The sequence below is a fragment of the Dendropsophus ebraccatus genome, chromosome 10, assembly GCF_027789765.1.
Source record: "Dendropsophus ebraccatus isolate aDenEbr1 chromosome 10, aDenEbr1.pat, whole genome shotgun sequence".
NCBI classification, from domain to species: Eukaryota; Metazoa; Chordata; class Amphibia; order Anura; family Hylidae; genus Dendropsophus; species Dendropsophus ebraccatus.
The window spans coordinates 22,817,109-22,879,230 of NC_091463.1; the positions used below are offsets into that span (position 1 = coordinate 22,817,109).

General features: G+C 43.6%; 1 protein-coding gene across 1 annotated transcript; it reads right to left on the reverse strand.

Annotated features, from left to right (window-relative positions):
- Positions 1 to 508: 508 nt before the first annotated feature.
- Positions 509 to 57,261, reverse strand: LOC138766384 (solute carrier family 53 member 1-like). The gene is made up of 17 exons (XM_069943961.1): positions 56,965 to 57,261; positions 53,463 to 53,514; positions 38,874 to 38,957; positions 37,778 to 38,026; positions 36,942 to 37,043; positions 36,638 to 36,846; positions 35,911 to 36,060; positions 24,550 to 24,633; positions 19,143 to 19,224; positions 18,272 to 18,459; positions 14,925 to 15,104; positions 12,354 to 12,522; positions 8,763 to 8,954; positions 4,850 to 5,019; positions 3,506 to 3,642; positions 1,029 to 1,238; positions 509 to 557 (listed from the first exon to the last, which is right to left on the reverse strand). The coding sequence occupies exons 1-17, from the start codon at positions 57,259 to 57,261 to the stop codon at positions 551 to 553; spliced, it is 2,562 nt and encodes an 853-aa protein (XP_069800062.1). The 3' UTR covers positions 509 to 550.
- Positions 57,262 to 62,122: the final 4,861 nt, after the last annotated feature.

Sequence of the window (62,122 nt, forward strand, 5' to 3'; positions counted from 1 at the left end):
ACTGGTGGTAACAATCATATGTAAGGTTCAAATTCAACCTATAAACTTACTGTGTTGATCCAGAACAAGACAAAAAATCCTTAAGAGGCAGATACCAGTTGGGCCATACTAGGGGGAAAATTTGGGTTGGTCCATTCCCTCAGTTATCTTCTTTGCCCTCTTCTGCACTGGCTTCAGTTTGGTCATGTCCATGTCAGCCATTTCTTTGACCTTATGTATAAAAATGTAGTGTTGTATTGTATTGCTTTAAAATGAAAATGAGATGCAAAAATGGTCAAAACTTCACTAAATATGGGACTGTAGAGAATGAAGTGTTCAAGGCGCACTGCTATGCATGATGTGATGGGTGTAAAGGAAACAAAATGTTCTTGGAAGCTACTTCAAGAAGTTACCAACTGTCTGTGAGCGTGACCATAAAGTCATTGTATAAGATTAGATATTCTTCTTGAAAGAAATTGGACACAGCTCGGATAGAAGTAGGTCAACTACATCAGTCGAGTAGACTGTACTCCATTGACCCGTTTCTGATGATGGTCCCTCAAAGCAGTCCTCAACACCTGCAAAACAATTGTTAGAAAAAGTTTGTCAGAACAGGCCTCACTCTTTATACAGACTCTATCGACATTGTGAAGACTATTCTAAAAAACAAGGCAGGTGTTGGTGGTCCTAGATTATGTTGGCCCAATAACTCATCTTCGTTGCCAGTAAGCACAAGAGTCACGCCAACTTCTTCTCCTTTAAAGGACAGAGTTGGAAGTGGGGGCACCTTTTAGGCCAAGGTTAATAGGTAGGGTCTCAAATGGCACAACAGGGGTCTATGCAACTTTTTTGGCCCGTGTCCCCTCCATCCTAGCTACAAAGTGCATTTATTTGGGGTTTAGTCACAGGCGGTTTGTCGCACTTTGGAAAAAAACAATGATCTCACTTTCTTATAATCTTGTTTGACATCTACTTCCTTGGCACATTCCCTGGTATCACTTTTCACCTCATCCAGTCTCTGAGCAGGTTAATAAGGATTCAGTGCTTACTTGGCTCTTCTCAGAGAAATCTTATTTTTCCTCCCGCCACCCCTCACTCTCCTGGGGTGTTTGCTTCCATTCTCTTGATCCATTAAATGCTCCAGGGCTGCCTGACTGTAGACATGAACTGGAGCTACAGAGATGTCCCTGACTGCCCGGAATTGGCCGCAGTTATTTAAATGTTCATTCTCTAGTCGGAAGAAATTCCATATAAGACGCCTACAAAGAAAAAGATGTCTTCTCACCACGACAAAATGATGAGTCCTAGATTATAATACTGTAAAGGTCCTCAGTGATGGTGCAAAATCTGGACCCACCACCAAGTAATGGAACAAAGGGACCTCCCACTCTTCTAACCAATGTACCACATGTGCATTACAACCTTCTTTGGAAAAACATAAAAAAACTTACTTGTAATGATTTTTGGGTACAGTTTATGGATGTCCACCTTCTGATGTGTCTATTAAGTTTATAAAACATGTAGTTCTGTCACATTGGCTCTTTAAAGGGGAACTCCGGATAAGAAAAACTTTTTATCTATTAAAAGTACATTAAAAGTTATATAGATGTGTCTATACAATGTTCTACCACACTGGTAGCTGATAGAAATCCAGAAAGTGAAGAATAATGGCCTCTTGCCAATCCACATTGTCTCCTGCTCCTGCTGCTCTCCCACCTTAGGAGACAAATCTTCCATGCCTCTGTCTCACATTGGGTGTGTTTGCTGAGATCAGGCTGATGGTGCAGAGAGGGGGCAGGGCGTGATTCACCATCTCAGACTGGCCAGAAGCAGGTGTTTCGGCTTCGTGCAAAAGTCTACAGAGAAATTAGGGCTGTGTTCACACATGTTGGAGTGTCATTGCAGTACTGCAGTATCTGCACAAAAATGATGCAGTAACACAAATAGATAATGCTAAACAGCAGAGAGGATAAGAGCCAACATTGCCAATCCCACCTGCACAAAAAACAAGGCATAAATAGTATATCCCATGTAAGATAATATCGAATAAAGTCCTTTTTGTCGGAATCAACTTCAAAGATAAAAGATGCTTGATCATAATATGTGCGAGGAGATGAAAAGAAAAAAAAAAGAAAAAATTTAACTTAAAAAGTTCTTTGCTTTATTCCAATATCAGCATTAAAGGTAGAGAATACAGCGTGCTGTGCGGGTGGGACCACAATGAAATTATAAAGTACTGCAAATAAGGCTAGGTTCACACTGCGTTTTCAGCATCCGTTTAACGGATCCGTTTTTTTTAACGTCCAGAAAAATAGGGTCAGCAACGTTTTTTGTCCGTTTTGGTCCGTCAAAAAAAACGGATCCGTTTTTTTTTATAATGGAAGTCAATGGAAAAACGGATGCACACAAATGAATCCGTTTTTTGCAATCCGTTTTTCATGCGTTTTTTGCAAAAAACGGATGCGTTAAACGGATGCTGAAACTGCAGTGTGAACCTAGCCTAATTCAGTAACACAATGAAACTGCAATGTGTGAACACAGTCTAGATGTTCTGCAACAGATTTGGGCGGGGAATAGGCAGGGTGGGGGACTGTGATGAACAGCTGAGGGAAAGCATTGCATTCTGGAACCTGTAGTACTGAGTACATTTGCTCAATCAGGAAGTGCAGAAACACAAAACAGAACAAAACCCCCGAAAACAAATGGATTTTTGGTAGTTTCAAAACTGGGATAGATAGGTAAGTATTGTTATATGCTTTTGAAGTTTCATTTTTTTTAACCTCTACCCGGAGTTCCCCTTTAATATACCTGGTATCTATGCCTAAGGCCTATCACTTATGAGGCAGGACCACTCCCCCTAACAGTGGTTGCTCCAGCCATGACCTTGTGGTCATGCTCTTGACCACTTGGGCGAAACATAGTGCCCATGTATGGGCTGTGATAGGACACATCGGTGGAATAATGCTTCCCTCTATGCTTTCATACACATATGAAGTCATTGAATAGCTCTGGTATCTACTTATTGTTGTTGAGGAGCCTGTTACAAATAGCAGAAATATTCTCTCTTCTCTGGTCTCTTAATCATACATTCCATCATCTCCTTTTCCGTATATTTAAAAGGTTGCTAATCTCATTCTAATTACTATCCCACGTACTTGTATTTTTATCTTCCAACTGCTGGCAATTATAGTCTGCTCTATAATAGGTCCTAAGCTCGGAGTTAGGACCCAGCAACGGTGACTGTTATAGGTAAGGACCAGTTCTTCCATCTTCTGCCCAGCAGGGTACAAAAAGTAGTAAGACTGTGGTAGAAATATGGCTTACACGTCTGGTGGCCCAATCTAAAAGATAGGACTACTTCACATCCCACCACCTCCATCAGTAATATAGGACTAAATACATTATACAATCTACTCATGGCATAGTGAGAGCTCTGTTGTGGCACCACATCACCCACTGATAATCCTTGGCTTGGCTATGCACTCTCATGGTGACCTAAACATGCGCAGTACACTGTCCCATATACCTAAAAACTTCTAGGGGACCCAAAATGCAGGTCACTAATTCCGATTCCTCTGGGTATCTGTCTTGTGCATAAAAGATATTGACCACCCATGATATCCTCAGGACGATATCACCAACGATGGCACTGTAGTAGTATGCCTGAAACACAATACAACACAGACAGTTATACAGCAGATAAAGGGTGTAGACAATGTAGTACCATTGACAAGTAAGGCTCCTGCCACCATAATTATTAAGACATGTGGATGGAAAAACAATTGGATATTCACTTAAAGGGGTTGTCTAGAGCAGTGATTTTCAACCTTTTTTGAGCCGTGGCACACTTTTTATACTTAAAAAATCCTGGGGCACACCACCAACCAAAATGGCACAAAATGACACTAAAACAGTACATATTATACATATAGTTAATAATATAGATTCTAAATGTATTTATACTCACTCGGTGTGAAACCTGGGCCTGTTTTCTCTCCTGTGCTTCTCTCCACCATACTTCTCCCCCCTACTTCTCTCCTGTGCTTCTCTCCATCATACTTCTCCCCCCTGCTTCTCTTCTGTGCTTCTCTCCTGTGCTTCTCTCCCCCATGCTTCTCTCCTGTGCTTCTCTCCACCATACTTCTCTCCCCACTTGCTTCTCTCCACCAAACTTCTCTCCCCCTGCTTTTCTCCCCCATCCCCATGTTTCTCTCCCCCATCCCCATGTTTCTCTCCCCCATCCCCATGTTTCTCTCCCCCATCCCCATGTTTCTCTCCCCCATCCCCATGTTTCTCTCCCCCATCCCTATGTTTCTCTCCCCCATCCCCAGGTTTCTCTCCCCCATGCTTCTCTCCCTGTCTCTACACCCCCCCCCCCCCTGTTTCTCCCCCATGCTTCTCTCCCCCATCCCCATGTTTCTCTCCCCCATTGTTTTCTCCTGTTTATCTCCCCCATCCCCAGGTTTCTCTGCCCCCCCCCCTCCTCCTCACCTCCTCCGAGATGGTCGCCGCTGCTGTCCGCCTCACCTACTGGCCGCCCGTCGGGCCCGGACGTGAGGATAGGAGGAGCACGTCCGGGCGCTACAGGCGGCCAGTAGGTGAGGCGGACAGCAGCAGCAGGGCGATCTGCAGGGGCACCATAGTTTGGGGAACTTCCCCGCGGCACACCCGACCATGTGTCGCGGCACACTGGTTGAAAATCACTGGTCTAGAGAGCATAAAATAGCTGGAGAGCTATTGAACATCAGGTGTAGGCAATGCTAGCAATATGCACCCATCCCTCTCTACCTTAGATGGCCATAGGAGGAAGGTAAGACTTTCAAGACAACCCCTTTAAGGGGAAAAGCAATATTTATGCCCAGACTCTTACCTTTTTTGTGTAGACCATCTCATCTCGAAGGAACTTGTTTTGTGCATTTACCTCCAGCAAACCCCAGTCCATCTTGAGGTCCCACACGGTGGTGAACACGGTGCCCGCGCAGGCTGTCAACACCCACCCATAGAAATAAAACGTCTCTCCAGAATTCACCCGGGGCCACACTGCAACATACAAGCAGACAGTTTGATGTGTTCCATTTCCCTTCACACCGAGACCGGCTCAGTATTAGATTTATGGGACTGCGGAATAAATCAGACGTAGGCGCTATTGATTATTCCTGAGGCAAATACACTTCATGAATCTTTTTATTTATTTCCACATATTGCGAGAACCTATTTTGCTGCTGAAGCCAGAAGTGGAGAACAATGTAATATATTATTAACTATATTTATGTATTTCTGCAACTTCGGCTGTGTGTATACCCGATACAGTCGAGCTCCTGGCCCCCATACAAAGGCTATAGCCTCTCCTGCAGCACACGCACATACAGGACCTCTATAGGGCACCTCGTGGTTACAGATGACGTCATACAGTTCTATACATTTAGGTTGAAGTCAATAAAACTCACATTTCTCCTCTCATAGTTTCCTGGTCAACACACTATAGTTTTAGCAAGTTTTTCTGTTTGGGAGTCTTCTTTGTATGTGACACAAGGAATTGTCCCTTTAAATATAAGTGCACTGTGCCTTTAAATAACTTGCAAAACTTCTGTCATTCCTGAAAATTCCTGAAAAGCTTCTGATTGAGATCATGGGAGATAACTGGAGGTGACCTTGGACAGGATTTTAAGACCTCCTTGCCTCTTTGCTTAAAGCGTACCTGTCACTTTAAAAAAACTTTTGAAAAGTTGTAGAGACAAGTCAAAAGTTTTGATCGGTCAGGGTCTAGGTTTATAGGGCCCAACCAAATACTAAAGAACAGGCAGAAGCTCACAATGTAGCGCTTTTCACCAGCTCTCTGTGTACACACAAGACCCATAGTCTTACATTGGTCGTGTACACATGCTCACTTCTCCAGGCTCGTTCTCGCAAGTGGTCTGGGTCTGACCACCCAGACCACGATCGATAAAATGTCTTTAGAACTTGTCGAAATTTTTTTAAAGTGACTTAAAAGAATGTGGATCCCCAAGTTTATGCTTAGATGCTGTTTCCAAATGCCGGAAGGTTCCACATTCTGTTGCTATACAGTGAAACCTCTCAAAAAACATCACCTTTCTGAGAGGGAAAACCACTTTATCCAGATCAGGTTTCATGTGTCCCATCGCTCCATACATTATGCATAGTGATCGCTCCCACTACTCCAGAAGTTCAAGGGGTTGTCCAGCGAAAATCTTTTTCTTTCAAATCAACTGGTGTCAGAAAGTTATATAGATTTGTAATTTACTTCTATTAAAAAATTTCAAATCTTCCCATACTTATTAGCTGCTAAATGTCCTGCAGGAAATGTTTTTTTTTTTTCAGTCTAACACAGTGCTCTCTGCTGACATCTCTGGCCGAGACAGGAACTGTCCAGAGCTCTCCTGCTGGAGGATGAGGATTCATGTAAAACTGAGACAGAGTTCCTGTCTCGGCCAGAGATGTCAGCAGAGAGCACTGTGTCAGACTGAAAATAAAACATTTCCTGCAGGACATACAGGAGCTAATAAGTATGGGAAGACTTGAATTTTTCTGATAGAAGTAAATTACACATCTATATAACTTTATGATATCTGTTGATTTGAATGAAAAAGATTTTCGCTGGACAACCCCTTTCACTTTTTATTTGGTGGTTTTATATTAAGGCAGTTGTAGACGGCCATGCTACCAACGACCGACCACGTATATGTAAGTGTTAGCAATCAGGAACAGGATGACACAAGAAGAGGTGAGCCCTGAAGCTGCCACCTGCCCTGCTGTCCCTGCCTACTTGCCTCAGAAGCCCTAGGTGGCAACGGACAACTGGACGGGAAACTCTGATCCTTACTAAGTGCAACATAGAACAAAACAAGACAAACACACACAATAAGGAAAAGTCAGAGGTCCGGGTCAATAACAAACAAGCAGCGCAGTACTATAGGGAGTCCAAGGGGGTAGTCAAAAAGTCAAGAACCAGAAGTCAGATAACCAGAAATACAATGCAGGATATAATGCTAGGTCAAAATACACTAGTAAACTAAGCACTATCGCAGGCAATGGCTGAGACATAGGAGAAGATACTTATGGAGTCCGGAGTCCCAGCCCCAGGCGTGATGGGGGCTGAGGCTCCACGTCCAGAAACCCTCTGACAGTTGACTGGTGGTGTTAGCTGTCAGTCAGAATCACCACACCACGCCTAATGCCGATCTGCTGGAGTTGGCGAAGCCCTGGCCGCGGCAACATTAAACAGGAGTGCCAACGCGCCCCCAGCAAACCGGCCGGCTGCTATGGATGCCGTAGGTGCACCTCTAGCAACCGGCCGTGCCGGTCGCCAGGGACGCTGTCAGCACTGTCAGCCCGGGTCCTGACAGTAAGCTTCTGAGCCACTGGGAATGTGATGAAAGAAATAAAAGCTAAAATAAATCATTGTCTCTAGGAATATTCTGACATTTCACATCCTGGAAATATAGTAGTGATATGACCTGAGAGAGGGAACCTGTACTAGGATGAAATGTCAGGAATGGTGAAATACTAAGCTTTAATGAATGTGGTTAAGGAGGATGTGACCTTTAGCTTTATATGAGACGGGTGATGTGTCACTATATAACTAAATAAAAGGGGCGCTTAGGGCTCGGGTAAAGCTGGGTGACTGTACCAATGGGACTCTATTCTGTAATTGACCCAGTTTTCTCAGAAATAGACCTTTTCTATATAACATTACAGATGATATCTCTATGACTTTGTTTGGCGGAAATCCCCTTAAGGCTATGTTCACAAAATGTACGAACAATGGCCGTTGTTTGGCACTCAAAAACAACGGCCACTGTCTTGAGTGTCAAACAACAGCCGTTGTTGCATTGAAAATAACACTGATTTCAATGCACAACGGACGGAAATAATTTACATGTCTTTATTGCAACACATTTCAATATAAATAGAACGTCCAGCAAGTAATGAGTAAGGGAGCCTATCTCTTTGGAAATGTCCAGAATATGGCCGTCATCTTGCAAGCTGCCATATTGGATCAAGGGCAAGTTTTTCCAGTGCGAAGGTGGTCATGTAGCATATCACATTTTTGCCATTAGATTTGTAATATCAATTGACTGAGCAGGCAGGTCCAACTTCTGGCTCAATAGCAGGAAGGAGAGAAAAGTTTGGTGACCAGACGGAGCCAAACGGAAGCTACAGGATAGGTAAGTAGTTTTTTTTTTTTTTTACGTTAGGGGCGCAGCGCAATATTAGTTATAGTCTAGAGCCGATATCCCCCTTTTATATAACTACATGCTCCACCCGCATAGCTCATTTTTAGGGTAAGTTGCAATTTAATTTTCTTGTCACCAAAATTGATGCTTATAATGAATTAAGCTTTTTGTTCTGTCTGCAAACACAAGTCATCTCAATTTACCACACAGAAGTCTCTGCTGCTAATGACACGTTCCACAGAATTTGTAATCTATCCAGCAGTAGATGTCAGCTAAACCAAGAGATTTGTAAGAAAAAAAAAAAAAAAAAGAATTTTTTTGCAAATTTAAATGATGTTTTCCCTTCCGTGAGAATTAAAATATCTTTAAGACAACATCCTGACAAGTGTGTTTAGTTCTCTAATTAACCAGTGTGTTTTGAAAGCCACCAATAAGACAGAATTAGCTGACAATTTCATACATAATTCATACCTGTTCCAGGCAGTTCGCTCCCAAACAGAAAATTGGATTTAGTATTTTCTTTATTTTTTCCCTTCGTTTTGTGTTTCTAACACCCCCCCCCCCCCCCCCCTCACCTTTAATTCATACCTTTCTCAGTGGAAAACATAGCAGCAAATGTCACCATAATAAAGACGGTTGCGTATTTCCCAGCATTCAGTATGTGAGGGAAGAGAGAGTTGCTGTCCCAATAACGTCTAAGGCATTGTGCAAATCGGATCCAGGTAGGAATACACTGAATGAATCTTCGCACTCCTGGAGGGTTGTTAGTGCACTGAAGACCTATTGGGAAAAATAATTCTGTGGGGCCCACAATGAATGGACAAGATAGAGATATTGTGATACATAACAGGACTATGCACTGCCATGTAGAGAGACACAGCTCACGCCAGGGGGTCGGACTGCCTGGCAAGTTGCATGCATGAGCCCTATTAATTAGAATAGCACTAATACATGGAAATCACCAGGTGTGGAACTTTGCATTGGCAATCCAATCCCTCCACCAACTGTGGAAAGCAAGGGCCCTGTTACATGGACCATTAATCGTCCGATTCGGCCGATTAGTGCTCTGTTTAATAGAGAGAATGATAAGCTGATGAAACGATCATCGGCTGATCGTTTCTTTAGGTCTAGACCTAAAACTATCGGGCATTGACCGTGCATCGCTACGTGTAATAGCAATGCGTGGCCGGAGGTCGACAATTGAACAATTTACATTACCTCTCCACGTTCCTGGTCTCCTCCTGCGCTCTGCTTCCTCCCCGGTCCTGTGCACTGCAGCTTTAGAGCGGCCGCTCAGCAATGTACTGGCCACAGTGGACCCGCTTTAGAGTGGCCGGTCAGCGCAGACAGGCTGCTCTAAAGCTGCAGTGCTCAGAACATGGGGAGGAAGCAGAGCGCAGGAGGAGAACAGGAACGTGGATAGGTAATGTAAACTGTTTGGGCAAGGGCTGCACAGACATCGCTAACGATGTCCATGCAGCCCTTGCTAAACAATTATGCGGCCAGGTAAAAGGCCCAATAGATCGGCCATGTAGATTGGCACTAGTTTACACTATTGATCGGGCCATCATCAGCCGGTGTAATAGGACCATAAGGGGCTTTTACATGTTTCGTAATTACAGTCCATGCTTGGGCGATGTGCTATGGAGCAGAATTCAGAACATTGTGTCAGTACAGTTGTGCAAAGAAGTTAAACAATTTCAGAGTTCCCACCATCCTAATGAATTCATAATGAGCTCCGAACTCCGAACGTGTTTCATGTGCACGGAATATGTGAATGTCCCCTTAGTGGCAGTGCATAGTGACAGGTACCCTTTAAGGACTTGTTCATACTGGAAATTGTCTGTAAAATCAATACAGTGCAGAAGGCAGTGGCGTAGCTATAGGGGTCGCAGCGGTCGCCATGGCCCCCCCTTGCCTCTTCCTCCTGTGCTCCCCCAGCCCAGCACCTCCCATACACTAACCTTGTCCCGCTGTGCCGCTGGCACATGCTGTCATCTGATTGGGCCTCTTGCCTAATAAGATGACAGCAAGTACCACCGCCCCTGCCTCCAGACATCTGCGTTGGCGGCCCAAGCTGTGTCCTATGGCCGTACCTTTATGGCATTGAGCTCCAGCTTGTGCTGCAATCCACCTCTCCTCAGCGTTGAGGCCCCTCCCCCAGGTCAGATGACATCACTGTACAGCCGGCAAGTAACATCAGAGAGTACAGCAATGTTGTGATCCAGTGGGGGAGGAGCCTCAACCCTGCGGGAACCACTTCCACCACTGAGGAGAGGAGGACAGGAGAAGTGGATTGCAGGTGACTACTACCAGGGCCGTTTCTGGGGTCTCTGTTTAAGGCCGCCGCCCCTCACTAGCACCCCCCTCCCCCACAGGACTGCAGGTGACTACTACATTATCTGTACTCAGAGATATCACTGTGTTATCTGTGGTGTTAGATAGGACTGCAGGGGACATCTACTACATTATCTGTACTCAGAGATATCACTGTGTTATCTGTGCTGTTACATAGGACTGCAGGTGACTACTACATTATCTGTACTCAGAGATATCACTGTGTTCTCTGTGCTGTTACATAGGACTGCAGGTGACATATACTACATTATCTGTACTCAGAGATATCACTGTGTTATCTGTGCTGTTACATAGGACCACAGGTGACATCTACTACATTATCTGTACTCAGAGATATCACTGTGTTATCTGTGCTGTTACATAGGACTGCAGGTGACAGCTACTACATTATCTGTCCTCAGAGATATCACTGTGTTATCTGTGGTGTTACATAGGTCTGCAGGTGACTACTACATTATCTGTACTCAGAGGGATATCACTGTGTTATCTGTAGGTGACATTAGGTGACTTCTCCAGGTTGCAGAAGTTCAAACTTCATCATGCCCTGCTGACAGTTTATTATGGGAGTTGTAGTTTTACAACATGTGGCTCTTCAGGTTGCAGCACTACAACCCCCATCATATCCAACTGGCAGTTCATGATGAGAGTTGTAGTTTTTCAGCTGGAGAGTCAAAGATTGGAATACAATGATTAGACAATGACATAGTACAGTCCATTAATTATAGGGGGCAGTAGTGCAGTACATGGTGGTGGAGGCAGTGACAGTGCATTAGAACATACTGGCACATTAGAGTTATTGGATATAATGTTAGATATGACTTTGCCTGATCGGGTGAGATGGGGGGGCCCCAAGCTAAAATTTTACAATAGGGCCCATCAGCCTTTAGCTACGCCCCTGGCAGCAGGCATGTGTGGGCATCCCTCTGATAGAGCCTGATAGAGAATAAATGAAGACCTGAAGGGGACAATTTTCCTCTGTTCTCCCAGCAGTTTGACCTGCACCGATCAGCGTGTTCTACCCTATCCTATGCACAGGGGATAACCTTTGGAGTTGAGGATACCCCTTTAATGCTATAAATATGAGTTAAATCTGTGGTGAATCAGCAGAAGAATCTACAATCTGATTTTCAGCAAATGTTATATGGATTTGTACCCTTAGTCATAAATCTTATATCCATAAATGAAGTTAAAGTGACACTGTCACCCCATTTTGTCATTTTTACATCATTAAAAACGTTTAAATGACTAATTTAGCTGTCTCCATACCTTATTTCAGATTATTAGTCATGGTGCTTGTTCTTGTGAAAAGTGTACTTTTGTCCACTTGTTACTGCGCCAAAGGGACGTGACTTAGTCTCTAATGTGCCACATCGCCCCGCCCCCATCCGTGTCGTCATCATCGCATAGGCCCCGCCCCCTTAGCGACCATTGGTGTGGGTCAATCAAGGGGGGTGGGGCCTAGATCTTTAGGCTGGCCTTTCCAATGGCTGCTGAGGGGGCGGGCCTATGATAACATCCCGGATGGGGGCAGGGCTAAGTGGCGCTTAGGTTGCGAAGCCCCGCCCACATATACCAATCCACAGATAATAAAAACCACTTTTTACCAGAACAAGCACCATGACGTATAATATAAAATAAGTAATGAAAGTTGTAACATTTACCCTTTCCACCTGTGGAGAGTCGTCATAATGCAAAAAGGGGGTGACAGTGTCACTTTAAGGAGTTGCTGTATAGGATACAGATTCAGCGTAAAATCAAGGTAAACCTGAAACAACATAAAGATGGTGCCCATGATCTATCATTTCTAATTGTTGGCATTACCTGTTGGATGCAGAGTCGGCGCATATGGGTTCCTCCAGTTCATGTCAAATAAATAAAAGCAGCACAAAGCCCAGAAGTCAACAAATACTGGGGTGAGACTGTTCAGCTGATCCGCCAGCCAGAAATCTGCAAAGCCCACCTTGTGTAGAGGAGCTGTGGCCACTTTATACTGTTCAAGATGAGAGGAGTCAGTTTAATGATTGGACATTATTATAGAACAGCTAGAAGATGACTAAACCAGATGCCCTATTCAGCACTAACTAATGATAAAAATTAAAAGGGTATTCTGCTCAAACATAACTTTTCATATGTTGCTGCCCATGGAGAGACTAACAATTCCTTCCATACTTCTTATTATCTATTCAGTCTCCTTCCCCCAGTTCTGGGCTGCTGCTTTCTGCTGAAGACACAAAAAAAGTATAAGAGCTGTTCTCTCTGTCTCTGTTCTCCCCTCCCTTCGGAGACGGCTGATGTAAACAAGTTCCTGGCAGGCTTTATCTGCAACATTGTAGCAACTTTGTATTGCAGGTAGGGACTTGTATACATGAGCCGTCTTAGAAGGGAGGGGGGAGGAGGGGGAGACAAAGAGAAAAGCTCACGCATTTATTTTTGCCTTCAGCAGAAAGAAGCAGCTCAGAACTGGGGGAACGAGACTGAATAAATGATAACAAGTATGGAATGAATTGTTAGTAGGGATGGTCCAAACCCGCCGAGATTCGGGTTTGGCTGAACCCGAACGCTCGGCATCGGATTACCGCTGTCTGCCTGCTCCGTGCAGCGGGCGGATACAGCGGGAGGACCGCCTGGAAAACTGGGATACAGCCTATGGCTATGGCTGTATCCCAGTTTTCCAGGCGTTCCTGTAACGCCTGGAGTAGTGGATCCACTGGACCGTCACTAGCGATGGCACTAACCTCACCAGGGAGCGGAGTCTAAGGGGCCGCTGGTTTTCACCAGAGCCCGCCGCAAGGCGGGATGGACTTGCTGCGGCAGGCAACCCCCAGGTCGCTACCCCTGGCTTGATTGCTAGAGACGGCAGGTGAGGCGTGGCAGGAGCAGTAGGCAGGAGATAGTGCTGGCAGAGGTCTGTAGACATAACCGCAGGTGACAGGCTGAACACAGGAGCAATGGAGTGACAGGGGAGCAGGAACCAGGAACAAGGACTAGGGACCAGGTAGCGGACAGGAATCAGGAACAAGGACTAGGGACCAGGTAGCGGATAGGAATCAGGAACAACAGGGGGCTGGGCCAAACGCTATGGGAAGCATGTAGAGGCTCCAACACCTGTAGTGGGGCAGGGCTGGAATATATAGGGAGTGATTGACATGTGGACCAATTAGGAGCGCACTGCCCCTTTAAATCTGAGACAGCCGGCGCGTGCGCGCCCTAGGAGGCGGGGACGCGCGTGCCGGCCGGCACAGTGAGAGACAGAAGCGGAGGAGAGGTTAGGCGCCCCCAGGGGCCGAACTAGCAGCAGCGCCGGGTCCCTGCACAAGGACCCCGGCAGCTGCATGGGGCAGGAGGAGGTCGCGGCGGCGGCCCGGAACACGGGACGCCGCAGCGGCCGTGACAGTTCCTCCCGCTGGATCCGCCCGCTGCACGGAGCAGGCAGACAGCAGTAATCATTGCGGATGGTTCGGGTTCGTATGAACTCCGTACGAACTCCATCCGGACCATCCCTAATTGTTAGTCTCACAATGCGCAGCAACATATAAAAAATTTTATGTCTGAGTGGAATAATATTAATATTAGCACCATATAATCTGATTTTAATTGCCCCCAAAATAAAAAAAAAGTTTTTTTATGGCCACCTAGAAGTGGAGTTCCATAGAGCTAATGCATTTTCATGCTTCTTCCTAGAAGTCCTTAAAGTAGATCTGTGTGTCCCCTACCTGTCAGCAGTATAGGATAGAGGCAGGAACGCTGAGAATGGAAATATATAGTTTTCCATGCTGTGATTTAGTATTGTCTAGTAAAAAGCTTTTTACCTACGACCAAGATTCATTGAGATTGTCCTAAGTGCCCCGTCCTCTACACAAATACAAACAGGAAGAACTGTCAATCACAGTGTGTGGGCGGGGCAAAACTTTCTATCCCTGGACTTGATCCTATACTTCCGTCAGATACAGACCTGACAAATCTACTGAAGAACAAGATTATACGACATGATAAATTTGGCCACCCGTGATATTCTCCATGACTGGCTGGTGCGAAGTTCATTACTAGAATGAAGATATAGAAGAACTTTGGTATCGTGCAGTTTTAATTTGGTGATTCTCCTCAATTAGTTGTATTGAGAGTGACTCCAACGGAAGAGCCAATAAAGATAACGGAAAAGGTAAAAGTTCTCTTCAGACTATGTACTTTGTATCTAACATGCTCCATTAATTCTGTAATTAGGCATTAGGCCTTACGTTCTTATAATGTAATTAGCAAAGTCATTTAGAAAATGAATAGAAAGCAGTAACAAAGGACAATTTGAGCTCTCGGATTGGAGTCACAAGCAACAGGATGAACTATTCATTAGCATTGTACCATTAGGGTTGGACAAACTTCCAGATTAGGCCTTACCATTAGTTTCAGCAGCCACATCCTGGACTTGTAGTAAAATATTTTGGTAGGATTGAGAAGAAGAAGAAGCAGAAAGCTGTAGAAAGCCAATGGATTGGCTTGAAGAGGAATGGGAAATAGCTGGCTGTATAGGCAGCTTAAGACGCTCACACACCAGGTTACTCCAAGAAAGCCAGAAATCTGTAAACCAAGGTGACCAAATTACCTACAGAAAGATTGTAAATTATAACAAAGAAAATAATAAAGTAGCATAAAATTAAGCATGAGTACTTTCTAGCCATAAGTCTCTCTTCATGCCACTGCTCTAAGACTCACATGATATTGTTAATGAGATAGACATCTTGCAAAAAAAAAACCCTGAGAACTTAGAAATTGTCTGGATTTCTGCATTGATAGAGGAACACAATCTAACTAGATAAATAACACACAAACAATTCTACTATTCAGTCTTCTATTGAGTAAACATCCACTGTGCAGAGAGAAAAAGTACACAAACCTCTGTTACTGACTTCTCCTAGAGCTAATTGATCACAGGTGTTTCAATTAAAGGGAATCTGTCAGATTCCGGGTCCTTTCTAAGGTGCTGACAGTGTGCTGTAGCTGGCAGTCCCCTAGTGAGCATGGCACCTTTTGGCAATTTGTACGTGCAGTGGATTATGCACAATGTTACATCTCCTACTGTAATGAAGAGTCAAACAGGAGCTGTTTGTGCCACACTCTGGCACTCCTCACCACTCCTTCCTCCTCCCTCTTCTTCATGAATAATCAATGTTGCCCGGCCTCCTGCTCGCTCAGCTGTCAGCGGGTGATTGCAGATCAGTCCTCTGTAGGCAGTTTTTGTCTGAAAGAAACACTGACATGTGGTTGAATCTCTGATTCCAAAGGTGTTGCAGCTGTGGTCTAGAGGTAACTCACCTCACCCAAACAACTCCTTTTTGACTCTACATTACAGTAGGAGACCACAGATTGTGCATACAGTAATTCGCTGCACAGACAAATTACCAAAAGGCACCATGCTCACTAGGGGACTGCCAGCTACAGCAAACAGCACACTGTCAGCCCTCAGGTAGGGCCCAGGTGCTGACAGATTCCCTTTAAAAAGGTTGTCCTGGGAGAAGAAGGCTTGAGCCATCTTCTGGTCTATGGCCAACCCTAATTACTCCCTGCACTGTGGATGTTTATTCATTGTGCTCAATAAAAGACACAAACAGTACAACTGATTGCGTTTCATTAGTTTAATTCGATACAGAGCAGATTTTATTAGTTATTATTGCAGAAATCCAGACAGTTCTCAATGGTTCACATACTTTTCATTTCTAGTAATTCTAGATCTCTCAGTTGTTGGTGGGCTTTTGTTCTCAGACCTTTACTATTACAAGACATCAGCTGACTCATTGTTTTGATATTCTATTGGAATTTCTAATTGTTGTCACTGTATTATTGTTCTAGGACTCCCAACCATCATCACCCTCTGTTCTTGGTCTGTTCTAGCTCTGGAATCGTCATTGTATAGTATGACTGTTATGATTGTAACACATTAAATGATCTTGTCAGGACAGTCAATTTTAAAGTGAGAAATCTTAACCTTTTCCGATACACATTCGAAGACAGTTATGATGGATGGAATGTGTATGTAAGGACTAATTACTTTCTATTCACTATCATTCTTCTATGTTGGCCTCAAATGTAGGCTATGTCGTCTTTGATTTTGTCATCTTACTTGTCTTCTGGATAGTTTGTTACTGTCTTAAACACTGCTCAGACGTTTGTTCATGGGAACCAAGTGGATTGAGGGTCTCCTTATTCTCTACATATGACCACATTAAGGTATTTTGTGGCTGCTCAAATCTAAATAGGGGATGGGGGGGCATGTTTCATTCTGAAAATTCAAGAAGGGAAGAGGTATAAAATCTGAGTGCACATAATCCAAAGTGGGGTCTTTTGCAACATTGATGTGAAACTATGCAGATGTTCAACATCTAAAGCTCAAATTTGTGTTTTATTGGATATCCACCTAAGTAGTCTAAGTATATCTAGTTCTTGTCTACTTCTTCCTATTTTATTGATTTTTTGCTATGTTTTCTTTTTTTTCTATATCACTTATGTAAACAACATCTATTCACTTAGCTATTGTTGCACTGAATTCATTCTAAAACAATTGGTGTCCGAAGTGCGATGTCTAATGTCAGTGTGCCACAAATATAAAAACTGTTTATCAGTGTAAGGCTATGTTCACACTACGTATGAGACCGGCCGTTCCGTGACCCCAGCCGGGTCACGGAACGGCCGGTCTCTGGCCGGATCATCTTGGCCGGTACTTAAAGCGTAACTGTCATTTCAGGGTCATTTTTCTGAAAACATTAAATATCAACAGTACAAGCGATTTTAAGAAACTCTGTAATAGGTTTTATGTACTAAAAGAGTTTCCTTCTGGACTGAAAAAGCAATCTCCCAGCCTCCCCCCTCACATCAAATGAAGCAGGATTTCTGTCTCCATTATGTGGCTATGGAGAGGGGAGGGGCTGTTAGGAGTGACTGAGCACGGAGCAGTCCTGCACAGCACAACACCCTGCAATCTTCTCTCAGTAAGTTCATAGATAAGCACTGACCCTTCTGACCCCTGAATCCAGCGTTTTAGGTGCCCAGAGAGTCTACAAACAGCTGACCTTCATGTCACCTCTTCCTGCTCCCTCATCTCCCTCAGCCCCTCCCCCCTTCATAGGCTTACAATGGAGAGAGCAGAGCCCGTCTTCACTGGCTTCTCTGTAATGAAGACGTGTTTGCCTGATAATGCACAGATAAGAAGTCAGGGGGGGAGGCTGGGAGATTGCTTCTTGAGTACAGAAGGAGGCTTTTTTGGCTGATGAAACCTATTACAGAGTTTCTTAAAATCGCTTATACTACTGATTTCTGCAATTAAAAAAAACATGATAGTTACGCTTTAAGTACCATCTTTCGGCTGCGGAGCTCTGATGTGGGTGCATCAGCGTGCGCCCGCATCAGAGCTTCCCATAGCCCACGGTGAAGCAAGCGGCCGGAGCCGCTCACTTCATTGTGTGAACTGACAGGGCTTTCTGCGGCCGCAATTCACTGAATTCCGGCCGCAGAAAACTGACCTGTCAGTTATTTGCGGGGCCGCACAGATCCCGGCCGGAGCGTATTCGATGTGTGTACGCTCCGGCCGGGATCCCATTGCACATAAGGGTATGTCACACACCGCAAAACTACGGCCGTAGTTCTGTGGCGAGAACTACAGCCGTAGTTTTACGTAGTGTGAACATAGCCTAAAGAGGACATCTTCTAAATTAGTACTGTTACTTTTACAAACAACTGTATGATTGTAATACCTCAAATAACTGAATGTAGGACAGATTGTCTCTTGGGTCCAGCTCAAATATTAGGATATGGTTCACTCCAGCCTTTCTCCAGCCATAGTTATTTATCCCCAAAAACAAAAAGAATTCAACAATCAAAAATCCTGCTCTGTAGAACCGTAGTAGTGGCCAAATGGTGGTTATCCTGGGCGAACGACAGACTAAAATGCAAAATAATACATTTAGATAATGGATCAGACACCTCCCTAGTGGTAGCAACTAATTTCTTTTCTGTAAGAGAACTTGAAGGTTGTCACAGACCCAACCCTACATATCATACTGTGATTTAAATTACCATGGCTTGTATGCCCTATCATATTTATTATATCAGGTCTGAATCAAGGTCGAAAAGACCCCCTGGGCATTGTTAATGTACATTGTAAGATATTAGACTATTACTGGCAGGTCTGTGCACGAGGGAAGCCTTAGGTTGCTTACATATGGCAATATTTTCATCATTATTTTCTATCAGTATTTGTACACCAAAACTATTATCAGCTGATCTGGACAATATTGTCCTGTCCAGTGATCCAGTGATCACAGCCAATGAACGAGAACCATCTTTTAAGCTGGTTAAATAACCATTGTTCATTGCAGATCAGTGGACATTGATTGAAGCGTGGATCTTCAACATTGTCGCTTGTATTGTACCTATGTAAGACCACCCTAAAGTAATAACCATCAACACTTACTACTGGAGTTAATCTAGTTAGTAATGTAGAGCATTAAAACTGTGTACAAATAATATTGTAATTCTTATGTATTTCAGGAACCCCGTAGGAGGTGGAGGCCTCTGGGAAATTGCTTCTTTGCCTTCTCTATTATCTCCCCTTGACTTATATACCTGTAATGATGATTAGCAGACAGAAAGCAATTATAAGTCCAGAAAACATTCCAACACGGAAAGTGATCCACACTGGAACTGGCTGGAAAAAAAAAACATATAAAATATTATTCTTACATTGTGTTATATTACAGTCTGACATGTAATATACACTGAATGACCACTATATGAGAGATACCCAAATTGTAGGGCACCGGACCTCCTTTTGTTATCAGAACTGCACCAATTCTTCAAGGCCCAGATTCCCCCAGGTAAGGAAACCATTCTGAATGTATATTGGCCCATGCAGACAAGATCACTTCTCATAGTTTCCACACATTAGATAGTGGTCTTGACTTGTTTTGAACAATCAATTCTACATAGTCTCAGATGCTCTTTAGGATTCAGATCTGAGGACAGTGAAGACCAGGGGAGGAAAGTGACCCGACCATAGGTAGGGTATAAACTGAGAAGGGACGGGGAAGGATGGAGACAGTGAGCCATAATCTGTTCCCATCAGCTGACCCTGCCTACGCCTCAACAGTCTTTGGTGACTGCGGACAACCACGAAGATGGTCCCTTTTTGTGATGACACTGAGAAAAGACTAGACAAACTACATATAAGGGGTAGTCAACAGGCTGGGGTCAAAACCAAATGGGCAGCAAAGCACAAAAACAGAATCCAAGAGAATAATCAGGTAACAGAGCCAAGGTCAGGATAAGCCAGGTAACAATACAAGAAAGACATACAAAGACGCTTTGCACGCTTAAAAACCAAGTCTAATAGCCAGTGTGGAGTACAGGGTTGTGAGACACTTTATAGGAGGTCATGGACCCAGTCCATGACGTGACTGGACCACACACACATAAACAAAAACAGATGCAGCACAAATCAGAAAGACCAGATGTCAATCACCAAAGCAAAAGACATGAGAAGAGATGGGTGTAGTAAAAAATCAATCAGCATAGCAGAAGGAGTAGAACTATGTTCAGAAAAGTGCAAATAAAACATAGAATACAAATACAAAATCATGAGAGCAGCATCAAACCTATTCCATGAGCCGTGGTCCTAACAAGTATGGGCACAACACAAGCAAGACTTTGTCATGTTCTTTGAGCTAATCCATGACTAAATGACCCTTGTGCCATCATGCATTGTCCTTTTGACATATGGGAAAACAGCTGCCATGAAATATGAGCTTACAATACTTAGATAAGGCCTACTGTCCAATGCTTCATCAACAGGTTTCAGAAAATCCAGGATGTGCCAACAAAACATTACCAACATAATTACACCACCTCCACAAGCCTGACCGGAAGGGTTTATCAATTTACACTGCTTTTGTCAGATTAACTATTTGCATGGTGCCACAAAAAAAAAACTGGATCCAGGCCATGTTTCTCCATCTGATTAACCATTGGCTTGATGCCACAAAAATCTGGATCCAGGCCATGTTTCTCCATTGCTCAGCTATACAATTTTTGTTTTTTGGTCCACTGCGGTCTTTCTTACTCCTTTAGACACAGTGGCACTGGTCGTTCCATGTGAAGTAACAGTGAGTTGCACATTCAGATATTTTAGCCATCCACCAGTTACAGTTTGCGTTACACCTTAACATCGGTCCCAATTGGTGTTAATGGATCCCATCTGTGTTTCCGAAAGTAGGGGGTTGGCCATAATAAACAGAAACTGCTTAATTGTGTGGCTCGTTGATAGTAAATGAGACCAGACAATATGATAACTCCTGACGAGCACAGGCATGCATCTCGAGTCATCATGTAACTTGAGCACCCCCTCCTTGTCTTAAGACTTAGGGCTGATCTATCAATAGGACTATAATTGTAAAAGGAATATAAATGCAAAATATTCTACACTAAAAGGTAAGAAATCCTCCGTTGTGAAGTTTATTTATTTATTTAGTTGGAAAGAGCTGGCACTAAAATCTTCTTTTTGCAGATTTATGAGTGGATGTAACATGCAGAAAGGCATTAACATAACGGCACATCAGCATTTTCCCCCGCTGAAATGCTACTACATGCAAATTAAAATGGAGCATTAGAAGAGGCTGAAGAAATTTTATGATCATTAAAGTTTGTGACAGGCACATACTAAATCCTGCTACATCTGCGAGGAAGGTGTGCCTGTAACTACTTTGTTTCCAGAGGGGCCTGCAGGGCATTGTGGGTCCTTAACTAAATTGTTTCTGCTGGTTAAAGGGGTTTTCTAATGAAGTACATGTAACAGGAGCATTTCACCAGGAGATCCCTGTTGACGCAACCCACTTGGAGATGATTATCTTTGGGACTGTGAGTTTTAGCGCATAACTAGAGGCTTAACTGAGAGACAAAACACAGCAATCGCTAAGCTCAGGGAGACCAGGGACAAAAAAATCAAATGGAACTTAAATAGGGAAATACCAGGGTGGCCCCTTTTACGTCAAAGTCTAACTCTGTGGCGAGTATTGCGACATGACAAGGGTTTACCAAGGCAGGCATCAATCCACAGACGATCGTTTCGGGGTAGTTGCCCCTCGTCAGTGTGGAGTAGGATTCTGGCTAACAGGGGCAATGAAAAATAGACCAACAAAACACAGCAATCGCTGAGCTCAGGGAAACCAGCGACAAAAAAATCAAATGGAGTACTCACTGAAGAGTCTCCACTGATGCATTGCCCCCTATAAATTTAAATATGCAAAAGAAGGGGAGTCTCAGTTACGAGTCTCAAAACACGGGAATAGCCAGATATCCCTCCAGGGGAGGGAAGCCTATTGCCAAGGGGGTGATCACCAAACCACCCTGATACGTAGCCCCTTAAGTCCCACTCGGTTGCGAGTATTGGAACATAAATAGGGAAATACCAGGGTGGCTCCTAACTGAGAGAAAAGAAGCACAAGGACCCCCAAACCTCACAAGTAGTATCATGGTGCTCACTTGCTCTAGTCAGACAAACTTTGTAATACCTGCCAAGCTATTGTATGTGAATTTGCTATCGCTAATTTGGATCAGACTGTTCCTGTTCAGTTTAACCCTGTGTGGTCTTCCTCTTTTAATACTTGCCCATAGGTCTAGCTGGATCCAGCTTCACATATATCGCACTTGAACCGCTATTGAATCGCCATTGTACTTCCACATATTTCTAACTTGGATCCTACAGAAAAACATTTAGCATGGAGGTACAAGGGCACGTTGTTTCAGATGGAATAACACCACACATATTGTAACTGACAGCGTCTCTACACGGTACAGTCAGTGTGGTTGGCTACTAAGGAACCATATAACACCTGTACACTGCGTACTTACTAAACAACCCGCAGACCATACTTTTCCTATACTGTGTATGATATATTTTGGCCCTGATTGGCCCTTTGTGAGACATCGACTTCAATTTCTGCCCTGCAAAGGCTTGACCTGATTCCTCTATAAGGAGCAGACATAAGCACAACCTGAAAGTCACTTTGTTTTACTGGGATACATAGAAATCCGCAGCAGGAAAATGACTGGCGGAGGAGCGGAGATTCTGAGCAGGATGCCAGGGCTGATTATCACATCTGATCTCACACCATGCCTCGCTGGAGCAGCTTCTGAGCCATGCATACTATACAACATCAGGCTTTCCTCCATGATTCTGCCTTGCTATACACAGGGATTATTGTTGTGCATCGTTCTAGATGACTACCTAACAACTCGGGACTATGGAGGATGCCCTGTATGTGCTGGCTTATTCACAGTCACGGCTCTGTTCATGGTTTAGTTTCCCATACCATGTCCAGCAAGGGCAACTACCTCACTTAAGGTAGCTATTAAAGGGGTTATCCAGCGCTACAAAAACATGGCCACTTTTCCCCCTACTGTTGTCTCCAGTCTGGGTGGGGTTTTGAAACTCGGTTCCATTGAAGTAAATGGTAGGGGGAAAAGTCGCCATGTTTTTGAAGCACTGGATAACCCCTTTAAGTGTTTTACTCCATAGGATTAAAGGGGTATTTGAATCTCAACATGTATAGTATATCCACAGGATATGTCATAAATAACTGATAGATGTGGATCCTACCTATGGGATCCAAAATGAGAAAGTCTGATTACTGCCTTATGGATTTCCAGGATTTTAATCCTTAGTGTAGGCCATCAATGTGGGGGTCCGACTCCTGGCATCTCCACCGTTCCTCTGAGGGAAGAAGCCAGGGTTATGAATTCAATTTCCATCAACCTACAGTAAGAATTGTAGAACCTGAATATAATAAATCTGCTGTTGTTGATTCATTAGGTCTTGTAAAGTTTTTCCAAGTGTTCGGACTTCCTGAATACTCTACTTTCGCCTGAATGAGTTCTTACTAATAAATAACCATTTTCTGGGTAGAAATCGTCTTTCACCTTTCTCATGTCAGAGTTGAAGGTCACAGCAACATCTATTGGCGGAAAAGAGAACTACAATATCATTCTGTGTATGTAATATTACCCAGACTGTTCTGTAGATCATGTGACTGATTTGTCAGGGTGACTCCTGGTGGTGGCAAAATTTTTACTATGACTATAATGATCAAAAGTTATAGTCGACTTTTACAGGAATTCACTCTTTTTTTTTTTTTACTCTGCCCCCCAACCCTTTGGTTGTCTACTGGTGACTATACTTACGTCCGCTTGGTCAGCACTCACCCCTCTGGCACTACATGTGATCACTCTGGCACTGCCACTTACGACCCAAATTTGGTCTCTCCTGTTCTCTCTATTAGGAGTCATAATTCAATAGTAACATCAAAACCACCTGCAACCCACTAGAACTTAAAACAAGAGTGAAAACAAGTGCATATACAGTCTAACGTGGAGCAAAATGGGGGCACACACATGGTACCAATTAGGCCTTATTCACACGTCCCGTAAAGTTGTCCGTAAAAAGGACATGTCCTAGTGCGGATTGTGATTTCTGTACCAATAGAAGTCTATGGGATCCATATTTTTTACGGACATCAGATCTGTGACATCCGTAAAAAACACGAATCTATGCAAACTAGTACTATTCACATTTTACAGAAACGGATGCAAATACGAATGCAAATACGGATGATTTTCCACGGATCACAGAGAAAAAATAGTGGGAGGTTTTGCGGCCCAGATAAATTACTGAACGTGTGAACGAGGCCTTAATTTAAGGAGAACGTGCACATTTTACCATGAGGGAAGGAATGTGAGGGTTACTCTCCTGATACTGTTTGGCTAACACTTCTTCATGGATATGAAATCTCTGCAAAATGGCACTACTGTGTAGATACTGTGCAGTTCTCAGGAACCTTGACATTAGACACTAAGGCTGGGATTATGGCCCAAAAAAACAAGCAGTATGATAGATGGGCTTTTATTTCCCCTCCTCATATGAGCCACGCATGTACCGGTAATATGCCATAGTGGTAATGTGGTAATATGACTTAAAACTCACCTGCTCAGCGCCAAGCGGTGGCACCCGCAGTCTCTTCATTGCCTTCTGACGGTCTCCATGTTCCAGACGATTAGTAAAAAGGGTCTTAGCCAGAAAAAAACACAAACAGCGGGAATAGAAGTCATTGACCTAGAAGTACAGATTAATATCCACAAATACACTGACTACCCCTCTATCATGGCAATCGTATTGTCCTATACCTAGGGGGTGGTGCATCATCTGTCAAACACAGGGGGAGTTATGGAGAATTAAAATTCCAGTGTTTATGCCTTGGTGGAAGTTGTATATTCTCTCTAGTCAGACACAGTGCTCTCTACTGCCACCTCTGTCTGTGTCAGGAACTGTCCAGAGCAGAAGAAGTTTGTTATTGGGATTTACTGCTACTAGTACTGTTACTGCTCTAGACAGTTCCTGACATGGACAGAGGTGGTAGCAGAGAGCACTGTGTCAGACTGGAAAGAATATACCACATCCTGCAGGACATACAGCAGATGATAAGTACTGGAGGGTTTGAGATTTTTAAATAGATGGAATTTACAAATCTGTGCACCTTTCTGACACCAGTTTATTTTAGGGAATAAAAAAAATTCTCTGGAGTACCTGCCGTCACCCGGGTTGCAGGGACTGGTGGGCTCTGGTGTTTTGGGCTGCTTGTCACGGTGGCCAGGAGCGGTAACAACCACCCCTGGGAAACACAGCAACCGGACCTTAGTTAGAACTACTGTGAGGTGCGGAGTGTATGTGCAGGGGTGGCAGCAAAGATGACAGAATCCCACATTAAACCAAGTTCAACTTTACAAAAATATATTTAGAGCAATAACAGTAGCAAACAATGCTTAGGTGCTTAGTGCAAAAATCAACAGCAGGAATAGGAACGGACAAAAATATGAGTTGATAGAAGAATAAACAGTGGAAGATGTCAGGGACCAGATAGCAGGGCCCCTTGCCTAATTTAGTGAGTACTCTGCCAGGATGTGTTGGTGTCTCTATAGTGTTCTGAAGTAATCCTCATACTCACGTATATATATGATCTTTGCATATATGACGGCCTTCTGCCCCTCAGTGTTGGGTTTTCCGTCCTAATAGGGTAGTACGAGTCCCAGGTCTCCTGTCACTGGGTGGAGCTAGCTAGTAGTATCCGTCCTACTCAGCCAAGCGTAAGTCAGTAGAGAGCGGCCAACTTGCACTGTGCTCTACTGCGGTACAGCCTTAGTGTTCCTCTCCTTTCTTTAGGTGGTTGACTGTCCAGAGTTTAAAAAAAATCCACAGTGTAGGCAAGGGGTGAGACTCCCTAGTCTCCGGCTTCCCTAGGGGTGAAGTCTAGCAATCCATGGTGGTTGGGTACCTAGTGCTGTGGAACAGGTCTGCTACATGTCCTGCCTGGTATGAAGCCAGGCACTAACTAACTAAACTAGAGGAAGTGTAGACTATAGAGGGAAGGAGGTGTGTGTAGCTAAACCTGGGTTTGGCTGCAGCTGTGCTGACACCTAGTGGTTGGAGTAAGGTACTGCAGCTTACTGTCCTAACAGGGACACTGAATTAATACACTTTTGCCTACGTGTAAGAAAAGAAGAAAACACGTAGTGGGACACTACATACCCCTTTAACAAAACTTTTGACATAGGCTGTATCCATGTTTTCCAAGACTCCATAGGGCTGCACCCAACTTCTGCAGCCATGGAGAGTCAAGTGCGGAGCGTTTAGGTTCAGAGAGGGGTGCCTAACCAGAACCATTTGTTTTCCTGCCCAACACTAGTCTCTACGATATATCAGAAGTTTTATTCAGGTTGTTCAGACATCCAACTCTTCTTTTCTTGCTGCATGAGTCTATGGGACCTGCACTAAGACAGGGATATAAGTGCTCCGAGAGTGGGACCTAAATGGGGCCTGAACAACCAGATGCCAACCATTCAAACTTTTGGACATGTCCATGACCAGAGATGTAACTTTTCAACAGATCAAGGGAGATTCCACTAGGGTCCAGGGGTTATTGCACCAGGGTCAAGGGGTTATTTCCGAAATCTTTATTTGTGAACCAGGAAGCTCAGGATGAACATCTCCTATGTCTCTATCTGTTTCTACAGTTATAGGACATGATGTCTATCAGTAAGCAATGCTCACTATGTGACCTTCATGCATTAACTCTTTACTTTATGTCTTTTAGGATGATAATTCCATGTTAAACGAAGACACGGTGCCTGCACAATAATCGCTGACCCGTTGTGAATGTTACCAGTTATGAAGAAATAACCCACTGCCACCACACACACAGAAGTGTCAGCACAGAGCAGACTTTATCAATCCACTACAGAAGCTGTGGGCACTGCCTGGCTGTCAGCGCCCGCTGGGACCCGGTAATTCCAGGACACAGAGTGCTGACTGAGCAATAAAGCTGATCACATCTAAAACCACAGCTCTGCTACTTCTTTATGTACCAACACATTAATATGAATCATGGCGGAAATGTATGTATGCATGCAAATTAATTCACACATTTATGTATGTATGGAAATGTATTAATCATGATTTCTGTATTTCTAGAGCAGGTGTCAAGCTACACAGGAGATCCGTCACCTTCCATTCCCAACACAGAGGAGATGGCTGTACATAAAGGTAAGCTTGCGTTAAATATTCACGTTAGATCTCCTGGTGCTGTAGGACTACAAGTACAAGTATACTCTCGTTAGACTCTAAATCCTGATGATGTATGGATCGACACCTCTAGAGAAGACGGATGCTTCAGCTGATGCAAGGCTACAAATCTCAGCATGGCCTAACAGGTTATAGTTGATTATAATAGGGCTTAATGGGGCCATTACTCCTTTGAGATCTATAGTTTATCTGCTTTTTTATGGCTTGATGCACATCGCTATATAGGATGTTGAAAAGTATTCACACCCATGGAGATGTTCTGTGTTGTTACGTATTTTTAACACAGAATAATTCCAAACTTCAACTTAGTGCTGACAGTCCCGTGAGTAACCGAGATCCCGGACAAGCCCCCAACATCTGATGTGAGGAAAGAAAAATAATCAGATGGATGTGATATTTGCTTTACATATTAATGTAGTAAAAATAATATAATGAGATACTATAGGTCAGCTCAAACCCGTATATCGTGGGGCATGTATGTATTGTACCTGATGGTTCTAATGGCAAATTAATCAGCTTTATTATTGGCAAAGATAAAGGGCAAAGGCCGGGGCTCAGTATCATCTGCGGTGACATTAACATCAGAGATCCCGGTAACATTAGTATCAAGGATTAGCAGTCTTTAGAAGCCGGTAGATCACGTCCATTACAGGGAACATGGTCAATGTGTACTTCTATACTGAATATAAACATGACATTCATATAACTATAGAGTCATCTATAGTTACACAAGGACCCAAAGTGCAAAAGAACCTGTAAACCTTGTTTTATAGACTGGTAATAGGGTCCATATCTGGCATTAGGCTGCATTCAGACCATGTCTACATCAGGATGTCCGTCAGCAAGATGTCAAATAGGGATGTACAGCCCGACATGTTACAGATGGGCTCATAGACTTGAATGGACCAAAAGAAGTCATAGTTGCAGTCGACCACTTTTTTGAGTGTTTATGTTCCCACCAGCAACACTTTGTGCTGCCATTGGCATCCCCTTTTGCCTGGTGCAGAACTAAAAACGCTGTTGAATAACTGATGTTTGTAACTTCGCTGTATTGTTGCCAACTATTATGTGGGTTGGCAGAGATACAGAAGAGACACTGGCGATGTAACTTATTCAGGAATTATATAAATTTATCCGTGGTTTCCCACCTACAGACTTAACACATACCATACATTGGCCAAACGTACAGATTTTGACGGGATTGGCCTTACGAACCTACTGATTTTTCCAGGATCGGCGACCAGTTAGGTCAGCCGTTTGAATTTTAATATACCTGATCCTTTTGTTCTCTAAGAGATAAGTAGCCACCAAAGAAGTCTTGGCTGTTTTATCCCAACATGCAATTGGGAACACATACACATTGGGGGGGATATAGAGGGATCTGGAGACATAAGTGTCCACAGACAAAGTGTGTAGCTGAATTAAAACCAGAATTCGTTAATTATGGAATATCGCCATCTTCTGACACATCAGGCTCTCATCCACCATCAAGACCCTGTTGATTGTGAGCCCTCGTGGGCAGGGTCCTCGATCCCCATGTTCCAGTCTGCCATTTACCTTATTCATGCAACGTTTTTTAATTTTGTAACCCCCCCCCCCCCTGGGACCGGGGAGGAGGTGGCTGAGGGAAACGACGTCCACTCACCTCCCTGGTTCCAGCGGCGGGTTCCGCATCGCGGCGCTCCAGTCCCCGGTTCCCGGCCGCTTCCTGGTGTCTGACGTGGGCCCGAGACGATACGTCTCAGGTCCGCTCAGCCAGTCAGTGACAGAGGCGGGATCTGAGCGGACTTGAAACGGATCCCGCCTCCGTCACTGACTGGCTAAGACGTCATGGTTCGGGCCCGCGTCAGACACCAGGAAGCGGCTGGGGACCGGAGCGCCGTGATGCGGGACACACCGCTAGAACCGGGGAGGTGAGTGGACGTCGTTTCCCTCAGCCACCTCCTCCCCGGTGTCAGGAAAAAAATGCCCCCCTGCCTAACTACCCCTTTAAGGGTGCTTTAAAAATAACAATAATAAAATAACTAGCTCCATTAAAGCAAATGTACCAATGTACTGTGCACGGCTTCCCGGTTCGGAACAAGGATTGCGGCACCAGCATCCCCGTGTCAGTGCCGGTCTATTGATGTTAAAATCTTAAAGCGATGTACCTGCTGGTACATTTGCTTTAAGTGTATGTCTGTAGGGACCCCCTGATGAAACACGTAAAAGAAAAGAAGGTTGGGACATGCTGGATTTCAGCGGACATGATCCTTGGTTAGCATGTGAAATAGGCCATAGCCACCAAGATGTTTATTGTGTTGGATCATGGGGCAGAGGGATTGTTTTCAAGGCTTTGGGTGCCAGGAGGTGCCATCAAAGCACTGTGCCTTGGGCACGGTATTTAGTTTGGAAAGTAGCTGTCAGCCATATGAATGAGCAATTGGTGGGCCGCTATCATGTGCATTGTTAGCTTTAAGTTTTATTCACATATGGCTTCTTGTGCGAGAATGTAATCCCGTCTTGGGCGCCACTTCCCCGTCTGGCACAAGTAGCTATGCATTTCATTATCACCCAACCCACAACGCGGCACTCCACCTCCATCTCTTTTGCTGTCAGATTCAGCTCAGCGAGGGTTAACAGGCGATCACCCCTCTTGTGAATATTTTCAGCTTAACATAGGTACATTGAGAGCCGAGCCGTGAAGTACGGGGCTCAATTAGAACACATTCACTTCTGACTGCCTATTTATAACAGCCGAGTGAGACTTTTTCCACAGTTAATTAACACGGTGTTCTAGAGTGAAATATCATTGCAAGCCAAGGAATAACACTTTTGATGTGTAAATTCCAGGCAAGGGGACGGTCTAAAGTGACCTGAATACATTTTATTAGCCTATAATAAGGCAAGTTGTGGCGGTTCACAGAGATATTAGCATTCTCCACGAAAAAGGAAAAAATGTTTGCTTAAGTTTGAGAATGAAATGAGATCCTGGTGCAAGGGGAAGGAGTAGAATCGGCCAAAAAAGAAAAAAAAAAACCTTTATTTGTATGAGATGGATTAATCCAGAAGCTGATGCGATCTCATCCGGTTGCAGCACGGCACTTAAAAAGCATAAATTACGCAGCTTGGGGAAGATTGGGCTGTTTGGGGCCGTGTGATTCGGCAGAGAATAATACAATGCTATCTCCGTCCTGTGCTTTGATTAGACATTTGTCCACGCCAACAATAACACTTTCACAAAAGGAGATGAAAGGAATGGAAAATTAGACACTGCGGATCTGCCGCTTTATGTAACCACACTGCGGTGTTTGATGGTATACAGATATAGACAAGGGGGGGGGATTTTGGATGGAAACTGATGAAGCCCCATACAGGCGTCAGGGGGAAAAGGTCATGTTGCTCATTCATGGTGAGGCGTCTCATCAAACCTGGTTCATAGACCATGCTGTGCCCATGATACCTCCAGCCCAGCAGGGGTCGTGTTCATTTTACAAGGTAGATAGCCACTGTCGTTTTACTATCGATACATAAACAGTACAAGTGAATAAGAAACACTGTAATGTATCTCATGAGAAAAAAAACCTATAAGGGTCCTTTCCTGTCCCCTCCTAAACCTTTATTTGAAAAATTCAAATCTGTTAAAAGAGGAGATGATAGAGGGATCAGGTTACATGCTGCACAGAGAAGTCTATAGAGAGGGGAGGACTGAAAAGGGGAAAGAGGGGGAGTGAGTAGAGAGAGTCAGAAGCACAGAGACAGAAGACACTATAGGAGCATATAGTATTACTTTAGCCTCCAACCACGTGCTTGATTTACAGCTTACACTGCTCAGTACTGCTCTATAATGTCTTTCCATAGGCCGTGCGTGTGCTATAAAGATATAGAAGATCAGGATCCCCTCTACATGTGTGTGCAGTGCATGGGAGACATCAAAGAGGGTAGGCTCCATTCACTAGCTTAGGGAGAAATGAAAATTACAGACAGAGCCTGGAGGGGGGAAACTGGTGAAAAATGCCATATAAAAGTTATATAATGGTCAGAAATAGTGTAGCTCCTCGTGTACATCATGTAAACATAAGAGCTTTTTATAAAAACATATAATATGATTTGGATTAGGGGCCAAGAAGTTAGTTGCTCCTAGATAGATTAGTCCAGTGGTTAAAGGGGTTATTCAGAATTAGGAAAATATAGCTGCTTTCTTCCAGAAACGGCGCCACTTTTGTTCTTAGTTTGTGTGTGGTATTGCAGCTTATTTCCATTGAAGTGTATAGAGTTGTAATACCACCCATAGCCTGGAGGAAATCAGCTATGTTTTTGTAATTTATGATAACCCCTTTAATTCCCTACCCCCTTTTACTACAGTCTAGAGGGAGGGAAATAAGTTGATACCTGATTCTTAGGGTATGTTCACACATGTTGAATTCTCAATTGGCAGAAATCTTAAACATACCCTGTGACTTTTGCTGTACATGGGCAGTAGCTTTGTATAGGAATTAGACCCTAATCCTTGGTGTTTCTGTGCAAAATAAGTCCCATGCTTCTTACTTCCAGGTTGGTATTTTTCTATAGCACAGCCGAAATTTCATGTTGAAAATGTTCCTATTATACATAGGTTGCAGAAATCCTATTGACATGCATTGCACCTATATTACCATTGACTCTGACACAGACTTTGTGAACGGGGCCTTATATTGTGTACAGTGATTCTCTTTGCCTTATGTTATGCACAGTGCCATCTGCTGGATTCATGTTCATCCCCAAATAGCCGTCCAAAATTTCTTATCAGCCGCAGTGATACAGTTATATAGAAGATTTCATTCTCCCCATGGGAGATGTCATGGTTCTCATGGTAATTGTTGTAGATGTAAATCAATGTATAGTCAAATCTATTGATCAAGTGATCAGTCAATCTATCTGTTAGATTAACAGAACATCAGGGTTGTCAACCGTAAGTAAATTTATAGACAGTCTTCAGAAAATGAGTGTTTTTTTCTGCTGTCTGTAGTCTGAAATCAAGGGGTGGTCTGGATGGCCATAAAAAAACTTTTTCTTACTGCAGTTCAGAAACAATGTGCATAGTTGGCGATGCTGAAACAAAGAAGCCTGCTAGGGTATAACACCTAAATAACTCTCTATGGTTGGTCTGTCTGGTAGCTGTCTGCTCTCTACACATTCGCCGCCTGGCATACTCATGGTAGGAGAGAAACAAATGGGGACTGGGCAAGGTGAGCACAAGTGTCACTTAAAGAAGAGACCGTTCTGGTCTCGAACTGGGTTGTGTTTGAGAATAAATATGTTTTTATAATGGATCTCCATCATTGCCCTATTCCAGTTTGACCAGCGCCTGACAATACCTATGAAAGTGTGGAGTAGAGGAGTTTTGTCCAACTTTTGCTTAGATATTTTAGCCCTAGCGGTTTAAGGGGCTGATGCCGTACAATCTTGGTATCTAGCGGGATACTGCCAGCAGGCAGAGGGCAGTCATGTGGTTTAGACCAGTTCAGAGCCAGCACATATGCCTAGCTCAGCTCTCTCAAAGCTTTCTGTGCTGCAGGTAAGTTATAGTGGACCGTCATCCTACACCCTGCCTGGGAGAGAAAGGAGATATATCATGGACTAGTACAACAAATCTAACTTTTACAGAAGTCACTTCATGCTTTCTGAAAGAATATTGAGGTATCCTGCTGCCTCATAGAAGGAGCAGTCTAGTTATCCATCTCCAAGAAGGAGCGGTCTAGTTATCCATCTCCAAAAAGGAGCAGTCTAGTTATCCATCTCAAACAAGGAGCAGTCTAGTTATCTATCTCAAACAAAGAACAGTCTAATTATCCATCTCCGAAAAGGAGTGATCTAGTTATCCATCTCAGAGAAGGAGCAGTCTAGTTATCCATCTCAGACAAGGAACAGTCTAATTATCCATCTCCGAGAAGGAGTGATCTAGTTATCCATCTCAGAGAAGGAGCAGTCAAGTTATCCATCTCAGACAAGGAACAGTCTAATTATCCATCTCCGAGAAGGAGTGATCTAGTTATCCATCTCAGAGAAGGAGCAGTCTAGTTATCCATCTCAGACAAGAAACAGTCTAATTATCCATCTCCAAGAAGGAGTGATCTAGCTATCCATCTCAGAGGAGGAGTGCTCTAGTTATCCTTCTAAGACAAGGAGTGGTCTAGTTGGCCATCTTTGAGAAGGAGTGATCTAGTTATCCATCTCAGAGAAGACGCGGTCTAGTTATCCTTCTACGACAAGGAGCAGTCTAGTTATCCATCTCTGAGAAGGAGCAGTCTAGTTATCCATCTCACAGAAGGAGCGGTCTAGTTATCCATCTCAGAGAAGGAGCGGTCTAGTTATCCATCTCAGAGAAGGAGTGATCTAGTTATCCATCTCAGAGAAGGAGTGATCTAGTCATCCATCTCAGAGAAGGAGCAGACTAGTTATCCATCTCAAAGAAAGAGCGGTCTAGTTATCCATCTCAGAGAAGGAGTGATCTAGTTATCCATCTCAGAGAGGGAGTGATCTAGGTATCCTTTTATGACAAAGGAGTGGTCTAGTTATCCATCTCTGAGAAGGAGTGATCTAGTTATGCTTTTACGACAAGCAGCAGTTTAGTTGTCCATCTCAGAGAAGAAGCAGTCTAGTTATCCATCTCAAACAAGGAGCAGTCTAGTTATCCATCTCGAGAAGGAGTCATCTAGCTATCCTTCTACGGGAAGGAGTGATCTAGTTATCATCTTTCAGAAGGAGTGATCTTCTAGTTATCCTTCTATGAGAAAGAGTGGTCTAGTTATCAATCTCCGAGTAGGAGTGATCTAGTTGTCCATCTCTGAAAAGGAGTAATCTAGTTATCCATCTCAGAGAAGGAGCGGTCTAGTTATCCATCTCAGAGAAGGAGTAATCTAGTTATCCATCTCAGAGAGGGAGAGATCTAGGTATCCTTTTATGATAAGGAGTGGTCTAGTTATCCATCTCTGAGAAGGAGTGATCTAGTTATGCTTTTACGACAAGCAGCAGTTTAGTTATCCATCTCAAACAAGGAGCAGTCTAGTTATCCATCTCCGAGAAGGAGTGATCTAGTTATCCTTCTACGAGAAGGAGTGGTCTAGTTATCCTTCTATGAGAAAGAGCGGTCTAGTTATCAATCTCCTAGTAGGAGTGATCTAGTTGTCTATCTCTGAGAAGGAGTGGTCTAGTTATCTATCTCTGAGAAGGAGTGATCTAGTTATCCTTCTAAAGGCCCTATTCCACCAACAGATCTGACGACAGATTATCTGCCAAAGATTTGAAGCCAAATCCAGGAGTGGATTCGAAAAGAGGAGAAATCCAGTCTTTCCTTTATGACCTGTTCTCTGGTTATAGTCTGTTCCTGGGTTTGGCTTCAAATCTTTGGCAGATAATCTGTCGTCAGATCTGTTGGTGGAATACGGCCTTAAGACAAGGAGTGGTCTAGTTGGCCATCTCTGAGAAGGAGCAGTCTAGTTATCCATCTCAGAGAAGGAGCGGTCTAGTTATCCATCTCAGAGAGGGAGTGATCTAGGTATCCTTTTACGACAAGGAGTGGTCTAGTTATCCATCTCTGAGAAGGAGTGATATAGTAACATAGTAACATAGTAAATAAGGTTGAAAGAAGACAAGAGTCCATCAGGTCCAACCTAGGGAAACCCTACCGTGTTGATCCAGGGGAAGGCAAAACCATAGCCCCACCACAGGGAGAAAACTCCTCCCCCCCCCCCCACACGGCTCCAATGGCGACCAGAATAATCCCTGGATCAACGTATTACCGGAAATCTAATGCCCATAACTTGTAATATTATATTTTTCAAGAAAAGCATCCAGGCCTCCCTTGAACTTATTTAATGAATCGGCCATGACAACATCATGTGGCAGAGAGTTTCACAGTTATCCTTCTATGACAAGCAGCAATTTAGTTGTCCATCTCAGAGAAGGAGCAGTCTAATAATCCTGCTCAGACAATGAGCAGTCTAGTTTTTCATCTCCGAGAAGGAGTGATCTAGTTATCCATCTCAGAGTAGGAGTGATCTAGTTATCCATCTTTGAGAAGGAGTGATCTTCTAGTTATCCTTCTATGAGAAGGAGCGGTCTAGTTATCCATCTCTGAGTAGGTGTGATCTAATTATCCATCTCCGAGAAGGAGTGATCTAGTTATCCATCTCAAAGAAGGAGTGGTCTAGTTATCCATCTCCGAGAAGGAGTGGTCTAGTTATCCATCTCAGAGAAGGAGTGGTCTAGGTATCCTTCTACGACAAGCAGTGGTATAGTTATCCATCTCCGAGAAGGAGTGATCTAGTTATCCATCTCCGAGAAGCAGCAGTCTAGTTATCCATCTCCGAGAAGGAGCAGTCTAGTTATCCATCTCCGAGAAGAGGCGGTTGTTTCACATCTCTGCACCAACCTGCATCCTATTATTAGGACATTGTCACTAAATCTTGCCATACGCATGTTCTTTCTAAAGTCCCCCACCCAAAGCCCACTGGTGAAGATTGCCTTAGTGAAGTATATTAGTACTGTGTTATCTCTGGCTCTGTTTCTTTTCCTGGTGACTGACTGGCTACATTATTATTTCTTGGTGATCTCTTTGGTGTTTTCTGATAAGATGAGCAGTAATTAAGGTATTTAGTAAAACTTCATAATCTATTCTGTAATGTTCCAGAATACTAAAGCCTCAGTCTAAGCGCAGGTTTAAGATACATTGTGTATGGCCATCCTTACCTCCACGTCCTGTATGAGCTGATCAGTCTTTGTACTGATGTAAAATGGAGACTTGTCCACGTAGCACATCCGCCACTCCAATCCCCGCTGTGTGCCAAACAGTTCATCGTGCTTCTCCGTGATTTTCTTAAATCCCATGAAATTCAAATTCTGTCAAAAATAGAAGCACAATAGTAAAGCTCGATAATAAACCAGACCATTATTTACATGTCCCTTCTCGCTATTGCAGATCAATCAGGCCTAAATGTGCCCAACAGACACTACTCTGCTCTACACTAAATATAACATAGTGTATAACTTTTGCATGGAGTATCCCTTTAAATCCAGTATATGTTTATGTATAGAGAGATATAAAGTGGGGGGGGGGGGTATTTATTGTGAAGCCTCATTGTCAGTTATTAATGTATAATTAAACAATTATTGTGGGCAGATCTGGGCAGAATGTATCACATTGTCTTGGCATCACCATTAATAATAGTGCTATGCCGACGGCCTCTAATAACACTACCATCTTGTGGACATATTGGTCATTACCTCTTAAATCTTTATTTGCAAACATTAGACACATTTAAAGGGCTTTTCTACTTTTAATGTGCTGAATTTGCATTAAAACAAGTCAGGAAATTCACCAGGGCTCTTGATCTTTGTCCTCTGTTGCCAAGATCCATTGTTCAATAACGCAACTAATACTCCTTCTTAATTCGCCATTGATGTCACCAGTGCCTACCTGGTAATTCTGCAGTAAGACCAGGCTGAGGTAGAGTTCACTGAACGCCAGTTTGAGATCTGATAGAGAATTGTGCTGCGCCCTGTACAACCGATGAAATGATCTCTTTCTATAGAGGAGTGTAGAGCAGTCCTTGTCCTGGGCGCCTGTCACTAGCTCTAGCTCCGCCTCCAGCGCTGTGAACCGACGCTGAGCTTCTGCGAGTTTTTCTTTATTGGGACAAACAAAATAACACCATTATTTGTGTATTTATTGTTCTGGAAGTTGGATATGAAGACCACCAAGTATTAGGTCAGCGTCTTACCTGAGTGGAAAATATTCACTTTTGTCCTCTCTTTTTCGCACATATGAAAAAAACGCTCGATGCAGGAAGTATAATGTCTCTGGAGAGTCGAGGCATCGCAGCCTGCAAGAACAATCACATATAAATTACATCATATGTACAATATTACAAGTAAAAAACACTGAAATATTTTGTAATGTCTAATTCGGGGCCTGAGTGGGTGGAGTATGACACAGGTGTTCTCTGAATACTTTTATGCTTCCACCTCAAGCCTGCATAAGGCATAAGACAGTGGATATCTTTTGCAGAGGATGTTCCTTTGATTAGGTCCCAATAGGTGTTTAATAGACTCTATGGTCTCTACTCCTATCTCTGCTCTTGTGTCAGGGGCACAATGATACTCAATCTATACTCAGACCCTGGAGGCGAGGGTTCAGTGTCTCAGTATCAGAACTAGGTCAATAGGCCCAAACCAACCTCCAAATTCTAACATGGCCAATCCTTAAGCACCAGTGGCCTTTGGAAATAAGTTGACAGGACGTTTTTGTCAAGGAAGTTGTTCAACACAGTCTTGCTCTCCCACATCTCCAAATCCCACTGAGAAATTACCTTCAGAACCGGAGTGGCATAAGCCAGAAGATGCCCATGTAGTGTGTAAAGATCCTTCACTTTTTCTCCATTCCTGAAAGAAACACCGAAACCATCCCCTTCAGGGGAATACCCACAGAGGAGCCCTGCCTCCAGGGGTTGGTCTTAAGAATGGCATTCTCAAAAATATAATGGGGTTAACCATACATATCCCGCTTGTCTCCTTGTACGGTAAGTAACCTCCCTCTTTACTAGGTTCAGTCTATTACCCCAGAACACACTGTAGTCCAGAGCGGTTTTGGCAAGATGCATACACTGCCCAGAAATATCAGCAAAGTGAGCAGGAAGGTTTTTATCAGGTTCACTCAACTGATCCACCTTCTGAACGGTGATCTTAAACCTGCTGTCTCGGTTTTGTTTGAAGTAATCCGCTTCACCAAATTTGATGCCTTTGCATCTCCTTTGTAGACTCCTGGGGCTCTGGAAAGGTTTCTGGAGATCAAATCCAGCATCTCCGCCTCCCAGCCAGAGACTCACACTAAGGGTGGGTTCACATTAAGGAATTCTCGCAGACAAACTCCACGGAATTCCGCCGGCTGTACGCGCTCACGGACGTATGCCTTTCCTCCGGCTCCATAGATACCATTCTATGGGCCGGCTGATTCTGCATTCCGCCGAAAAAAGTGACATGTCAATTCTTTTGTCGGAATGCGGAATCAGCAGGCCCACAGAATGGTGTCTATGGAGCCGGCGGAAAGGCGCGCGTAAGTGATCGCGTACAGCCGGCGGAATTCCGTGGAGTTTATCCGCGAGAATTCCTCAATGTGAACCCACCCTTATCCTGGTTAATCTTGGGCCTGGATGCCTCCGAGCAGCGGTCCACCTCTGACATCACCAATTGTACTTTCTCTTGTGAGAGCACAACCCTTGTATTATTACACGGTGCTGATCCTTTGTACATCCTGGCCCCTCCTTTGTTTGGATTGGTGTAAATTGCACAGATTGGATGGGTCAAATATTATTGGTGTCTTATAAGGCCAAACCAGATCTCTAGTATGGTTAATAAAGATTATTCAATGTATATGATACACTGTATGAAGTGCTGCATCTGTGACCAGGATGACCTGGAGGACCCCCTTTAATCATCTATGACAAATTAAGCTTTTATTTTTCCTCGGGTCATCCGTAATGATTGGTGTTTGCCGTAGACATGATGGCGGGTGCGGGGGGCATGTACAATGAGGCACCTGCCTGGCTCTGCAGCAATCTATATTGTGTATCCCGGGAGGGATGGGGCGTCCCTGCAGTTTGTGTGGCCTTGGTTTCTTGAGGAGCTCATTAATTCAGGAAATGCATCAGCGGTACTGTCAACAATCTTTGACCCAAGGAAGGCGATGCCGTATGCTGAAGGTTTATCTGAGATCATAATATCTTGTGCAAACTCAGCCGCTTTCATAGAGATTCACAAGTGAACAAGATTTATACACATGGAAACAAGGAGCTGGGGATATCTAGAGTCAACAAATTAGCTCCCTGATCCGCCAGCAATGAGTTTATTTAAAATGCTCCTGTAATCCATATAAGCGGCGGGTTATTTCTGTGATTCTGCAGATACTGGGGGGAGGGGAGCCTATACACAATAGGAACTTGGAAACCAGCTGATTGCTGGAGAGAGGCAGTGACAGAGGCGATAAAGTGTATTGCCACCCGGCATGTATTTATTCATGGGTGCGATCATATCCCATATATATATATACATATGTAATCCTCATTTGCTTCTTTAGAGTATTTTTAGTGCCTTCTATTTATTGTTGTTTCTATTGTGTGCCCCCACCTGTTACCTCAGTGTGTCCTCCCCTTAATATTGGCCATGCTTGTCTTGTCCATTCCTGCTCGCAGAAGCCCACCCTCCACAAACATCCATGTGATCTAGGGCAATGCTGTGCTGCTGAATGCTGAGAGAAGTGCAGTGTTTGGCATCAAACAATATACTTTTATATTGTTTTAGACTGTTTTGTATTGCTCAAATGCTGTAATGGCAATTGTTCCATGTTTGGCTGTGAGCCAAATGGTTAAAGGGGAATTCTCAGCTTAAAGTTATCCCATATGCACAGGATTGTGGATGACCAGCTGAGTGGGTCTGACCACTGTGACACCAATCGATTACAATAACGGAGATAAGTTGTCCCCAGGATGAATGCACATGCATGCCCGATGCTCCATCAGAGTTTTCTGAACAGGACCAAGCTACAAATGTTCCAGAAACAGTCACCCAACAGTAAGTAATGCAACTAGTAAACACTTTCCTGGACAAACTGGGCGCCAAGTAATTATTATCGACCTCATATTATCTAGCCCTGCGGCCCTCCAGCTGTTGCAAAACCACGATTCCCATCATGCCCGCACAGCTAACGCTTTGGATTTGGCTGTCCAGGCATGATAGGAAATGCAGAATTGCAACAGCTGGAGGGCCGCAGTTTGGAGACCCATGGGCTAGAGCAAAGACTACAAGCTGTGGCCTACTCCCATGCTTTGAAACTAAATTGGGCCTTTGTCTTTATTGTTAAAGGTTTTAGAGGAAAAGATTTAGATGCATTTATCATGACAATAAGGGACAACTGTGGGTTGGTTGCAGCATGGCCAGCTCATGGTGCTGCGTAAAACATCCAAAATCTAGAGGGTTTTTTTTTAGCATTGAATAATTGCTTTAATGAAACATCTGTTAATTCACATTCAATCTAATTTTATGGCCCTAATTATTACAGATGTAAAATGAAGCGTATTTCTGTTTTTTGGCACAAATGTCCAAAAAAAAAAATCTGCTGTAAAAACACTTCCCAAATGCAAAAAATGGCTAAAAGAAAAAAGGTTCCAAATAGCAGAAAAAAATGTCTTAAAGTGTCCAACCTTTTTTGCCTCTGAAAGTTGTTTTTTTGTTTAGAATAATAGTAATTCTTCTTTAATGCTATAGAACTAACCGATTCCAAATAACTTTGCTAATTTAGTCCTTGTCCCCCTATCTGTATGTTTTGGGCGTGGGAGAAAACCAGAGGCCCCCTCTGTGCCTTCATCTAGTTTTTTTGCATATTTGATTTCCCTGGGGGCAATGTTCTAGAATACACTAACATCGAGACACACGATGGTGTCTATGCGGTGTTTTGGTTGATCTCCCTGAGGTCAACCAGCGTCCTTTTGCATGCACTTACTAGGCATTGCTCCCACTAGCCAGATTCCTACTCCACACTGATGAGGGGCAAATACCCCAAAACAGCTGTCTCTGGATGGATACCTTGCTCTCGGATGGTTTCCTTGACTGGAGACATTCCTTGGCTTGGTTGTTTCTTCCTGGAGGAAGGTCTGGCTAGTTCACTGACGTTGAGACACGTGATGGTGTCTCTGCAGTGTTTTTTGCATATCTTATCTAGTATAAGGCCTCTTGCCCCCCCCCCCCCTTTTTACCTGATTGCTCTGAATGACATGTCAAAAGGTTTTCTAAATGATAGGTACACTTTAAAGAGTTGTCCAGACAACTTATTTTTTTTACCAAAGCCACCATCACCCCTGTTCACAGGTTGTATATGGTATTTCTTTTCAACCATATTCAGTTGAGTTTCAATACCATTCAAAGCCCAAGAACAGGAGTGGTGCCATGTGGTTTTTAACTCTACTAGACCACCAATCACCCCTTGCTGGCATACAGACTCTATAGAATTTGGATGATGGCATCAGGGTATGAGGACAGCACCAGGGGGTGACTGTGCGGGAGGCAGTGACTTTGGGGTTCATGATATCAAGAGGAAAACGGAGACTAGTCACAAATTAGGGATGGATAGCAGCTGAATCCTTCTAGCATCAGGAGGTAGTAAAAGGGGGTATCCCATCAGTACAAGAGGCCCCAGCTCTGAGCCAATGAGAGTGCAGCATTTGAATGGACTATGTATGTATGTAAGTATGTATATTATGTATTATATGGTTACCCCATCTAAATAGGTGCCATGTTTCCTCATTGTACATTTTCTCTTCAGTGGCAATCCAGTTGGATGTGAAAACCTTTATAAGTTCTGATTGTTACTGGTGGTCAAGATGGCAATACTGAGTTATGCAGACCTTACTACACATCTATAGACCATATGTAAGCCTACTGCTTGGCGATGGCTGCCAGGCATTAGACAAGTCATAGAACTTTTCCTCCTGGGTATGTAAGGACAACGGTGTCCTCGTCTCCATTTGACAGCCACAAACAGTCCGGCTCTGTATATATAAGGAGCTCATTGTACAATGAACGATTCCTGGCACGTTGCGACTGTTATGTGTTTAACCATGGAGATTTCAAGGAAAAACTGTTAGCAGAAGCAGCTTGTAAACATCCACAAATCCAGCTCATGTCAGCATCTCCTGCCAACATCTGAACAACCTTTCAGTGGCATCTCATGAATATGGGCTGCTATAATCCAGCTCTGCCCTTTCCAGATGCAGCGTGTGAGGCTCAGGACAGAAACAGAGGGGGAAGAAGGTGGAAAACTGTGACAAGTTGGTGGGGCAGGAGATATGGACTACCTAACATTAGAAATTTGGAAAATTGCATCTTCAGCACCTTCAGCTTAGATCTAGATGGTTGCGGGCAGAGGATGGTACAAGTCAATATGGCAGCTATCCAAGGGCACTATGCCATTGGTCCTCATATGTTGCAAGCTGTAGGTAACTTGCATGGACAATCTGTGTGGGTTATATACTGGCTGAGGACCTCTTGTGTTATCATGGCACCTTCTTGGTTGACAGGCTGGGTGAGTAGAGAGTTCTCCCATCAGGAAACCCAAGTGGGCAACAGCGGGGTCTGTTGCCAAAATGGCATATAATAGACTTCCTATAACTTCCAAGTGGCTTCCAAGATGAGAAAGGATGAGGACCTTTATACTGGGGCCAAAAGTCTGTATACTATCTTTCATGTTACGTCCACACTTGACTATCATGCTTATGGTTATTGGCTTCTACATGAGTTTGCACACTTTAGCATACTTTCTTTATTATGTTTCCCCCACCCTCTGCCAGCACTGTAATTTAGATTTTCGCCAGACCTCTCCTTTAAAGCAAATGTACCAGGATTTTTAAATCAATAGACCGGCGCTGACGCAGTCCTTTTTCTCAGCCGCGGCCCAGTTACCGCGCACTGTGCCGGTCTATCCCCAGGCACAGGCCCGACCTGAAGCCATGGAGACGGGCCCACCCCCAGTGTGACAAAACCCCTCCCCCTGTGATGGAGCTCCTATGATTGTAAAGTAGCTGTGACCCCCAGGGGAGGGCAGAACGTCACACCGGGAACAGGCTGGCCAGGCGGCCGGGCGGTGATCCAGGCTGGGCGGTGCCAGGGAATAGACCAACATTGTGCACGGGAACCTGGCCGCAGTTCAAAAAAGGACCACAGCACCGGCATCCCCAGTCCATGGAAACAATACACCAGTCTATTGATGTAAACATCTTTAAGCGATGTACCTGATGGTACATTCGCTTTAAAGCAAATGTACCACAAGATTTACTAAATAAAGATTTTTAGACCATCTAACTAGCTAGACCATCTAGCTATTCCTCCTACCGCTGCCCATTTCCCGAGATCTCCTCCAGTTTGTATATAAGCAAATATGTTCGGTGCACTGGGGGCGGGCCCAGTGAAAGGTCTGCAATTATAGCAAAATAAAATACTGTCTGCATGCTACAGATTTATACACACGCTGTGGGCTCCCTCTAGTGGCAACTGCAGACCACCCCTATTTTATACTGTAGTTCTTATCAGGGGATATGAAAAAAAAAAGTTCTCCACTTGTTGTAAGAGACATGAAACATCCCTGTTTACATTACAGAGGTGATGATCACTCCTCTCCTAATGCTGCCCTAGGGGCTAAAGCTGGCTGTGGATATTAAATTAATAAATAGAACTTCACCGAGTTCAGAGAGACTGTTTGACCATCTGATCGGCATGGGATGCACATGTGAACACTCCATAATGGTAGCCTTGCACATAAGTGGCTGAGTCAGGTTGACCAAATGTCCCTGCCCCAATGTCGGACAAAGCTGAAAAAGCACCAACCCTCTTGCTAAAATGCCCACATAGAACCGATGAAAGTTTGCACAAAGGCGAACTGTAATCTCATAGACCGTCCTCTCGTCCTATAGCATCTTCATCAGTGATCTTTAAAAGAGAAATACAACGGCTCGCAGAACATATTTCACCCACCAAAAAGTTCCCTGTGATCTGATGCAATCTCCATACAAGGAGTCATTTTAAACTGATGGTTATTAGCCGGGCCTAATCTTACGAGCGGCTAAGGAACTTTGCAAGATGATGCAATTAATGTTTAAGCTTACACTACACATTAGCACATATGGGAGCAATATAAAGCAGCGATATTAAATTTAATGGACTTGGCAATTTGCAGGCTGCCTCTCTTGGTATTCTCCGGGTACACCCAGGTGGAGGGAAGAATAACAATTGGGATATATAAACAATTTCAGAGACCAGCGGGGATTTCTTGTACAAAGAAGACTTATTAAGGCTGCAGGATTGATGGATTATGTATAGCGCATTCAGCAACATTTATAGATTAACAGACAATGTTACAGCGCCGGCGCCCCAGCAAGAATTTATTAGGGTTGAAAGATTTCACAGGTGCTTGACTATAGAAGCCTCCTGATGTGTCACTAGTTCAGCTTTTTACATAGGATGCCTGCTAGATGGTTACAGTCGCAGCAATTATAGATGAGGATTATCATACATTTTACATCATTTAAAGAGACAGTGTGTGGATTAGACAGTCTTTATAAGGAATCAATCTATCCTCTATGTTGGAGAAATATATACATAGGGATCAATGTGGAAGGGTTGTGCATTTAGCGTAGATTCTGGATTGATGTACTTTCTGGTTGCCAAAGGGTACAATCTAACTTATAAGGCTGGGTTCACACTACGTGTATTTCAGTCAGTATTGTGGTCCTCATATCGCAACCAAAACCAGGAGTGGATTGAAAACACAGAAAGGCTCTGTTCACACAATGTTGAAATTGAGTGGATGGCCGCCATTTAATGGCAAATATTTGCTGTTATTTTAAAACAACGGCTGTTATATTGAAATAATGGCCGTTATTTACTGTTATATGGCGGCCATCCACTCAATTTCAACATTGTGTGAACAGAGCCTTTCTGTGTTTTTAATCCATTCCTGGTTTTGGTTGCAATATGAGGACCACAATACTGACTGAAATATACGTAGTGTGAACCCAGCTAATGTTGCAAAAAAAAAAAACAACTATATCTGGCGCCCAGTGACCACTTCATGTGGCCATACGTAACATATGTGGCCATATGGTAACATGTCTAATGTAGTGAACTGAAACCATCGTAAGGATCCATGGTGCTTCCAGTAACTTGGCCGCAACTTTTGGCCACAGTACAGATGGGAAAAATGTGGCCATATTATATTTTGCATGAACTGGCCTAGAAGTTTAGATTTGGGTAAGGTAGCCATTAGACTCTTGAGGCTAAAAAAACCCAAAAGGACACCCATGTAGATGTAGACCTTTAGAGTAACACATGTACTTAAAGTGAATGGACCATCATTCGGTTGGAGTCTTGCACATGGATAGATTAACGCTGGCGCTGGCAAGATGTTGCCACGGTCCTTTTTTTTTTTTAGCGGCAACCAGGTTTCCGCGTACAACACCGTTTTATTCCCCGTCCCTCTATGACACGGCTCCATTAGAATCAATGGAGCCACATAACAGAGGGGCGGGGGTTTCCCCCCACCCCTCTATTCCCAGGCCAGTGCCCGAGAATAGACTGGTGGCGTACATGAGAATCGGGTCACGGTTCAAAATAAGGACTGCGGCATCGGCTTGCCACAAAATTTAAAGCGACTGTACTGCTGGTACATTCACTTTAACTTCTGACATGTCTGAGGATCTAATCAGTAGGGGTCAATTTATTGTGATCCCTATTGGACACCAAAATGAAGAGGCTGTGTCATTCAGTAGTGAGTAGTGATGAGCGAACATCCCGATGTTCGGTTTGGATACTGAACACAAACATAAAAAAAATTATCGTTATTATTCGTGTTCGCCGAACATTCATGAACAAATAACAGTAAAAGCGTACGTTACAGTCTACGCACATGTGCACAGATTATCAGGTAAAAAGCGTATATTACGCAGTTGCGTACGTTCGCAAGTTTGAATATGTTCAACAATGATTGTTATAACCATTCCAATCATTTAACAAAATGTTCATGATCGGTGAACACGTTTACGAACATGTTGTATGAACCCATTTTCATACATTCTATTAACCAGTTAAAGAGTCAACAATTGGGAGTCCACTGATCAGGATATTTATCTCTCAGGGCCGTTATTTCACAGCCTAATGCGCCAGGGAAGCGAGCATCAGCCTGTCAGCTCGGCACTCGCTTCCCCCTCGTTCCCTGCACTGTGCTATTACACGCATAGTCAGTGAATGGGTAGGAGCGAGAGGAGCCACCCAAGCGAGCCTTAGCAATGGTCTCATGCCAACACTTCTGTTCCATAGAGCAACATGCTTCAGACCATCGCTGATCTTTTGAACATGTTGAAAGACATTGTGCATATCGACTGGTCGTTACTAGAGATGAGCGAACCTCAAGCATGCTCGAGTCAATCCGAACCCGAACTTTCGACATTTGATTAGCGGGGGCTGCTGAACTTGGATAAAGCTCTAAGGCTATGTGGAAATCATGGATATAGTCATTGGCTGTATCCATGTTTTCCAGACAACCTTAGAGCTTTATCCAAGTTCAGCAGCCCCAGCTAATCAAATACCGAACGTTCGGGTTCGGATCGAATCGAACCCGAACCCGGTTTGCTCATCGCAGCGAGGTTGTCAGCAGGATATCCTCAGCATTCTGCTCATCCCAGGTATCAAGGTCTGGGGCCTGTGTCTCCCTCTAGGACGGGTCCCCCAAATCTAGTGGGCATCAGGTGGCGTGAAGACTAACAAAAGCTCAATACACGGGCACAGGTGTTCTCTTCTTCTTCTAAGTAGTCTTCTACCTCATCCTCCAACATCCCGGCAGAGCACAAAACTACTTGGGTTGAAACTCTCACGACATCCTCCTCTCTGCTACTCTGCTTCACTGTATCACTCAACACGCTACTAAGTCGGCACAACTGTATTCAACACTATCTTCCTGTCGCAGATTCGGTTGTTGTATTGCCAAGTATTTGTCTACAAGTGTGATCAAGTGTACTATCAAGTGTTTTATCAAGAGAAACATCATAACCTTGTAACTTGCTGCAAGCACGTACTCTTCAGTAAAAACAGCCTTATTTATGATAAAGGGACTTCGTGATTTTTCGCCTTACACTGTATACAACATAACCTTGGGACACCTCCCCTTTCTGTGGGGGGCGGTTCCAATAGTCCAGGAGGGTCACTACACCGCTCTGGCCATCCGTGATCTTATTATCCCAAGGAACCCCGAAGCAGCCTGACAGGACACTAACCAGACGGGAGAAAGGTACAACCGGCCTTGTATAATTAAAGCAGGCGTGCCATCACACCTGTGTGCCTACCCGGCACTGGCGTCACAAAGTAACACCCCAAGGTCCGGCTGTATCTCGGCCAACCATCACCGGAGTGGAGTCACACTTCACCATCTAGCAAGTGACCGGCCAATCCTCCGATATAACATCATGACCGGGGGCTCACACCACATGTAGAGAAAGTGAACACTAAGGGTGGGTTCACAATATGGAATAGGGGTGGATAATCCGCCATGAATTCTGTCGCTCGCCCCCGCTCACATCTCCACCTGTGCCAGAGACTCCATTCTATAGTTGGGCGGATTCCGACGTCTGCTGAAAGAATTGACAAGTCAATTCAACTTCAGCATACGGCGGAATTCGCCTGAATGTAGGCACAGGCGGAGATGGGCACGGGCGCTAGCAGCAGAATTCATAAGGGAAAATGAGGGAATTCCATGTATGTGTGTGTGTGCTACCCAAAGCTTTGTCTTTCCAGGATGGGAATTGTAGTTTAGCTGGAGGGCTGCAAGTTTGACATCTGTGGTATAAGGTATACGGAGGCCTCCTGACTCTCAACGCCTTTGTTTCTCAGAGAGATAAGCCGGTGCCAGGGCTGTACCGTCCCCATAGAGAACACATGAACCGCGAACCGCCATGGCAAACATTCATTCGTATAGGGAGAAATATGGGCTGACAATCATTGGAGGTGTATGGCCACCTTTACAGTATAATGATACAATGTGACAGTCGCTACAGGAGACACATGACACTTTACAGATGATTCCAATACAACAAGCGGAGAAGAATATCACACGGCACCTCCTTGTTTCCTCTCCGGATGATTCATTGCTTCCATTTTTGGCAGCTGCATTGTGATTGCTTGTATTTCTAGGGTCTGTATTTGGCAACAATAATGAACATGAACGAGATTCTCTCGTGACTGACAAGTCATACAGTGTTAATTGGTGATTTGGCTCATTTTACCTGCAGCGGCCCCTACAGGGGAAATATAATATTACATGTCGGTCTTACTGACACTGGTCATAGAGGGGAGACATAAAAGAAGGGTTGGTGAGATGAGACAGATGAGATGTGGTGCTATACAGTAAAAAGTTATAGAAAACTTTGAGATTCAGGGTCCTGGGTATATATTCATTTAAAGGTGTGATAAAGGGGTCACATGCCTCAGGTTATGGGCATGCTGCTTAAAAAGGTTATAAACAACTAGAAAACACACAACCACTTCCTTGCAAAAACAGCGCCACCATTGCCTGCAGCTGTGTGTGGTATTTCAGTTCAGTTCAGCTCCATTCACTTTAATTGAATTGAAAGGTGAAGATTTATCAAACGTGCTGTAAAGTGAAACTGGCTCAGTTGCCCCTAGCAACCAATCAGATTCCACCTTTGATTCCTCACAGACTCTTTGGAAAATGAAAGGTGGAATCTGATTGGTTGCTAGGGGCAACTGAAACAGTTTGACTTTACACCATGTTTGATAAATCTCCCCCATTATATGTATACACTCCGGCCGGGATTCCATAGACGGCAAGGTGACGTATATTTTCGTATTAATCACGGCCGTTGTTGCAATGTAGTACTTTTACGAAAATATACGTTGTGTGAACATAGCCTTAGAGTGTGTCCAAGCCTTAGAGTGTGTCCATTCTAGGCCTGTATATTTTTGAATGGCCTAGATGGGCGTACGTATTCACACAGGGTTATGATAAAGGGGACATATCGCCATACATACCATACATTTGCCCCCCCTGATATTTATCTGTCTTTCTAAATGTAATTTATACAGACAAGCAAAAAAAAAAATCCTGTGACAGCTGTGGCACCTCTACTTTATAGGAACCTGGCCTGAAATTTTTAATCTAGGAATTTTTTTTTTTCCTGAAAAAAGAAAAATCATTAAAAGTGAAGAGATTAGTGCTGTGTACATAGTGTCTATGCAGCAGCGATGTGACGGAGCTTCTCCCCAAGTGTCTACATTATTGATGGTGGTGAATGATTTCATATTTAATCGTAAGACTATTAATTACACTGCGGAGGAACCATACAATCCCGACTTGTCTCGCCAGCTCAATTATTTAGTGATGTACCATATTTTAACAGAATGCCAGCCACGACATTAACACAACCATTCTCCCATTAAATGCCATTTGTCATAGGGGAAAATTAAAAAAAAAATGACAAAAGAAAAATGTGATCTATTGTGCAGATATGAAATTAAATGTTGGAGATCTGAGGCGGCAGCGCTCGCCTGGCCAGATAAGGGAGAATAAAAAATCCTGCAGTATGTTTACCTGTTGGTATCACTGCAGAGGGGCAGAAATGGTTAATTTAAAGAAAGACTCTGCGTGATAGTCATACATTGTTAAAGGGGTTGTCCAGGGAAAAAACAAAATCTTTCAAATCAACTGGTGTCAGAAAGTTATATAGATTTGTAATTTACTTCTATTTAAAAATCTGAAGTATTCCCATACTTATTAGCTGCTGTATGTCCTGCAGGAAGTGTTGTTTATTTCCATTCAGAAACAGTGATCTCTGCTGACATCTCTGGCCGAGTCAGGAAATGTCCTGAGCAGGAGAGGTTTTCTATGGGGATTTGCTGCTGCTCAGGACAGTTCCTGGCTCGGCCAGAGATGTCAGCAGAGAGCACTGTTTCTGAATGTAAATAAACAACACTTCCTGCAGGACATACAGCAGCTCATTATAAGAAGACATGAGATTTTTAAACAGATCTAGATAACTTCCTGACACCAGTTGATCTGAAAGAAAAAAAATTTCGCTGGACAACCCCTTTAAATGTATGTTATCTCTACCCCAAACTGGAAGTGAGAACGGATAGCAGCAATGTATGGTACATGTGATAGATGGACATATGTGAGAGAAGGGTCAGACAGATCTATAGAGAGAAAATTGTGTGAGTATCTGGTTTATGGCAGATTAGATTCTACAATAGTAAAGTGAACAGGTATGGTTTACTTAAAGGGGTATTCTGGAGAAAAAAGTTTTTAAATCAACTGGGCTCAAAAAGTTATATAGATTTGTAAATTACTTAGAAAACAAAATCAGCTGCTGTATGTCCTGCAGGAAGTGGTGTATTCTTTCCAGTCTGACACAGTGCTCTCTGCTGCCACCTCTGTCCATGTCAGGAACTGTCCAGAGCAGAAGAAGTTTTCTATGGGGAGGTCTTGCTCTGGACAGTTCCTGACATGGACAGAGGTGGTAGCAGAGAGCACTGTGTCAGACTAAAAAGAAAACCCCACTTCCTGCAGGACTTACAGCAGCTGATAAGTACTTGAAGACAAGATAATTTACAAATCTGTATAACCAGTTAATTTAAAAACTTTTTTCTTTCTCTGGCGTTCTCCCTCAATCAGGAAATCAATCAGCTATGTTGACAAAAATAAATAGCATGTATCACACTAATACACAGTAAACCTTTGTTGTTGCTGTATGTTCTTTGTAAATGCCCAAAACAAGCTTCATTCATATAGCCAAAGAGTCAGAGAGGCGGTACCAAGGCCCTAAAGTGCCTCCCAAGTCCAATTTTTATTAGATTTTGCTGTAGAGGACCCCCACAGCTTTGGCTGGCTGGTGCGTAGTTTACTGAAGAAGACTTTACTCACAGTTGGGTGCAGTAAAGATATACAATGAAAACTATCACAACACGGAAGCCTCTAAGGCTAGGTTCACACTGCGTTTTCAGCATCCGTTTAACGGATCCGTTTTTTTTTTACGTCCAGAAAAATAGGGTCAGCAACGTTTTTTGGTCCGTTTTGGTCTGCCAAAAAAAACGGATCCGTTTTTTTTTTATAATGGAAGTCAATGGAAAAACGGATGCACACAAATGAATCTGTTTTTTGCAATCCGTTTTTCATGCGTTTTTTGCAAAAAACGGATGCGTTAAACGGATGCTGAAAATGCAGTGTGAACCTAGCCTAAGCACTAACTCTGGCTAATGTGTCAAAGGAGAGTCCTTACTCAGCTCTTCCCTCTTCTGTCTTGCCACTTTTTCCTTAGCATTGAATTGTTTTCTCAGGGGGGACCAGAGACATTCCCAGGCTAAACCTCCTAGACTGATCACTGAGTCTACAAGGCCTAACAGATAGAAGTAGTAACATGAGATTCTCACTCCCCTGGTCAAGCCAGGACTGATCGTAAAGATCCAGGTATAACCTGAGAGACTCCTTCCTCAGACCACACTTCAGGAAGAAGCTGATAGAAGGTCATGTGACCAAACTCCTTACGTCATTAACATGTGACGCACAAGTGTGGCATTACAGAGCTTTGGTAAACCTTCAAAAACAGCTCCACCCTTGTTCCCAGGTTGTGTGTGATATTGCAATTCAACTCCACTAACTTCAATAAAACTGAGCAACAAAACCCACACCCAAACTGAGGACAGGAATGGTACAGTTTCTAGAAGAAAGCAGCCATGGTTTTTTTATGCTTGGTCAACCCTATTTAAGGCCCACATGCACAGTAGAAAGAATTTGGCCAAATATTCTGATTTTCCAGGTGATATTGGTGCAAAAAGAGATTTCTATGGCTCATTCTTTTGCTTCCTTTGTAAGACTTTTTCAGCAGCATCTGACAGCAGCTTCTTTGTCTACCTACTGTACTCCATGCATAGTCAGCTGATCTGAGAGTGCATGTGCATAGGGGAATAGTTGTTGGATGACGGCTGGGAAGGAGCCCTGTCCTAGATCGAGCTTATATTGTGCTGAATGGCAGAATCATATGTGGGCTTTGAGTCAGACCAAGACTTTCCACAAACCATAGAAGACGGCTGCGTGTAATGGACTCCAAAATGGAGAATGAGAGGGATCCCTGTCTCATGTCCTCCACATTGGCAGGGAAGGGGTGCCTCATCCATCACGTCTTCAATCTTGTACCATTGAGCTAGATCATACAAATATATCCCCATATTGTGCTAGGAATAGTCTCGCTGCACAATGAGCGCGTCCTGACCATTTGGCGTTCAGCTATAGACCAATTCATTTCAGGAGCTAAATTAAAATCCTATTGTGCTGTGTTGTTAATATTTTATGCCCTTGTTTTTGAACAGTTATTACATGGCATTGTGCCCAATCTGAGTCAAACTTCACAACCATCTGCGGAGGTTCGGAAATAGCACAACCGAGCAGCTTCATCTCCCCTTCAACTAACCTTCTGGACCCGAGCGGCAGGACTAGGAGGGGAGAGCGAGGATCAGGGGCAACACATGAACCTAGCCTGATGGTTAGGACTGATACTGGAGCCTAACTGGGCCTTAAAGGGGTTATCCAGGGCTATAAAAACAGGGACACTTTCTTCCAGAGACAGCACCGCTCTTGTCTCCAGTTTGGGTGCAGTTTTAATAATTTAGTTCTATTGAAGTGAATGGCGCTTAATTGTAAACTACACCAGAAATGGAGACAAGAGCGGTGCTGTCTCTGGAAGAAAGTGGCCATGTTTTTGTAGCACTGAATAACCCCTTTAAGTTATTCATTGGGGTCCCACCTAAAGAGAGTACTAGGGGCGGAGTTACATATGCTATATACACCACGCTATATACATCACTGAGCACCAATAATACAACTGGACACTGGGATCTTTACGGTGTCATTTGAGTACTGTCACTTTAAAAAAACTTTTGACATATTGCACTTCTCTTCCCACTTGTTCTAGCAGTTTGTTTAGGTTTAAGTCAAGGCTCTTTCTGGAAGTTGTGTACCACAAAGGGGTATTTCAAAGAAATGAATTGTTTCTTAATCCATTGGTACCTGAAAGTTAAATAGAGTTGTAAATTACTTCTATCTAAAAATCGCAACTCTTCCAGTACATATCAGCTGCTTTATGTCCTGCAGGAAGTGGTGTATTATTTCCAGTCTGACACAGTGCTCTCTGCTGCCACCTCTGTCCATGTCAGGAACTGTCCAGAGCAGCAAGACCTCCCCATGGAAAACTTCTTCTGCTCTGGACAGTTCCTGTCACAAACAGAGGAGGCAGCAGAGAGCACTGTGTCAGACTGGAAAGAATACACCACTTCCTGCAGGACATACAGCAGCTGATTTTGTTTTCTAAGTAATTTACAAATCTATATAACTTTTTGAGCCCAGTTGATTTAAAAACTTTTTTCTCCAGAATACCCCTTTAAGTAAACCATATCTATTCACTTTACTATTGTAGAATCTAATCTGCCATAAGCCAGATACTCACACAATTTTCTCTCTATAGATCTGCCTGACCCTTGTCTCACATATGTCCATCTATCACATGTACTGTGCATTGCTGCTATCAGTTCTCACTTCCAGTTAGGGGTAGAGATAACATCCAGGCTGTGAAAGGCGCTCTACCTCCACAGCTCTGTATACAGGTTTATCTTTCTGTGTAGAGACAATATTCAGCTAATCTTACCTTCTGGTGGGAAGCTTTTATCAGCGGCTTCATACAGAACATCCTTTAGTGCCTGCGAGGAAAGGAGACAACAGACGAGATTGCTGGGATGTGAATATTACGTTATCACATTGATGATTAAACACTGACCGATCTGTGATATGGAAACAAGGGGCTTATGTCTTCACCATATTGAGGTGTGTACATTTTAGCAACCACCTGTTTATTGTTCCGATGTATGTAGAGCTCAGGGAACTTTGCTTTGATTGAAAATCCCTTACTACAGGGTGTATACAGATGTCCTGTCTCCGTGGTTACAGACTACAAACCCTGTGTAGTCACACAGATGGACCTCTGAAGAAGCCCATTGGGGTGAAACATGTCAGGGCGGCTGTGTACTTTAAGGGAATGCGTAATTAGAAAATTATTTTTAAACATATTTTTTTAGAATTAAGAATATTTGATTCTAATTTTCCATTTTTCCTTGCATATTCTTAAAAATCCTGAGATTCTGTAGTTTTCATTCTCACCACTGGAGCTTCGATTGGCTGAGCATAATTGTGCTCAGCCAATCGCGGCTGAGCAGCTGGTGACATGGCAGAGGGGGGCCGGCATGAGGGAGGGCTTGAGCGCTCCGGCCGGCCTCCTGAAGATGACGTTGTCGACCTAAGATGGCGGCCGGGGTCGACAGCAAACACGTAAGTATAATGCACTAACACTTCCAGAATGGGGGGAACACGGGGAAGGGGGCCATTCTCTTAAATAACACACATTACAAAGTTAACACATAACAAATGTTATTTAGTGAAGAAATGTTAAACGCCGCACTACCCCTTTAAAAACAGTTCAGGCAAGATGGTAGCCTCCATAACAATGTACAAAAAATTTATCTAAGAAATTACAGTCAGAAAATAGAAACAAATTAAAACACAAACATTTGTATTTTGCTCTAAACAGTAAAAGAAAATGTAGGCGCACATTCCCTTTAAATATTGTACATATATGCTTAAAAATATATATTAAAAAAAAAAAAATTTGGTTCTGCTTTGGAACTGACACAGTGCTCTCTGCTGCCCCCTCTGTCCATGTCAGGAACTGTCCAAAGCAATGGCAAATCTACATAGAAAACCTCAGTAAACTTATCTTTCTACTTTGAAAAGGTTTTAGCATATGGCGCTGGCTCAACACAACCTTTTCTATGCAAATAGGGTTTATGGATGGAATCACCATACTGTACACACACACAATGAGCAGCTCACATATGGGCTTTGAGGACATTTACATTATATTATATTATTTCTCTCTCTTCACCTTGTATATTATCTTTACTGACAAACCAGTATACTTTACACCAATTTGCTCAGGAGGTGCCACACCTAATGTAATTCTACCATGCTGAATGTATGTTACCACAATTTTATATCTATATAATATACCGAATGTTATTACTGTTGTTTCTATATTCTTTGTTAACCCATATATTAGCTTGTTGTACAAACATGTTAACTTTACTGTTGGCACTAACATTGAACCAGAAAACCTCTCCAGACTGTAGTCAAACTGGAAAGAATACACTGTTTCCTGCTGGACATACAGCAGTTGATAAGTACCGGACTTATTACAAATTACAAATCTTTATAACTTTCTAAAATCAGTTTGTGTAAAAGAAAATTTTTTTTTTATGGCATACCCCTTTAAAGAATATATTATGTATTAAGGGGGAAATTTATCAAAAATGGTTTAAGGGCAATAAGACGGATTGTGATTGGCTGCTACAGACAACCGCTCCCCCTTCCTCGCCCCAATTTTGCTACAGCAGGATGTAGTTTATATAGACACCACATCCCGCTCCAACTTTTCGTCTGCCTTCGCAGCATGTTTATCTTTTTATAGTTTGTAGCCGCCGCCTGGAGCAGCCTTGGGGGATACATTTTAAATATGTAACATGCATAAAATTTTTACAATATGCACTTTTACAGAATTTAAATGGCTAATAATTGTATATACAATACGCCCAAACCCCAGACTCTAAACATTACACCGCTCTTCATTTGCATATAGAACTGCAGGTGAGAAATCTGCCGTCTCCCGCATAATATACATCTCCCCTCCGTTTATTTTGGTATAAAATCAGATGATTCGCGCGACGTCTCCACAAGACGTTTCAGCCATAATATCCTCCTTAAAGAATCAAGCTCTCCTTATTTACAAGGCATAAAACACAAATGTGCGCGTAATGACTTCCAGTTACAAGGAGACTTTACGGGGAGCGTTAAAGTAAATGAGCGCATCCTGTAATATGGAGCTGCATATGCAAATACCAAGCTCCATTTAAAGGGGCGGCGGGCCTGCTTTTCGAGGGATTCTCTACAAAATGGAGGTCTAGTCTTGTAGGCAAAAAGAAATGGGTGAAATGGATTAACGCCGTGATCGCAGCAGGTTCAGAGTTTGGCTCTTGGGGGGGGGGGGGGATTGGGAAAAAATTGCTGTGTCTATTTGCGTATTAGTGTTTTTTTCTATTCTTTAGAAATTGTAAATCTTGGAATCACAAGATTAAAGAATCACATAAAAAAAAACTGCAGAAAAACTGCTGGGTGTTTTATTTAGCCCCCAAAAAAGTTATGTGCAAGATCTATGTCTGATGGAGGCCTTAAAGGGATTATCCAGGATTAGAAAGAACACAGCTATTTTATTTTTTTGCAAGAACAGCGCCACCCCTGTCCTTAGGTTGTGTGTGGTATTACAATTCAGCTCTATTCACTTTAAAGGGGTTACCCAGCGAAAATCTTTTTCTTTCAAATCAACTGGTTTCAGAAAGTTCTTCCCATACTTATCAGCTGCTGTATATCCTGCAGGAAATGTTTTCTTTCCAACCCGACACAGTGCTCTCTGCTGCCACCTGCTGACGGGATCTATCCAAAGCAGTAGATCTGTTGCTCTGGACAGTTCCTGACACGGACAGAGATGGCAGCAGAGAGCACTGTGTCAAACTGGAAAGAATACACCACTTCCTGCAGGACATACAGCAGCTGATAAGTATGAGAGGACTTGACATTTTTAAATAGACGTAAATTACAAATCTATATAACTTTCTGATATCAGTTGATTTGAAAGAAAAAGATTTTCACTGAAGTACCCTTTTAATTGAACCAAGCTGCAAAATCCACCCAAACTGAGGACAAGAGAGGTGCTGTATCTGGAGGAAAGCAGCAACGTTTTAAAGGGAATTTAAAGGGTTTTCCTAATATGACCAGCTCTAACAGCAGAGCAGTCATATTGTAGAACAGTGTTCCCCAACCTGTGGCTCCAGCTGTTGCAAAACTACATCTCCCATCATGCCCTGACAGCCGTTGGCTGTCAGGGCATGATGGGAGATGTAGTTTTGCAACAGCCGGAGCCACAGGTTGGGGAACACTGTTCTACAGTTTTTTCTGCCATCCTTGCTCAAAACAGCAGGACCCCCATGATCAGCTGGTTGTTAGGGATCTGCCATATCTCTCTTCTATAATATGACGTCTCTTACCTTGTAGTTTATATACTGCTTCCTCCACTCCGGGGTGAGATGAACTGATAAGTGATGAGAAAACTTCATGGCGGAGACGCTGGCGGCGTGACTGATAGCTGCCACTCGTCCCAGCAGTGACGGAGACTTCAGCACCGGGGAGTGGACAGCGAGGTGACAGGTGTGTGCGGGGGAGGGGAGATCAATGTCCCACATCAAAGACAACTCGTATAAAGGAGAAATTCTCTCTGCATAGATTTCCATATATAAAGCCGCACAGATACCATATAGATCCGGCTGACTACTAACGTCCAACATCTGTCAGCTGCTAAGTCAGGGAGAGCTGGGTGATATCCAAGGTGGCTGCACTTCAGCTTTGGCTGTCCAGGCTTGATGAGAACTAGCAATGCAATGTGTGAACATATCCTTTAAATGTATATCGATAGCAAATCAGGGTATATTTGTCATTGGGAAAGCTGGGTATTATTGTCATTGCAGTCAAAGCGTTAGTCATCTAGATGTGACTAGGTCAGAGCTGCTAGGTTAAAGGGGTACTCCGGAGATTTTTTGTTTTTTCACATCAACTGGTTTCATAAAGTTATAACGATTTGTTTAAAAATCTCAAGTCTTCCAGTACTTATCAGCTGCTGTATGTCCTGCAGGAAGTGGTGTATTTTCTCCAGTCTGACACTGCGCTCTCTGTTGCCACCTCTGAGCAGTAGCAAATCCCCATAGAAAACCTCTGTTGCTCTGGACAGTTCCTGACATGGACAGAGGTGGCAGCAGAGAGCACTGTGTCAGACTGGAGAGAATACACCACTTCCTGCAGGACATACAGCAGCTGATAAGTACTGGAAGACTTGAGATTTTTAAATAGAAGTAATTTACAAATCTATATAACCATTCGACACAGTTGATTTGATTTTTTAAAAATTTTTCCCAGAGTACCCCTTTAAGGGTAAGATGTCCCTGTGCTTCCCTTGACATGAAGGGAACATGGTGGTCACCAGCAGTTCTACAATTTAAAAAGGTTATCCAGGATTAGCAAAATCAAGCCGAAAACAGCGCCAACCCTGTCCCCGGGTAATGTGTGATATTACAACTCAGGTCTATTCACTTCAATGACAATACCACACACAAACTGAGGTCAGGACTTTTCCGCTTAATGGAGCAGGCGGGCCGGATGGCGCTGTGGGGGCGGGGCCATTCTCCTAACAGTGCTCATAGCAGAAAATTACACTGACTAACAGCGCAGGGCAGTGCTCCTAACAGTGCTCATGGCAGAAGATTACACTGACTAACAGCGTAGGGCAGTGCTCCTAACAGTGCTCATGGCAGAAGATTACACTGACTAACAGCGCAGGGCAGTGCTCCTAACAGTGCTCATGGCAGAAGATTACACTGACTAACAGCGCAGGGCAGTGCTCCTAACAGTGCTCATGGCAGAAGATTACACTGACTAGCAGCGTAGGGCAGTGCTCCTAACAGTGCTCATAGCAGAAAATTACACTGACTAACAGCGCAGGGCAGTGCTCATGGCAGAAGATTACACTGACTAACAGCGCAGGGCAGTGCTCCTAACAGTGCTCATGGCAGAAGATTACACTGACTAGCAGCGTAGGGCAGTGCTCCTAACAGTGCTCATGGCAGAAGATTACACTGACTAACAGTGCAGGGCAGTGCTCATGGCAGAAGATTACACTGACTAACAGCGCAGGGCAGTGCTCCTAACAGTGCTCATGGCAGAAGATTACACTGACTAACAGCGCAGGGCAGTGCTCCTAACAGTGCTCATGGCAGAAGATTACACTGACTAACAGCGCAGGGCAGTGCTCCTAACAGTGCTCATGGCAGAAGATTACACTGACTAGCAGCGTAGGGCAGTGCTCCTAACAGTGCTCATGGCAGAAGATTACACTGACTAACAGCGCAGGGCAGTGCTCCTAACAGTGCTCATAGCAGAAGATTACACTGACTAACAGCGCGGACCAGTGCCAAGGAGGAAGGTAAGGTAACCTACCTCCTACCTGGTGCTATAAGGGGCTATCAGCGGGTTAGAGTTGTCTAACCTGCTGATAGTTCCCCTTTAAAACCAGTGCAGGAATTGACACCCAATCAAAACTATTCTCTCCAGACATGAGCCTCCCTGGATTCAGCACCACGGACAGAGACAGGAGCCTTCCTGCATCCCGCATATAGGGGTAAGAACACATGATCAGGTTGCATTGCGGTAAGTAACTGCATCACATCAGCTTCCAACAGAACAGGATTCCATTTCAGTACTGGAAACTGCAACTCAACTCGCCCGTGTGTTTTCACCCCGTGTTCCGCCACTGTTGCTACAACTCCCATCATGTCCTGATATACTGTATGTAGTTCTGCAACAGCTGGAGAGCAACAGCTGCAGTTTAGCCATTTCAAAATGAAAGTTGATAAACTGTAATACCAGACACTGCCAAATGCCAATGGTGGTGCTGTCTCTGCAATAAAAAGCAATCCATTTTGTTTTTCTTTCAAATTTTACTTGCTTTTTCTCTCAGGCGTCCATCTGTAAGTTTATGCATGACTTTGGATATGTGCACACTATGGAATTTGCGTGGAGACTGCAAGCGGGTTCCGCCCGACCCATAGACTCAATGATATTTGCCCACAAATTCCCAAATAATTAACTCCTAGAGGTACCTGTTACTGTACGTCCTGTCGTGCCACAGTGATCCCGGGTGCTATATGCAGCCCGGGACCGCGGTCTGAACGCCGCGCCTGCTAATTAGGCATTTAGACCGGGGTCTGCACCGTAATGGCGCTGATCCTGGCTCGGTATTCTATTGCTCTCGGTTGCAGCAGCTGAGAGCAATAGAACACTGATCTAATTGATCTATGCAGTATAACTATACTGCATAGATCTCAATGAGAGATCAGTGTAGTGATACTAGAAGTCCCCCAGGGGTAATAACCCTAACCCCAGGGGGACGTCTAGTATGTGTGTAATAAAAAAAAAATCTCCTCCACCTTGACACTCCAGCGGTTCCAAAACTACAATTTCCATCATATCTGGGCAGCCAAAGATATGGCTTTGGCTGCCCAGGTATGATAGGAATTGTAGCTTTGCAACAGCTGGAGTGTCAAGGTTAGCCATCACTGCCCCATAGACCAAAGGATAAAAGCACTATAAGCATGGTAATAGAGCAATTTTAAGGAACATACATTTAAAAAAAAAAAAAGTTTTAAAGAGTCACTGTCGTATTATTATAATTTTTTTTTTTTTGCAGAAATCAATAGTCCAGGCCATTTTAAGAAACTTTGTAATTGGGTTTATTAGGCAAATATGCAATTATCTGCATTCAAAAAGACATTTCTCAGCCCCCCCCCCCTCCTCCTCTTTTTCATTCACTGCAAAATATCAGGAAATTGTGACTTGTTGCATCAGACACAACATTGTCTGTTCTATAGAGAGGGGAGGAGGGAGTTAGTCGGCAGCAGAGAGCAGAGAACAAAGGATTACACAACACGGAGGTGGGTGACAGCGGTATTCAGAGGTCTGAGAAGTCAGTGCTGACTGTCAGAGGAGATAGTCGGGTGATTAACTGTAGATTAACTCTTTGTTGTCCTGTTTTGGTGCCTCATCTCTCTCCACCCCACCCCTCCCCTCTCCATAAGCAAGCCATTAGGACAGGGGGGAGAGCTTCAAACTGTTTTTTCATGATAAAAATGAATTTTTCGGCTAATAAACCCAATTACAAAGTTTCTTAAAATCGCCTGGACTATTCATTTCTGGAAAAAAAAAAAAAAATTAAACGACAGTGACACTTTAATTTTTTAAAAGCCATCAAATAAAATAAAAGTTATACAAGTTACATATTTTCAGAACACATTTTTTTCTGGATTTCACAGCATATTTTAGGCAGAAATTACTTCGGCCATTGCAAAGTACAATTAGTGGCGCAGAAAATAAGGGCTCATAAAAAGGAAAGCGCAAAAATGAAAACTGGCTGTGTCCCCTAAGGGTTAACATGTCATCGACAAATATCATTGAGTCGATGGAGACCACAGGTGAATTGCTTGTGACTTTATTACCCTTGTCATATGATTGTTAAAAATAACCGATCTGCAGTCACATGTAATTTGTATGTGTAGCCCTAGCTTATGGTACATCGCAAGTTTTTATATGAATAGGCGGTCGCGGGGATGCTGGTGCCACAGCCTATTCCCAGGCACCGGCCCGCCCTGAAGCACTGGAGGCAGGCCCACCGCCCCCCTGTGTGCCAAAACCCCTCCCCCTCTGTGACACGGCTCCATTGATTCTAATGGAGATCATCACACTGGGGTTCCTTGGGCCTGCCTCCAGTGCTTTAGGCTGGGCTGGTGCCTGGGAATAGACTGGAGCTGTGCGCAGGTACCAGGCCCTGCTTAAAAAAACAAAATCCCCATGCTGGTGCCGGTCTATTCATGTAAAAAAATTAAAGTGATGTATCTGATGGTACATTCCCTTTAATGGTACATTTAGTTTCATGTAGATGTCACAAAGGAGGATTTCACTGTATTATGGCCACAGCAACCACCTACCTCACTATTGGGTTCTACTGCACCAGACTTGGCTCACTGTACAACAGTAGGAGGTTTGGGTATTGTGGATCTAATACAGATGCTAAAGTGCAGCCATATTACAGACTGCTGAAAGAAACCAGTTCAGACTTCTGCATTTTTTATGAAACATGAATCCTGCAGCTCCCAGCCTCTTCCCCATCAGAGCATGCTAGGGATTGTAGTGTTGTAATCTCTTAAAAGCCACTGGTTGGCTATCAACATCTTGACCTACAGTGAATGATCAAACTAAAAGGAATTCCATTTAAACTTAAGGCTTTGTCCTTCTCTTTTTCTAGTGTAACTTAAATTTTTTCCGGAAATGCCACCAAATGTAGTGTGACCTTGTAAACTTTCAGCACATTTAAAACTTTGAAGAAGTGTTGATTCCCTACACACAAACAACTTGCAATTCTATAAAGCAACCACAAGATGTCGCTGTTCCTCCATGTTTTGTGTTAAGATACTGTATTGTTTTTTTTCTTTGCTGAACAATATTTTATTGCGCACAGATACACTGCATACAGAAGAAGGCAGGTATAAGAAAATAAGGTATGCAAAGTGACAACACATTATTTGTACAGTGCTTTTCATTTTG

Coding starts and splice junctions, on each gene's coding strand:
- LOC138766384 (XM_069943961.1), bottom strand. CDS start 57,261: ATGTTGGACGTTAGTAGTCAGCCGGATCTATATGGTATCTGTGCGGCT. Junction 38,027..38,873: donor TGGGTCAAAGATTGTTGACA/GTACCGCTGATG, acceptor TCTGGCTGGGAG/GCGGAGATGCTGGATTTGAT. Junction 19,225..24,549: donor CACCGCTTGGCGCTGAGCAG/GTGAGTTTTAAG, acceptor TTTTTTTTCCAG/CCAGTTCCAGTGTGGATCAC.